Below are 72,089 nucleotides of genomic sequence, written 5' to 3' on the forward strand. Positions count from 1 at the left end.
TTCTTTAAATGTATTTTACATCTATTGAAAATACCGTATTAAGACTGTTGGGTGCCCTACCTAGTATGTCTTTTATGTTTATTCACGTATTTGCACAGGTGATTTTAGTTAAATCACACACTAGCACTTTAAAAGGTGTACCTTGCATTATAATCGCTGTCATGTGATCAAGGCTCCGCTGAGCCGAAACGTCTGTGACTCTTTCTGCGCAATAAATTTGTAAAGTACCTCGAGGTCCGTGTCCGGTGTCTACTTGCTGGCAGAGGAAGCTGCATGTGCTTGTGAGGAACGGAACTTAGGATATATATATATATATGAACAACACCTCCTCCAAAGAAAGAGCAGTGACCCAAAGGGGAAATAGAAGAAGCACTTTATTGCAGGAAAGTCCCAGGCGAATGCATTTCGGCGTGTCAGCCTTCGTCAGCGCCCCTCTCCGTGTGCTTCCTCTGCTGCGGCGTAGGCAGTCCTGCCTCGCTGTAGATGTACACACCTTGCTCCGCCCCCTGATGTAGTTGAGCTCTCCTGTGCAGTCCCTCGTGAAAGGACTGCAAGTCCCAGAATGCCGCAGTGTGGTGCATTCACAGACGGAGATGCTTGCGGGGTGACACTGGTGAAGCAGGAATCGAGGACAGGCACAGCATCGGAAGCGAAGTGGGAGGTGGAGCAGTCCAACAGTCCGGTGCCTCCTCAATCCCCCTTATGACCGCCGCAACCCTTCCGCCAGAAATCCATCGCGGGGGTCAGCACAGACATCCATGTTGCCCAAGAAGGAGGTTTGAATGCCTCCCAACCGCCGTATCCTCCTGGCGTTGTGGTGGGTACTGGGCGTAATCGCTACCGCAATTGTCCATCCAAAGCTCAACAGAGCAAGCCAGACCGTCCAGACCACTTGTGCGTCGGGGGTACACTGAAATGCGCTCTGGCTAAGCGCATGAAATATGAACAACATCTCCTCCAAAGAAAGAGCAGTGACCCAAAGGGGAAATTGAAGAAGCACTTTATTGCAGGAATGTCCCAGGCGAATGCATTTCGGCGTGTCAGCCTTCGTCAGCGCCCCTCTCCGTGTGCTTCCTCTGCTGCGGCGTAGGCAGTCCTGCCTCGCTGTAGATGTACACACCTTGCTCCGCCCCCTGATGTAGTTGAGCTCTCCTGTGCAGTCCCTCGTGAAAGGACTGCAAGTCCCAGAATGCCGCAGTGTGGTGCATTCACAGACGGAGATGCTTGCGGGGTGACACTGGTGAAGCAGGAATCGAGGACAGGCACAGCATCGGAAGCGAAGTGGGAGGTGGAGCAGTCCAACAGTCCGGTGCCTCCTCAATCCCCCTTATGACCGCCGCAACCCTTCCGCCAGAAATCCATCGCGGGGGTCAGCACAGACATCCATGTTGCCCAAGAAGGAGGTTTGAATGCCTCCCAACCGCCGTATCCTCCTGGCGTTGTGGTGGGTACTGGGCGTAATCGCTACCGCAATTGTCCATCCAAAGCTCAACAGAGCAAGCCAGACCGTCCAGACCACTTGTGCGTCGGGGGTACACTGAAATGCGCTCTGGCTAAGCACATGAAATATGAACAACACCTCCTCCAAAGAAAGAGCAGTGACCCAAAGGGGAAATTGAAGAAGCACTTTATTGCAGGAAAGTCCCAGGCGAATGCATTTCGGCGTGTCAGCCTTCGTCAGCGCCCCTCTCCGTGTGCTTCCTCTGCTGCGGCGTAGGCAGTCCTGCCTCGCTGTAGATGTACACACCTTGCTCCGCCCCCTGATGTAGTTGAGCTCTCCTGTGCAGTCCCTCGTGAAAGGACTGCAAGTCCCAGAATGCCGCAGTGTGGTGCATTCACAGACGGAGATGCTTGCGGGGTGACACTGGTGAAGCAGGAATCGAGGACAGGCACAGCGTCGGAAGCGAAGTGGGAGGTGGAGCAGTCCAACAGTCCGGTGCCTCCTCAATCCCCCTTATGACCGCCGCAACCCTTCCGCCAGCAATCCATCGCGGGGGCCAGCACAGACATCCATGTTGCCCAAGAAGGAGGTTTGAATGCCTCCCAACCGCCGTATCCTCCTGGCGTTGTGGTGGGTACTGGGCGTAATCGCTAACGCAATTGTCCATCCAAAGCTCAACAGAGCAAGCCAGACCGTCCAGACCACTTGTGCGTTGGGGGTACACTGAAATGCGCTCTGGCTAAGCGCATGAAATATGAACAACACCTCCTCCAAAGAAAGAGCATTGACCCAAAGGGGAAATTGAAGAAGCACTTTATTGCAGGAAAGTCCCAGGCGAATGCATTTCGGCGTGTCAGCCTTCGTCAGCGCCCCTCTCCGTGTGCTTCCTCTGCTGCGGCGTAGGCAGTCCTGCCTCGCTGTAGATGTACACACCTTGCTCCGCCCCCTGATGTAGTTGAGCTCTCCTGTGCAGTCCCTCGTGAAAGGACTGCAAGTCCCAGAATGCCGCAGTGTGGTGCATTCACAGACGGAGATGCTTGCGGGGTGACACTGGTGAAGCAGGAATCGAGGACAGGCACAGCGTCGGAAGCGAAGTGGGAGTGGAGCAGTCCAACAGTCCGGTGCCTCCTCAATCCCCCTTATGACCGCCGCAACCCTTCCACCAGAAATCCATCGCGGGGGGCAGCACAGACATCCATGTTGCCCAAGAAGGAGGTTTGAATGCCTCCCAACCGCCGTATCCTCCTGGCGTTGTGGTGGGTACTGGGCGTAATCGCTACCGCAATTGTCCATCCAAAGCTCAACAGAGCAAGCCAGACCGTCCAGACCACTTGTGCGTCGGGGGTACACTGAAATGCGCTCTGGCTAAGCGCATGAAATATGAACAACACCTCCTCCAAAGAAAGAGCAGTGACCCAAAGGGGAAATTGAAGAAGCACTTTATTGCAGGAAAGTCCCAGGCGAATGCATTTCGGCGTGTCAGCCTTCGTCAGCGCCCCTCTCCGTGTGCTTCCTCTGCTGAGGCGTAGGCAGACCTGCCTCGCTGTAGATGTACACACCTTGCTCCGCCCCCTGATGTAGTTGAGCTCTCCTGTGCAGTCCCTCGTGAAAGGACTTCAAGTCCCAGAATGCCGCAGTGTGGTGCATTCACAGACGGAGATGCTTGCGGGGTGACACTGGTGAAGCAGGAATCGAGGACAGGCACAGCGTCGGAAGCGAAGTGGGAGGTGGAGCAGTCCAACAGTCCGGTGCCTCCTCAATCCCACTTATGACCGCCGCAACCCTTCCGCCAGAAATCCATCGCGGGGGCCAGCACAGACATCCATGTTGCCCAAGAAGGAGGTTTGAATGCCTCCCAACCGCCGTATCCTCCTGGCGTTGTGGTGGGTACTGGGCGTAATCGCTACCGCAATTGTTCATCCAAAGCTCAACAGAGCAAGCCAGACCGTCCAGACCACTTGTGCGTCGGGGGTACACTGAAATGCGCTCTGGCTAAGCGCATGAAATATGAACAACACCTCCTCCAAAGAAAGAGCAGTGACCCAAAGGGGAAATTGAAGAAGCACTTTATTGCAGGAAAGTCCCAGGCGAATGCATTTCGGCGTGTCAGCCTTCGTCAGCGCCCCTCTCCGTGTGCTTCCTCTGCTGCGGCGTAGGCAGTCCTGCCTCGCTGTAGATGTACACACCTTGCTCCGCCCCCTGATGTAGTTGAGCTCTCCTGTGCAGTCCCTCGTGAAAGGACTGCAAGTCCCAGAATGCCGCAGTGTGGTGCATTCACAGACGGAGATGCTTGGGGGGTGACACTGGTGAAGCAGGAATCGAGGACAGGCACAGCGTCGGAAGCGAAGTGGGAGGTGGAGCAGTCCAACAGTCCGGTGCCTCCTCAATCCCCCTTATGACCGCCGCAACCCTTCCGCCAGAAATCCATCGCGGGGGCCAGCACAGACATCCATGTTGCCCAAGAAGGAGGTTTGAATGCCTCCCAACCGCCGTATCCTCCTGGCGTTGTGGTGGGTACTGGGCGTAATCGCTACCGCAATTGTCCATCCAAAGCTCAACAGAGCAAGCCAGACCGTCCAGACCACTTGTGCGTCGGGGGTACACTGAAATGCGCTCTGGCTAAGCGCATGAAATATGAACAACACCTCCTCCAAAGAAAGAGCAGTGACCCAAAGGGGAAATTGAAGAAGCACTTTATTGCAGGAAAGTCCCAGGCGAATGCATTTCGGCGTGTCAGCCTTCGTCAGCGCCCCTCTCCGTGTGCTTCCTCTGCTGCGGCGTAGGCAGTCCTGCCTCGCTGTAGATGTACACACCTTGCTCCGCCCCCTGATGTAGTTGAGCTCTCCTGTGCAGTCCCTCGTGAAAGGACTGCAAGTCCCAGAATGCCGCAGTGTGGTGCATTCACAGACGGAGATGCTTGCGGGGTGACACTGGTGAAGCAGGAATCGAGGACAGGCACAGCGTCGGAAGCGAAGTGGGAGGTGGAGCAGTCCAACAGTCCGGTGCCTCCTCAATCCCCCTTATGACCGCCGCAACCCTTCCGCCAGAAATCCATCGCGGGGGCCAGCACAGACATTCATGTTGCCCAAGAAGGAGGTTTGAATGCCTCCCAACCGCCGTATCCTCCTGGCGTTGTGGTGGGTACTGGGCGTAATCGCTACCGCAATTGTCCATCCAAAGCTCAACAGAGCAAGCCAGACCGTCCAGACCACTTGTGCGTCGGGGGTACATTGAAATGCGCTCTGGCTAAGCGCATGAAATATGAACCACACCTCCTCCAAAGAAAGAGCAGTGACCCAAGGGGGAAATTGAAGAAACACTTTATTGCAGGAAAGTCCCAGGCAAATGCATTTCGGCGTGTCAGCCTTCGTCAGCGCCCCTCTCCGTGTGCTTCCTCTGCTGCGGCGTAGGCAGTCCTGCCTCGCTGTAGATGTACACACCTTGCTCCGCCCCCTGATGTAGTTGAGCTCTCCTGTGCAGTCCCTCGTGAAAGGACTGCAAGTCCCAGAATGCTGCAGTGTGGTGCATTCATAGACGGAGATGCTTGCGGGGTGACACTGGTGAAGCAGGAATCGAGGACAGGCACAGCGTCGGAAGCGAAGTGGGAGGTGGAGCAGTCCAACAGTCCGGTGCCTCCTCAATCCCCCTTATGACCGCCGCAACCCTTCCGCCAGAAATCCATCGCGGGGGCCAGCACAGACATCCATGTTGCCCAAGAAGGAGGTTTGAATGCCTCCCAACCGCCGTATCCTCCTGGCGTTGTGGTGGGTACTGGGCGTAATCGCTACCGCAATTGTCCGTCCAAAGCTCAACAGAGCAAGCCAGACCGTCCAGACCACTTGTGCGTCGGGGGTACACTGAAATGCGCTCTGGCTAAGCGCATGAAATATGAACAACACCTCCTCCAAAGAAAGAGCAGTGACCCAAAGGGGAAATTGAAGAAGCACTTTATTGCAGGAAAGTCATATATATTACCTACTGGCGGTCGCCAGTAGGTATATATAGTTAGGATTTTTTCTCTATGGGATTTTTGAAAATTCTATGTCTAATAACTTTGGCGTTTGTGGACGGAATTGGCTGACATTTTCTGGAAAATGGAACATTTTGTTTCTGAGCAGCCACTGGAAATTTGGGGGGAGTTGGTCCAGGGGGGGCCGAGAAAAAAGGGGGGTCCCAAAACGTGTTTTTAACATTGAGTTTTCCATAGGGCGGTTAGCCTCACTTTTAGCCCGAACGGCTGAATGGATTTGCACGAAACTTGGCAAAATTGTAGGGACTGGTAGCCCGATGTGCCTTTTGTAGGTCTTAATATATGTGCTGCAGTGGATTTTGAGAAAATAACGTTCAAAAAAAGATATATATCTGTAAGCGCGGACCAGGCAGCGCCCCGGTACGCGTACTTGACGCGTAACGGAACTTCGCGTAGCGAAGTTGATTGGCTCTGTGGTGTCTGTCAACATTCTAAACAGTCCGGAGCGGCCGCCATCTTGTCTCTCGGTAGGATCGAGAGACAAGAGGAGGTCAAAAGCGAAGGGGCAAATGACCTTAAGGGGGCATAGTAGATACTCCCTGACCCCCTAGGTTTGATGTGGAGGCTTTAAAGGGGCCCCGCTAAGCAAAAAAAAAAAAAAATTTTTTTTGTTTTTTTTCGTGGTTAGCGCCCGGTACGCGAACCGGGAAGCGTACTGGGGAGCGTATCACAATAAAAAATGAATGATAGACTTTTCAAATGCTGTATGTTAATTGATTGTTGGTTTTGTTGATTATTTTTTTTTTTTTTATTTTTTTTTATTGTGTTTCATAATTTATTAAACTTTCTAACATTTCATTGTCAGAAATTTCATAATCATGGAATATAGATTGTAGTCTCTGAGGTTGTAAAATGTCCTCATTTGCAAGGAGGTTATCTACTGCTTGCACACATTGCAGTAGTTCTTGGTCCCATGTTTCATCCATAAATTCAATCTCATTTGGATCAATGATTTCTGTGTTGGACTCTGGAAGGACAATTTCAAATGAAATGTTTTGTTCACTTTCCATTTTTCCTGAAATTTGCATAAAAAAAATATATATTAGTAGAGGTAGGGCACTGTTGGGATTAATTTTAGATAGGCAGTTTTTATCAGAGAATTTATCTTTGGGCAGTGTATAGTATCAGAGTGGAAGTAGGAATATAAAAAAGTGTATCTAAATTTATAAGTACTACAGAGGGATAGTATATAACTAACAGAAAAAGTTTGCCATATTAACTTAAAGTGCACAATATACTTCAGTTTTAAAAATAACAACTTACCTTTAAAAAGAAGTTGAAGTTATTAATGAAAATCCAAATGAAATGTACACCAGGAAGTAGTAGTCAAAATGGCTGTGTTTCCTTCTCTTCCTTTATATATATTCGGGTACATAACCAATCAAATATCATGTAAAAAAAGTAGAAAATGAAAGTAACATTTTAATTGGTTGTCAATTCCAACACTTCAGATGTGTTTTGTGAAGTAATTTACCTCACGGTATTTAGAGAGGACTACAGGCTAAATGGCTAAATGGAATTCCAATCAAATTTGTGAAAATGGTAGGGATTGGTATGTAGTATGAGTTATTCTATATTTGGTGAAATTGTCTCCAGTGGCTTTTCTGTGAACTACTTTCCCACCTTTTTTGATGGTGCGCTTCCCAGGAAGCGACCCGGTACGCGAACCGGTGAGCGCCCTGGTACGCGAACCTTAAGCGTAACGGGAGTTCACCATTTTGTGTTTCGGTCGAATTATGATACAAGATGGAGGGCAAATAATGTTCAGAATGGGTAGAAGGGGGCACGGTAGACTTATCTTGACCCCCTAGGTTTTGTGAGGGTGGCTGAGGAGGCCCATATGTGCGGAAAAAGAAACATTTTTTTTTAAAATTTCGCGAGGTTAGCTCCCGGTACGCGTACCGGGTAGCGCACCAGGGAGCGTATTTTGTTGAAAATTAGTGAAAATAGTTAGAGTAAAAAAATAATTGTGAGTGATTAGATGTAGGGTAGCTCTGAGAAGAGCTTTTGGGTTTATGGTACATTTAGGTACTTATAAGTAGGTACCAATGCACATTTTTAAATTCAGAGTGAAAACTCTGTTGCCCTCATCTGAGAAGTGAACTCCATCTCCTCTGTAGATATCTTGCATGTAGTAACGCAAGTTATTGTTGTACAGGGAGCCCATTCCATGGTCTCTCATGTAAGCTGAAACAGATTTGTTTACATGCTTCCTCGACTTCTCAATTTGTGGACAAAATTGGTTTGACCACCTCCATTTCTGTCTTTGGCATATATTTGAATATACCAAGGCAGTCTGAGGAAAAAGTGCCATTAATTGCTCAAAGGTGTCCTTTAAAAGCATTTCCAGACCTACACCAGTCAAAGTGCCCAAGTCATTACCTCCACAGTGCACAATTAACAGGTCAGGTTTTGGCAAATGCATAAAGGTTTTCACCAATGGTATCAATTGGTGACATTTTAATCCTCTCTGGCCAAACCACTTAATTTCCACATCTTGTAAATTGAGGTTAGGTAAATTCCTGCTTTCAACGTACCTTTGAGCCCAGTGAATATAACTATGACCAACAATCCAGACAGAAAACATGGCGAGAGAAGGTTCTCCTGCAGTCAGATGAAGTGTGGCAATGAAATGGCAGTTGAAAAAATGTGAGTTTGAAATGAAAAAAACTGTGGAGTTTCTGTGTTCATGAAGTAGTAACAGTGATTGGTGGATTTTGATTGATGAAAACAGAAAGTTAGGGTGTAGAGATGTGTTCTTTGAAAGATGTATTTTGAGTGGTCAATAAAAAATCATTAAATGAAAGAAAGCACTGGATATGCAGGTGCACTGAGAGTTCAGAGTTCAATTGCAACATTGTTGTGTGAATTTGCAAACACCAGAGTTTCTCCAAGAGGTGGTTGCTATGGAAAATAGGCAGAAAGGGCAGAGGGGGAAGGGTTTTCATTTGAAAAAAAGTGAGGGAAGAGTTTTGATTGGGTGACATGAGAAATATGTGTGAAGAATTACACCATTTCTGTGCTTTTGATAGCTGCAGACTCTGGAGTGCATACCTTTTGCTCTGCTGAAGACAAATTGGTGTGTTTCTGAGACTGTTTTCAAACTCAAAGTATTTGCTAAGGTGAGAAAATATTTCTTTACTTTAGATAGAGAATAGTGTGCTTTAAGGAGAAAATTATGATTTATGTGGCGCAATTTGCTAGTAAATATGCTCTCACATGTGCATGGAAATTTTTGATTTTGAATGTTTCTGTTATATAGCCATGTTAAAAGTGACTCAACCATGCTGGAAAGTCAATCAAAAAATGATTTCATGTGTTTTAATGACATTTTAAGTCATTTTCTGATGTGCAGTGTTTAGAAATTATGATTTGAAAATCGTTTTTGTGGAAAAGGAATTGTTTTTAAAATCATGACAAGGAAATAATGGTGTATGGTTATTTATAAGGCAATTGACTGTCCTTGATGTTATTTTTCTCATTTTAGTGTAAGACCTTTCTCTGTGGCGCAAATTGCTTGTAAATATGCTCTTACATGTGCATGAAAATTTTAATTATCAATGTTTGTGTTACATAGCCATGATAAAAGTGAACCAACCATGCAGGAAAGCCAATAAAAAAACGCTTTCATGTGTTTCAATGACATTTTAAGTCATTTTCTCATGTGCAGTTTTTTGAAATTATGATCTGAAAATCGTTTTTGGGAAAAAGGAATTGTTTTTAAATTCATGAGAAGGACATAATGGTGTATGGTTCTTTATAAGGCAATTGACTGTCCCTGATGTTATTTTTCCCATTTTAATGTCAGACCTTTCTTTGTGGCGCAAATTGCTTGTAAATATGCTCCCACCTGTACATTGAAAATTTTGATTTTGAATGTTTATGTTACATAGCCATGTTAAAAGTGACCCTACCATGCAGGAAAGCCAATCAAAATACGCTTTTATGTGTCTTAAGGACAATTTAAGTAATTTTCCCATGTGTAGTGTTTTGAAGTTATGATTTGAAAATCGTTTTTGAGGTAAAGGAATGTTGTTAAAATTTATGTTCGCCATATGCCCCCAAATTTCTTTCTCAGGGTTGCAGCAGGGTGTTCTTGAGACACCCCTGCACTTTTGGAATAAATTCCTAATTTGTGATGAGCAAATTGTTAATCGCAAATTGCACCTTCATTTATATGAGCCTCCTAGCCCATGGAAATGAATGGGTAATTTGCAATTAGCAATTTTCTCATCGCAAATTTGGAATGGTAAAGAATCGCTATTTATTCCTTAAAATTCGCTTTTTTGGAAATGCAAAATAGTTATATGATACATATGGCGGTTGATGTCTAACAAGATAAGAAGCTTATGGATACATTTATGATGACTGGTGCAATGAAGTAGAAATCACTTACTTCATTGGTAGGCCTTTACAATAAATTATCTCCTCTGTATTCTTCATCAAGCATAACTTTAATCTGCAATCCTGAGTAGGCCTCACCTTAAACAAACCTCTGGATAGGCCACATCTTATTGTCATCCTGATTTAATCATTTATAATTCTAGGGACAGATTTATGATAGGTGTATACCTCTTTTGTGCCACTTAGAAAACATTGTCCATGGGAAAATGATTTAAAATGTCATTAAGACACATGAATGTGTTTTTTTTAAACGTTTGCAATTTTTTTGGGTCACTTTCAACATGGCTATGTGTCTGAAACAGTCAAAATCTAAATTTGCAATGCACTGGTGGGAGCCAATTTACAAGGAATGTGCTTCATGGGGAAAGGTCTTATAATGTAATATGGGAAAAATGACATTAGAGATACTGAAATGCCTTATAGAGAAGCATACACCATTATGTCCTTGTCATAAATTTGCAAACCATTACTTTTCCCCAAAAACGATTTTCAAATTATATTTAGAAAACAGTGCACATGTGGAAATTACTTAAAATGTCAATAATTCAAAAAATAGTGATTCCTTAAATGCAATGTATAAAAAAAAAATATGTAAAAAATGATATTAAGGATTTGGAAACTACCACCAACTTGTAGTTTGTGGTAATTTGCGAATTCTTTTCAAAAAGAATTTTTTTTTTTAAAAAAAAAAGGTCCCATATGACGCCCATACATGCCATTAGGGCATGTAGGTGTGCCATGTGCTCCCAAATTTCTTTTTCAGGGGTGCAGCAGGGTGTTCTTGAGATACCCCTGCACGCTTGAAAAAAATCCTATTTTGTGATGAGCTAATTGCTAATCACAACTTGCAACATTAATTCCTATGAGCCTCCTAGCCTATGGAAATGAATGGGTAATTTGCAATTAGCAATTTGCTCATTGCAAATTAGGAATAGTAAAGAATCGCTATTTATTCCTTAAAATTTGCTATTTATAATATGTAAAATATTTTGATGATACATATGGCAGTTCATCTGTAACAAGATAAGAAGCTTAGGGATAGATTTATGATGAGTGGCGCATCCCCAGGGATGTGACAGTCATCCTGCGCCACTGTTCCGCCACCCATGGTGTGCTGCATTTACAATGCGGCGCAGCATGGGGCAAAAAAGGCACAGATGCGTGACGCATCTGTGCTGTAAAGGTGGCGCATTGCTGGAGTTGTATCGTAAGTGCGATGCAGCTCCAGCAAGGATCAGGGGTGCCCCATCTATACAATGCTGCGTCAAGACCTATGCCAGCTTCAAGCAGGTGCAGGGTTTTGAAGCAGCTTTCTCCTATCTGATTGTAAATGCGGCACACCATGGGTGGTAAAGCAGTGGTGCACATTAACTGGTGCATGCCTGGGGATGTGCCATTTAATATAAATCTGCACTTTAACATTTGAGTATGTGCAGGGGACACAGAGTCGTTGAGGCTTATCCAAGGTTAAGAACAGATGAGTCCTGTTCAGTGAAAAATTAGACATAGGCTTCACCTGCTCAGCATCGCTGGACATGGCTAAATAATAGCTGCAAAATGTTACTCTTGTTAAATAATTTTACTATTATAATCTGTGAGATTTGTCTCTTACTCTGCAACATCTCATTGTTGTTGTCTTTCTTTAAAGATAAAGACAACCTCAACATGAGCGACAATCTGCAATCAGTTGATTTTGACCTCATCATTGAACTTGTAATTGAAACATCAGTGGATGTTGATCCATTGGATGATTTAAATCCTGAGGATGAAGAAGAGCGTGATGAGGATGCAGATTTGTCCGAATTATATGATATAGGATGGGAAGCTGACCTGCTTGAGCCTTTGGAATTATAAACATTTATTTTTAAAATTTATAATCAATAAAAAGTAAAAAGGTAAACCGTTTAATTTAAAAATAAAGACACCTTCAAAAACAGGTTATGTGTAGTGTCTTCAATAAAATATTAAAATATGCTCATAAAATTAGATCAGATTCACATATAAAATAGCATAGGTAACATAAATATAAATCTCATTTCTTTTCTGCTACTTCTGTATTGTAAATTTGCAAGGACTAAAAAATCTTCTATTTAAAATGTCAAGTAGTGTGTTATGTTTTTGATCACTATTACTGATTTACTGTTTGATAATATTTTTTTATTAACATTTTTATTATATTTTTCCTCAGATTCAACTATGCCTACAAAAATAAGAGAGATGAAGGCTGCAAAACGTCAAAGACAGCAGGAGAAAAAAAAAATGCAGCAGTCCTCTAACAAAAAGATTTCTCAAGCGATGAAGAAAGCACCGGGTAAGAGCTCTAAATATTTCATAAAAAATATTTCTAATAAAAAAAATATTAGTACAGAAAATGTTTCAATCCATAACAACACAAGTAAATCAAATGGAAAGAAAAGGACAAATGAAAATGTTACTGCTAGAGCAAGAGATAAATCTGTGCATGATAGTAGAAGGAAACAACAGTTTACGGAGATTCGTAAACGAATGTTCCGTAACAGGATAATTGGCAATTTGTTAAAAAATATTAAGAAAGGTCAACAGAAATTAGTTTTTTATAGGAGAAAAAAAAAAGTTGAGAAAGTTATTGATCAGGCTTTTGAAATTAAACGTAAGTTATTTATTTTGATAATCAATAGAATTAGGAAGCTAAACAAGGCAATTTTTGATTTCAAAAGAAATAGTAGATGGAAGAGAATAGTTAATCGTAGTAATTTTTGTGAAGTTTTTTCTGGAGAATGGATACATAGTTCAAGCTGTGAGGCATTTTTTAATGAAGAGAGTTATTTCCAGGATAATGATTTGGTGCATGCAGTTGACATCAGTGGTCGTGCTTATGAAGTGAAAGATGGTTGTCCAGTTGAAAAAGAAAAACTTGTGACAACAGAGGCAGAAGAGTTGTTAGGTAATGAGGTTTTAGGAAGACGTGCTAAGGGTCCTGTGTACACCTGGAAGTGTAGTAGTATTTGCAGTGTGCGACAGGATTCCATCAATTTGCTTTGTGATTTTGTACGGTCATTTAACAAGAAAAGTTAGAAGCAGAAAATGAGGTTGTTGCAAGAATTAGATCCTTGCAGAGTGAGAGAAGTGACAGGTTTGCATGGTCATTCACTGGCTTGTCTTTCCAGGAGAGTATGCCAGAGTGTTTTTCATCATTTCAGGATGCTAGCAGTGCATCATAACAAAGTGAGGAAGTTAGTTAGACTGTTGTATTATGCTAAGAGTCCAGCAATTATGCTGAAACAATTATGCGCTGCTCTTCTGCATGGTTCTGAAATAGATGTGAGGAATATATGTGAAGAAATTGAGTTTTGTTACTTTGGAAGTAAAGAGGAGAATGTTGAAATTGAGCAAGAAATAGAGGGTTATTTGGAAGATACTGTACATGTTTCCAGTACAGATAATTTCCAGAGGGAAATTGCGACGTTTGACATGAAATCAAGTGAGAGGCCTAATTTCACTTGTGTGTGTTGTCGACGCACTTATTATAAGAATCAGACTAAGTTAGTGGATTTATATGCAAAAAGTGAAAGGGAAAATAATAGTGAATGGAAGGATTTTGCAACATACTTGATGGTAGAAAATTGTTTTGATTTGGGATTGGATCAACGTGTGTGTACTTATTGTTGTAACAAATTAAAACAAAACCAGATGCCTGCTAGAGCAGTTCATAATAATCTGGAATTGGTTGAGATTCCTTCTGAATTGAAGGATTTAAATACTTATGAATCTATTTTGATTCAAAGTATCCATCCCTTTCAGGCTATTGTAAGAATGGAGCCAAAGACAGGGAAATTGCCTCCATCAGATTTACAGAGAGGATTAAAGGGAAGAGTTGTTTATTTGCCTCTAGATTTGAAGAAAAACATTAACACAATTGGAGTAGAAAAAGTGGAAGAGGAACCTCTGGTTATCTTAGTTAATGGGGTTCCGACAAAGAATAAGAAAATATGGCAAGATTTAGTAGATGTTAGGAAAGTTAAAAAGGCAACATTGTATTTGAAAAAAAATAATAAATACTATAAGAATGTATATGTTGAAGAAGAGGAAGTAAGTGAGGAAGAGGATAGCGATTTGTGTGCTGGTCAAATTGAGAAAGTAGAACCCTCTACTAGTGAGGAAATATATGAACATTATAGTGTTCATCCTTTGCATTCAAAGGAAGTCATGGGGAATGCTATTGAGTTGTTTCAAATGAAACAAGCCAAAGGGAGTCCCATTAGTGTTTGGGAGGAAAGTTTGGAAGCTCGGTGTTTCCCACAGCTTTTTCCAACAGGTCAGGGAGGAAGATATGATGAGCGACCTCATCAAATTCCTGCTTCTGAATACCGGACTTTGCGATTGTATGCAGGAGATGCTAGGTTTCGACAATGCATTCCTTATTTGTTTCATCTCCTGTTTGAAAGCGATCTGTCTGGACTGTCATATGCAGTGAACCACATCTTGAAAAGTGGTATACACATGCAAAACATCTCGGCAAGTGATTTTATGGATAAAGTGAATGTCCAAGATAGTATTTTGGATTCTCACCTGATTAATCTCATGGCGTGTCAGCGTGGTACTAATGAGTACTGGTACCGTCGTCATGGTGATTTAAAATGTATGCTGAGGAACTTAGGTACTCCCACATGGTTCCTCACTCTGAGCTGTGCCGAGTATGGCTGGGAAGACTTACTTGAATTTCTACGAGAGGCAAATGCTAACGTAGAAAACATCGAATTCAAGACACCCGGAGAACTGTGCTCTTTGGATCCAGTCAATGTATGTAGGTACTTCAATCATAGATTTGAAGCTATGATGTCTTTCATCATGAATAAGAAGAATCCACCTCTTGGAGAGGTGTTGGATTTCTTCTGGAGAAAGGAGTACCAAGCAAGAGGTGCTCCTCATATACATATGTTGCTGTGGATCAAGGATGCACCTAAATTTGGAACGGATCCAGATGACTCAGTGATGAGTTTCATCCAACAGTATTCTACGTGTGCTGTTCCAAACGCAAAGGAGAAGAAAAGCCTAAGAGAAAAAGTTCTGCGTTTCCAAAGCCATCGATGTGGAAAGTACTGCCGTCGTAAATTCCGAAACAAGGACAAGTTCTACACTAAATGTCGTTTCGGCTTTCCACGACCGGTGATTTCTAAAGGAAGAGTAAACAGTTTGATGTCTTCGCTGCGACACAATGTCATGAAGAAATCACCTAAAAACACTTACAATTTGAAGAGGAACGAAGAGTCCAAGTACATCAACGACTACAACCCGGTGATTTTGTCCATGTGGAATGCTAACATGGATATACAGTTTGTGGCTGATAACTGTATGGCTGTGGCTCGGTATGTGACGTCTTACATCACCAAAAAAGAGAAGACAGAATTGAAGGATATGTGGGAGGACATTTCCCATGAAAAGAGCCTCAGCAAGAAGTTGTACAGTTTCAGTCTGAAGATGTTGTCGCATCGAGAAATCGGAGCGTACGAATGTTCTGACCGGTTGTCTTCAGCAAGTCTCTATGCCAAGTCCAGGAGTATCGTTTGGGCGAGTCTTGGTCTTGCTGCAACGCGTAATCGAGTTCTCAAACCTGTGCGGGAAATTGAGTATTTGGCGGAAAAGGAGCCAAACAGTACCGACATTTTGAAGACAAACATGTTGGATACATATTATCCAAATCGAAGCAGTCACCTAGAGAATGTTTGTCTGTATGAGGTTCTGCAAAATTACATGTTCAAGAGGAACATCAAAGAAGATACTGAGAAAGGAGTGTATGCTGTAATAGGAAGTGAGGGATGTCTGGTGAAGCAAAGAAAATGCCACTTGATAAACCATCGAAAATTGAGTGGCGAATCTCCAGTTTTTCTATTTAGCACTTTTGCAACTTTTCAAGCCTTGGCGTGCAGAAGAGGAACTGCTTGGAGATTTCCTCTGTTATGAAGACTCTTTCAATGCCGCCAAGGAGACCATAGAATGTCCTGCTTTTCCCAAATATGTAGAAATGTTGAATGCGGAAATTGAGCAGGAAGCAACGATTGCAGCCGAGATTGCCAGAGACAGTTCTCAGGACAGTCAGAGTTCTGCTTCATTGAGTCAGGATCCACTAGGAGGACCTCTTATTGAAAATGAAGCTGCCACTGCTATGAATGAGGTGGAAAGAGCCATGGCACATGCTCAAGAGGATGCGGTTAACTTAGAAGAGTTGGAAAGGCAACTCAACGTTGAGCAGAGGAAAATATATGACGAAGTTACCATGCAAATTGATCATGGATTAAGTCATGATAAGAAAGAGTGCTCATGTACGTCGTTGAAGCCTGTCCGACTGTACGTGAGTGGAGAAGCGGGAACTGGAAAAAGTTTCCTCATTAAAGCAATTTCATGCTATTTGCAGGAAAGGACAGAGTCATCGCTGTCTTGTGTTGTCACTGCTCCAACTGGACTGGCAGCACATAATATTAAAGGGATTACTTTACATCGTTTACTGATGCTGCCAGTGGAGCATGACAACAAATTAGAATATCACAAGCTATCTGGAGATGCTTGTTTTGAAGTTTCAAGAATCTTGAGGAAAATGAAACTTCTTATCATTGACGAAGTAAGCATGGTTTCCAATGTCATGCTTGCCTTTGTGCATTTGAGGATGCAAGAAGTTCTCAAAACAGAGTATGATGTGTTATTTGGTGGCAAACACATCATTGTTTTCGGAGATCTTCTGCAGCTGACACCAGTGAAAGGGCAACCTGTGTTCAAAATGCTCACGCATGAAGATACCAGGAAGTGCCTAGGCAGCATTGGCAACGTCAATATATGGTTAAACTTCAATTATGCTGAACTGCATGAAAATATGCGTCAGGCAAAGGATGAAGTTTACAAGACTATTCTACAAGATGTTAGAATTGGAAAAGTGACCGAGCATGGAAAAGAAGCTTTACATGCACGATTACTGTCAAATTTATATCCAGAACAAGATGTTGTGCCTGAGAATATTTTTCAGAAAATTACTGATAAGAAATCTGGAATATGTTTGATGCCAACTCTTGCAGAATGTGCCAAATTTAACAACAAAATGTTGCATTTAGAAAAGCAAGAGATTGTGAAAGTGGAAGCTATTGATAGAGTAGAGCATATGGGATCAACAATTATTTTGTCTGAGAATCTGAAATCAAAATTGGATTCATTAGAGAAGACTATATCTAAAACTGCAGGTTTTGAAAAGACTCTGAATGTGTGCTTGAACTGCCGTATAATTTTAAGAAGGAATTTACATGTTGAAAGAGGTCTGGTAAATGGATCAATGGGTAATGTTGTTGATTTTGTGAAATACAGAAATAGAGATGGAATTGAATTTTTAAAAATTAAATTTGATGGCATTGAGGAAGTACAGCTAATTGCTCGTTGTTCTGCTAGATTTTTGCTTGTAAAAGACTTATATGTTCGCCGTAAGCAGTTCCCTGTTTGCTTGGCATATGCGGTGACAATTCATAAATCGCAAGGTTTAAGTGTAGACACTGCATTGGTGAATATTGGCAGTTCTGTGTTCAAGGAGGGTATGGCATATGTGGCATTGTCACGAGTTAGAACTTTATCGGGATTGTACTTGATTGAGTGTGATGTCAGAAACATTTGTGCAGATCTAGATTGTGTTAAGGAATACAATAGGTTAAGAAGAGAGTATGCGCCACATTTGCCTCAGTTTCCTTTGTTTGAGAAACGTCTGGTAGGCCGGAAACGAAGAAATGAGAACAATACTGGGGAGGTTGTAGCAAAAAGACAAAAAGTGAATGAACCTAAAATTACAAGCAGAAACAAAGAGGATTCTGTTGAAGATGTTGTTGGTTTTCAGTTTGAAAACAGTTCTGGTGTCAACTGCTATGCTAATGTAGTAATGAATGTTTTGTTTTCTCTAAAAAATGTAAAAGAAGAGATTGTGGTCAATTCTGATCAAAGATTTTGCAGTTTGTTGAATTCTGTGTTAGAGAAATGTAGCACAGATAGAACAAAAATAGAAAGTGTGTCTGAAATTCGAAACCTGTTAGACAGATGTTCAGGGCAAACACAATTCTCTCAAAATATTCAGCAAGATTGTCAGGAGTTTTTAATGTATATGCTTGATGTATTACATGCTGAAGGTGTAGATGTAGATCAGCTGTTTGGGCTTTCTTATCAATGGCAGCATGACTGCGAGAACTGTATGGTATCAAGTACTACTAGTGTAGACTCAGAAAGATTTATATATTTAACTTTGCCAGACAGTAAATCAGTCTCCTTTAATAAGCTAGTAAAAGCTGCTAATCACAGCATGGAGTGTAGCCAATGTAAATCTGAAATGATGTCCACATTATTTATACGAACATATGGCCAGTACGTCATTTTAATGTTCCAACGATGTAGGCCTGATGGAACAAAATTGACAACTTTAATAAAAAATTTTGTAGCTTCGCAGTTGTCAATATCAGGAAGGACTTTTGTAACTACAGCAATTATATATCATGACGGCCCTTCAATATCATCAGGACATTACACAGCTTATTTAAAGTCTAGAAATGGCTGGTCATTCTGCAATGATTCTGTTTTAATTTTCAAAAAAAAATTGCTGTATGACCTTAAAAACTCTTACCTGGTGTTTTTAAAACCAAAATTTTAGGAAAATAATCTCGGGATATGATCTGTGGAATTTCAAGAAGTTCTAATGGCTCCTACACAATTTGGCCTTGAGGATAAGTGTAGTTCAGAGACATAACTTCTAATCAAAGGATTGGACATCATGGAGATGTATGTGCACTTTAAATGAGTTCAGAAAAATTGTTTCTTTTCATAAGCTAATTGAAGCAGCCAATCAAAACATGGAGTAGAGGGAATGTAAGTCTGCAATGCTGTCTACTGTTTTACATTGCTTTGTTATTAAAAGTGATGTAGAGAATTAAATAATTGTAGTACTCATAGAGGTAGTGTAAGTCTGCTTCATATTAAGCAGTATCAGTGTCATAGGAAATGTAGAACATGACTGACCAAGAAGGGGAAGATATTACTATTCCAGGATTGTGAAAATGATCTTCAACATTTTAATTCTGAAAGTTGCGGAAATGCCAAATGATGGGATTGGCTTACAAGAAATCCAAGAGTTATAAATATCTCTGACTAGATTTGGCCTTGTGGAAAATAGTGGTAGAGAGCAAGAAGTCATTTATTGCATGTAACGTGTTTTTAAAAACGATGGAGGTTTTCTTTCAGAAAGTGGCGGGCTGAAAGTAATAACAGCACAAAAGAGTGTAAGCTGTTCATAGGACATCCTTGGACGTCATGGAAAGTAAGTTAACTTTAAGGAGTTCTGAATTTTATTTTCTGATGTTGTATGGGTTTTTTAAACACAATCATTTTGATTGTGTTTTTTTTTCCCCGCTGTTACATGATGAATACCTTCAAGTCACTGTTTTTAGTGAATTTTGATACATTCTGAGAACAGCAAAAATAAACCATTTAACATGTATAATTAATTCTGTACTGTTTGCATTTATGATGTATATGTAGAACTGTGTAGGAGGCATGGAGAAGGTGAGTTTTCTGTAAGTGTTAAATTTATTGTATGCAGTGCTGCACTTCTACGTATTCTTTCATATGCTGGACTACATCTGCACAATGAGATACCTAAGCAAAGGAAACACAAGTGATGTGATTGTGAAATGAGCAAAATAAATTGCACATATTTCAATTACATCACTTGAGTTTCCTATCATTACGAATCACATTGTGCAGATCAAGTTTAGGTCTGTCCAGGGAAACATAGGAGGTTTCTACTTTGTTGAAGAGTGCAGTGGACATGACTCACTTCATTAGTAGACTTTCACAGATATTATCTCCTCTGTACACTTCAACAAGTGTAAATCTCATCTTGAACTCTGAGTAGGCCTCACCTCAAACAAATCTCTGGATAGGAGACATGTTATTGGCATACTGAAGCGACACTTTTCTGAAACAAGAGCAATGCAAAAGATGCACCATGTTTTAAGATAGGCCTCACTTCATCTGCATCAAGATACTGTTAGTTTAAAATGTATATCTTTAGCATTGTGTAGAGGACCTGGAGAAGCAGAAGCTTCTGTCAGTGTCAAAGTTGTTGAAAAACTATTTGTCCTTCAATATTTTCCCTTGTCTTTTGTAATTTTTAAATACATATTTTAATTTTTTTTCAAATGTTGGTTCTCTCTTTCACAGATTGAAAGTATAGAAATAAAATGTGATTAATTTAACGGCAATTACAAGGTAAATAGTTGTACTCTTTTCGTTACATTTCTATCACATTCACCTACTATTAGATCCACTGCTTCACTTCTTTAATCCTCAGTTTCCTGCCTTTGCTACTTTCCTCATTCCTTTCTCTATTACCTATTTACTCAACTCCTTCCACTCTTTTTCTCAGTCCCTCTGTTCTCATAGTTCCTCAGTCTTGTTCACTCACTCCATCTCTATTACTCTTAGTGTCTGTGAATTACTTTCCCAACTTTTTTTTTTTGGGGACCGCTTCCTGGGAAGTTGCCCGGTTCGCAAACCAGCAGCGTTATGGCAGTCCACCATTTTGTGTTTCGTTCGAATCAAGATACAAGATGGAGGGCAAATAATGTTCAGAATAGGTAGAAGGGGGCACGGTAGATGTATCTTGACCCCCTTGGTTTTCTGAGGGTGGCTGAGGAGGACCATAGTTCTTCACTCTTGTTCACTCTCTCTGTTTCTATTAATGTCACTGTTTATGACTGATCAAAAAAATGTTTTTTAAAAAAGAACAGTAACTATAAGGGAAGGAAATAGACAGTTATGTTAAAAGAAAGACAGCTATAGGGAGTAAACTAACGATACTGTTACCTACAATCCACTGCTGTTGATGTTACTGACCATGTCATGAATGATGTAATATGTGAAATCATCAACAGTGGATTGTAGGTAACAGTATCCTTATTTTACTCCCTAGAGCTGTCTTTCTTTTAACATAACTGTGTATTTCCTTCCCTTATAGTTACTGTTCTTTTTTAAAAAATATTTTTTTGGTTAGCTTCCGGTACGCGTACCGGGTAGCGCTCCGGGAGCGAACTAAGAGAAATACAGGTTGGCAGAGTTCCAAATATTCTACCAATTTTTTTATAATGGGGAGTTAGTTCTGAAAAGAACTTTTTTTTTTATGTTTTTGTTGTTTTATATTTTTTTTAGTATTTTTTGAACATTTTTTTACTTTTTTTGTATTTTCTGAACGTTTTTAAAATTTTTTTGGTTTTTTTGGGGGGGGGGGAAACAAAAACGATCCATTATAAAGGGCTCAACAGGAGCAAAAAAAAAAAAAGAATTTATTTTTTGGTGCGTTTTGTGCAAACATTAATATGATTTTGAATTGCTCGCAAAATCAAAGTGATGCTACTTTCTCTGTAGCAGATGAAAGCGCCACATTCCACGCACACTTGTTTTACGTGCCCAAACAACATTTGGATGTTTGCAATCACCTCCCTCGCCTCTGGTCCCGACACCTCTGGAACCACCGATCTTCTTGCCATTTGGAGGGGATGTTGTTGTTGGTCACGTAGCTGGGCAGCACTATAGTTATTTGGGTGCCACCTACTCATATGCCGATGCATAGTATGATTCCCATAACTATATTTTTTATCGGTGCCCCTTGACAATCTGTCACCGCATATGCGGCAAAACACGTAACGAGCATTCACTTTCTTTTGCCCCTCAGGAATTCTGTAGAATTGCCAGATATAATTCTCCTGTCGATTGTACCTCCTGGGCTCCTCTGGCAAAAACTCATGCTCTTCCTCCTCTTCCTCCTCTTCCTGTTCTTCCTCTTCTTGCAGAATTACTTCTGCAGGTGGTCCTCTCTTTCTTGGATTTGGTGGAGGTGGTGGGCTAGCACCAGCTGAAGCTACTAATGAAGCCATCACAAAGTCTCAATAAAGGGTCTTTCTCTCACCAAGATGAAAGTCAGAGTGATGAAAGAAGGAGGGGTTTTCATCATTTGGGAAAAACAAAAGTTCTAAACCAATGAAAAGTGTCCATTTTAGATCACATGACCTTGTATTACATCATTAGGAAACCAAAAGTGAAATGAACCAATGAAAAGTGTTATTATCGAGTCACATGACCTGCTATGTTTACATTACGCGGTCGGCGCCGCGCCGCGGATCGCTTCCGGTTCGCGTACCGCTGCGCTTCCGGGTACGCGAACGTAGCACGTAATATGACGTATTACGCGAGAACGCGAAACGTCATGCTGACGCGAAGCGTCGCGATGTTGTTTTGTAACGCGAGAGGTGCGCTAAAGGAACGTTTACCAGTTCGCGTACCGGGTCGCGCCTCCGGATTGAAGTAACGGGAAGCTAACCGGTACGCGTACTGGGAGCGAAACAAAAAAAAATAAAAAAAAAATTGTATAAAAAACATGTAAAAAATATTTTTCTTTTTAAAGAATAATACATTGTAAAGGTTTTGATATTAGCTATTAAAAAACCAATGAAATTCACTGAAAAAACCATAGGTTATAGACCATATATAGTTAGGAATTAGCATTTACAAAACCTTAAAAATTCACTGAAAAAACCATAGGTTATAGACCATATATAGTTAGGGATTAGCATTTAAAAAACCTTATTTTACTCACACAAAACCATTGAAATTCCATATATAGTTAGTTGTACTAACTATATATCACGCACCCGCAATCCACTGCTGATGATGTCAAATATTACATCATTCATGACATGGTCAGTGACATCACTGATGACATCACTGATGACATCTCAAATGACATCACTGATGACATCACTGATGACAACATCCAGTGACTGTATGCTTCTGTAAAGTTAAAATATGTCTTACATATTGAAGAATGAGTGGATGTATAAGTGTCTGGATGAAGGATTTAGTAGGTGCATGACTGACTGTATAAGTGAGTGATTAAATGTGTCTCACTGAGTGCATGGGTTAGTGACTAAACTGTTTTAAATTGTGCATCATTGTGTCTGTTGTTTTGTAATCTGATGCATGTGTTGATCATTAGCTATATGACTAACTATATGGGTTATTGATTAGTTGCCCAAGTATTTGTATGGGAGACTGAGTGTGTGTGTGGGTGTCTGGGAGGTGTATGACTCTGTGCATAGATGTGTGAGCAGTTGATTCACTAGATGTATGGGTTCAAAAGTGCATGTGGAAACATCTGTATGGGCGGTTGACTGTGTGCATGAGTGTATTGGTGAGTGAATGGATATCTCAGTGCTACATGTCAAAGTAAGTACATATGTAAAACACAGTACATGTGATAGTTGACATATATAAATAACTGTGCATAAGAGCCAGTGAATGTGTGAGTGGCTGTATGGATTATTGTGAACTTGTATCAGGGATTGTATAACAGAGTAAATATGTGTTATTATATGTTCCAATAAGTAAGGTGTGTATAACTATATAGTTGAGGAAATCGAGGTGTGATTGATTCTTTGCAAGACTGACTAGGTGTGTGAGTAACTCCATGGATGAGTGACAGTCTGTGAGTGTCTGTTTACACTGAGTGTATCTAAGGTTATATTAGAGTCTGAAGAGGTTCATTGTATCATCACATGAATGATGTCATCAGTGATGTGATCAGTAATGTCAAATGAGATGTCATCAGTGATGTCATCAGTGATGTCATTTGAGATGTCATCAGTGATGTCATCAGTGATGTCACTGACCATGTCATGAATGATGTAATATGTGACATCATCAGCAGTGGATTGCGGGTGCGTGATATATAGTTAGTACAACTAACTATATATGGAATTTCAATGGTTTTGTGTGAGTAAAATAAGGTTTTTTAAATGCTAATCCCTAACTATATATGGTCTATAACCTATGGTTTTTTCAGTGAATTTTTAAGGTTTTGTAAATGCTAATTCCTAACTATATATGGTCTATAACCTATGGTTTTTTCAGTGAATATATATATATATATGAATTCCCTGCGACCCCGTGTTCAAAGAAACTATGGAGGAAATATGCAAACTACAGGCGCAGGCAGAGGCACAAAGCAAGGAGGAAGCGTATCCTCCAAAAGAAGGGGCAGGGGACAGTGGAAAGCCAAAAATCAGTAGTCACGATAGAGGATGAAACTACCATAATCAATCTGACCCCCAACATACTATCTAAGGAAGAGGAAAACATATTAAAACTAGGTCTTTCCTATACCCCACAAACAAACATGAACTATACTGAAACTAGATCCGATATTTACAAAGCTGTACGCAAGTTGAAGCTCCGGAAATTCCACCTAATGAAAAAGAAAAATCCGACAGAGGCAACAGTGCCAGTGATCGATGACAACATCACCGCATCTGGCAGTACTGTGCCCAGCGGAATCGTGGATTTATGGGCGAATGACGGTATGGATTCCCAGGGGGTGGCAGTGGATAATGGCATTGAAAGTAAAAGTCAGCATTCTTCAAAACAAATTTCACCACTGACTCCCTTTAAGCCAACATCTACCTTTAGTCCCATCGTGCTCAGGGACTCCATCGACATCTTTAATGACAATGTCATATCCCAGGTCAAAGATCTTCACAAACGCAATTGCCAAAGAAAATCCAGGTTTTATACGAGAAATATGCAATATGAATCACTCCTTTTGAAATTGAGCAATGATAGGAATACCATTGTACGAGGCAGTGACAAGGGCGGAAATATCGTCTTAATGACCAGAACTATGTATGACAAGGAAGCCTATTCCCAACTCAATAATCGGGACCACTATGAACGTTGTAATGCAGGAAATATAAAAACAATGCAAATGGACTACCACAAAAAACTATCTAAATGGAAAAAGAAAGCCATGTTGACTGACAATGAGTACAAGTATCTCAGGAACGATCATCCGGTAATACCCCTGATATATTTTATTCCCAAGATCCATAAGGACATGGAGAATCCCCCTGGCAGGCCTATCATCTCTGCCAGGGGAGGATTATTTACAGGGGGCAGTCAGATCTTTGGAGTCCTATGTTCAGGATACTGGGGACTTCCTGTTCAAACTACAAGCTATTGAATGGAAGGATGATTATTGGATGCTTGCCCTGGATGTATCAGCATTGTACACCAGCATTCTACATGAGGATGGCATGGCGGCGGTAAAGTACTATCTGTCCCAAAGGGAGGAACATTACAAAGATCATACTGCCATGATCTTAGAAATGCTACAAATATGCTTACATAACAATATTTTTATGTACAACAATCTGATTTATCGTCAGCTGCAAGGAGTTGCTATGGGGGCCAGTTTCTCCCCAAGCTACGCCTGTTTACATATGGGTGCTTGGGAGGTACTGGTCCTCAAAACGCAATTCAAGAAAGAGATGGATTCCAACATCATTGTTTGGCTGCGATACATAGACGATTTGTTCATATTATGGCAAGGCGACATAGAATCAGCAGAGAAATTTGTTAATGCTATTAACATCAATAATCTTAATCTTAAATTCACTGTCACCATCAGTCAGACAAATGTCACATTTTTAGACACCGAAGTATATATTGACAAAGGCAAGATTGAAACCAGGTTATATAGAAAAAAGACCGCTGGCAACACTATACTCCATGCGGCTAGCGGGCACCCTCATCATCTCATAGCTAGTATCCCCTATGGGGAGATGTTAAGACTACGCAGGGTGTGCAGCACTGAAGTTGAACTGGTGGAGGCACAAAAATCCAGCAAAATCAGATTCCTGCAACGAGGGTATTCTGAGGCAATGATTGATAATGCTATAGTCAAGTCACGTTTGAGGGTGAGACAGGATCTTTTGGCCAAATATGACCAGTCAATCTCAAGCGTCGATATTCCCAATGAAGCCTCTGATACTAATGATTTCAGGATCATAACTGGCTTCAACAAGCAACATCGCGATTTGTATCGGATCTTCAATCGCAATTGGGCGATCTTGACTAGCGACCCCATCATAGGTCCCACTTTACCACGCAAAGTTACCTTAACCTTTAACAGAGCCCCTTCAATGAGGGACCGATTAGTTGATACTAACCCTGAGGTTATGGCCAAAACCACCTGGTGTCAGAAGAATGGGGGTTTCTTTAAATGTAATGTCTGTAAATCTTGCTCGCATGGTGTCAACACAAAAACATATAAAGATGGTTTTAGTGACAAGAAACACAAAATAGACAAGATCCTCACATGCAAGTCAGAGTACGCCATATATGTACTCCAGTGCCCTTGCGCCCTCAGGTACGTTGGTAGCACAAAGTTAGAAGTGCACAAACGTATTCTACAGCACCTGAGGGCAATATCAAATCAAGACAATACCTACCCGGTGGCGCGCCATTTTAAGGAGGCACATCAAAGCAACAATAAAGATCTAACATTTTTTGTGATTGATGCTGTCCCTGCAAGTAGGAGAGGGGGCAATAGGGAGGCTGCGCTCCGCAAATTGGAAACCAAATACATACTCCTCCTAGACTCTAAGGCCCCGGTAGGGTTAAATGTCACTGAGGATTTGTATTCAGTGTTGGGATGAATAGTCAAATGTAAGCTTGATCTACCATGATAGTTCTAGTCATGCAAACTCCTGTACATATATGAAGTTGGTTTTTACTGTCATTTTTTTAAATGGTTTTTATCATTTGGAAATTATGGTTTTAAACATTATATGTACTATTTATTATCTTAGGAGATTTTTATTCATTACTGTGATAAAATGCATTTTTAGAACTAGTAGGTGGTGACCTATATTCTCCTATAACCTGTGATGTTTTCCTATATGCACTGAATACTTTGTTTTATCTGTGGCTCATATCAATGTATATGAATATTTACAAAAATTTATGACTTCGTTCAATGGACGAGACTGGGCTCAGTCCGACCATGCTGACTCTCAATAGATTGACTCCTGCTGCTTATCTGATATATTTCATATATTTGATTATATATTGCACTATTCATCACTTAGCACTTTATTGCACATTTTTTACTACCCTTTATGTATCTTCATCTGCAGGGATCTGCAGTTGATATTAGACAGGCCATTTGAGATTATTCAGGGATTCATCCCAATATTTCACTCATTGACGGACAAGTGTTGCAGTACAGCATAGCACAAGTTTAGTATATAACATGAATGCATTTAACATTGGTTTATACGTTTTGATGTATGTTTTCATCTATTGAAATTCAAACTCATGAAATCAGACACTCATTAGCATCTGGAATTTTATTTGCATTAAATGACTATTAGGATGCATTTTAAGCCCTATTTACTATGAATATGCAGGGCTCATTTTCTTAATCAAACGTGGTTTTCTCTAAAGCAACTATTAGGTTATTTATTATACATTACGATTTTTAACCTGCATTGTAAACCATTTGTTTTGATTTTCGTTACCAATGTTCTATTGCTGCTTACTGCACAGTCTGTTTTCCATGGCTATCAGGACCCCTGTCACGTGCAGGCTGCTGTATATCGTACATAAGGGAGTAAATGCACTTTCACTTTGTCATGTGAACAAGGCTCCGGGTGAGCCGAAACGTTATGGCGACTAGCACGCGAATACTGAAATAAAGAAGCACTGAAATCCATGGTCCGTGTCTGTGCTGCTTGGGAGGGCGCTTTATGTGAGCGAGCCTTGAGGCGGAAACTGAACTTGTGAATATATATATATATATATATATATATATGAAAGGCCCAGGAGACAGCATCCAACTCTGCCTTTATTCAAATACATACATCGAGCATTCCACTGTAGAACATGCAGATACCCAATGTATTTGTTTAAATTTAATTATATGTTTAAATTTGTATACCAGCGCACAGCTACCCCCAAGGGTTTCCTGGTGCCAACAAGGAACAGCAGAGGAAAGAGCGACCTATTGGCTGAAAAGCCATGTTTTAAGGGATCTGCGGAAAGACAGAAAGTCAGGTTGTGTGCGGAGGGGTAATGGGAGAGCATTCCACAAAGTGGTGCCAAGATAGGAAAAGGAGCGCCCTCCCATACGAGAAAGTCTAACTTTCGGAACTCGGAGTTTCTCTTGGGTGGAGCATCTGAGAGTAAGAGAGGGAACATAGGGGCAGGCTAGATGTTGCACATAGGGGGGGGACTTAGCATGCTTGATACGGAACATGTAAGTAAGGGCCTTGAACTTAACCCGTTTCTTCACTGGAAGCCAGTGGAGATCGACCAGCAACCCGGATGTTGGTGCAGTTTTGCGGTGGAGTTTTGTACTCGCTGCAGTTTACGTGTTATCTCTTTGTTGACACCTAAATAGAGAATATTCCCGTAGTCCAGTCTAGAAGTAACCAAGGCTTGGACCACAGTGCGCTGGGCATTGGATGGAAGCATCCACACGATCTTCCTCAACCATTTCAGAATGGTAAAGCAGGTGGCAGCAACCTTGTTAACCTGTTGTCGTATAGAAAGAGAATCGTCCACAATTAAACCAAGGTTGCGCACCTGACAATGAAAGTCCAACCATCTTATTAGATCATTATGACCTATGCTGTACATACTAACACATTAGCCCAGATAAACCAGACACCACATATCTCCCCTTTAACATAAAGTATGCATACAAGGAGAATAACAACCAAACCACAATAAGACAAAACTATTGAAAGAAAGAGAAAAAATAAAATAAACTACTAAAGTGAGAAATAAATAAAGTAACGTATACAAAAAAAATGTTTGTATGAGTAAATTAGTACTCTTCTAATTTCTAGGGACCCCATGCATCAACAAAAAAAACGGTCGCAAACAAGCAGATTATGTGACCAGTATTTTTGCATTTGGGATGCATCATCCCAAATGCAAAAATCGCAATTGAAATAATCGCAGAATTTGAAATTACTTAAATTGCGATTGCATTTAAGGAATCGCAAATTGCGATTCCTTAAATGCAATGCATGTTGCAAATTGAAATGGCAATTCCGCTCTTAGGAGTCGCAAATTACAGTCAAATGAAACTGGACGGTAATTCGCGAAAACTAAATGCACTAAAGTGCATTTTTCAACATTACATGTTACACACACATGCCCTTGGGCATGTGTGTGTGCAACATGTGGTCACATGGCAATTTCAGGGATGCATCAGGGTGTACTTTTGGTACCCTTGCACTACCTATTTGGGACTCGCAAATTGCGCAGGCAATTTCCATTGATTCCTTTGGGCCTCTAGGCCCATAGGAATGAATGGGTAGCAATTCCTTAATTGCGACTCCCAATTTGCGACTCGCAATTGAGGAATGTTTAGGAATCGCAACATTTTTTACTATTCCTACATACATAGACAATTGCAATTCTTTAATTGCGATTCTTTATAAATCGCAATTAGGGAATCGCATTTGCCTATTTTGATGCATGTGCACCTAAATCTAGAAGGAATTCTTCTAATTTTGGTACCTCTACATGGGTTAACTTTTTGATCCATTATCATATCCTTGTAACTATTTTTTGCTTGCAAATTATTTTGAACTTTTTTCTCACTCAAGTACACAAGAGAGTCACCCTTATTCAGAGAAAAGGGACACGGTTATATCAAGTCTAACACAAAAACAAATTCCCTTTTCACTCCTAAAATATTGTATGTATAAAAATGTTGATGAAGAGTAGAGTAGAAAGATAATGGAGCAAATAGAAAACAATCCTGTTATCTGTTGACAAATTCAATCCTGTTATTCGTCGGAAAAGCAAGTGAACATAATCATTCAAAAATCAATCATAACAGTAAAAAACCTATTAAACTTGAGAAAAAGTGAATAGATATATAGGCATATGTTTTCTTTTTTATCAACAATTAAAAATATATCTATACACTCAAGAGTATGTGCACTGTCGAGATCACAATCTATCAATGAGAGTTTGATTACAAAAAATAAATTAGAATATTATTAAAATCATGTACTTAAATGAATTATATGCAATCTCATGTAATTTGTTATCGTTAAAAAACCTTAGCAATTAATTATCACAATTTTTGTAAAAGAACATAACGTATATTTTATATTTAAAACATTATTCAGAACTATCCATTCATTCAAAACTGTCTGTGTTCAAAACTGTCAATGTGGTGTTTCAGTGAAAGTTACGTTTTTCATCACCGTCTTCAGGACAAACAATATATATTCAAAAGATTATCACTTTTCTCATTCAAATAGATTCCTCCTTGAAAGAATGCCTATATGGCATTAGGTTCGTGTACAGCCCGCAAAGACAACATCTAACACATGCTCCGAAGTTCTGAATTTTGAAGTCTACTAGTAAATTCATGTATATGTTCCATGAAATAAGGTCTTTGTAAAATTGACCCCAATAGTTACAATATGGAGTTCCTGTCCGGACGTGCCTTGTATAATTTTCTTTTTGATTATCCCAGTCTAGACAAAAGTTTAGACATAGTATTTGAAATAAATTGAAACTCATTGTCTGTAAGTAGTTCTTCAGACATTCCTTCCTTTTCAAAAATTTCATGAAAAAGACAAATTACTGCTTTTGTATTTGGTCAGACACTCCGTTAACCTCCAGCCATCTTGATAGTTGATCAAATAAAGCAATTAAATATCTCATGTGCTAGTTAACACATGAAAAGGACCCTAAACATCCACCAATCTCACTCTGGACATTTTACAGGAGTAGGAGGAGGTGTAGATATGACCACAAGTCTATCACTGTTGGCATATTGTAAACATTCTTGTACAAGCAAGTCAACTTCACGATCTTAATCTGGCCACCAAAAATCATACCTTACTCTCCGTTTAGTGGTTGTCACACCCAAATCGCCTACATGTGCAGTTTCTAGTTATTTTTTTGCCTGAAACAGTCAGGAGGAATCAACTTATCTCTCTTCATTAATAAATTATTCTCCATAGACAATTCATCAGCTCTCTAGCAAAATGGTTGTAGAGAATGATCTAAAGATTTTTCTTTTGGCCAACCAGTTGCCACCATTTTCATAACTTAGCTCAAAATTCTGTCTTTTTTTAGAGCAATCCTCCATGTATCCATGTCGTTACAAACAATTCAATCTTCTACACTAGCTATAATGCATTCCTCAACTTCATCCATTATGTTCTAATCATCTAACTCCTCACAAACTGGCATCTTTGATAAAAGATCTGCTTTCACATGTTTTCTTCCATCAAAATGATTTACTGTGAATTGAAATTATAACAGTTTAGTTGCTAGCTTTGCTAAACTTGCAGTAGAATTCTTTGATTTGTTGTCTATAAGAATGTCTACTAGTGGAGGATGATCAGTTCTTAAACACATTTCTTTTCCACAAGTAAGATGTGAATTTTTCTATGCCACATACACAGGTTAACATTTAGTTTTCTATTACTGAAAATCTTGTTTCTACATCTCTCATTCTTCTAGACACAAACCGAATTGTAAATTATTTTCCCACCTCTAGCTGGGATAACACCGCACCCATACCATAGGCACTGGCATCCACGGTAACACATGTCTCACAACCTTCAACATACGTTTGTAATGTAGGTGCTGCTATTATACAGTGTTTATCAAGTTCAAAATGATGTTGACATGTATCACTCCATACAAATTCTGTCCCATTTTTTTAGCCACAATCTGAAACATTCTGTGAGATTGGAATTGTATTTGACATTTAGAATACAATTCACATATTCCAATGAAAGAACGTAATTCCTCTATGTCCATAGGATGAGGTGCTTTGATGATCCCTTCTACAATACTAGGCTTGGGTTTAACTCCTTCACTAGATAACACATGGCTTAAAAATTCAACTTTATTTACAGAATATATGCATTTGTCCTTTCTTGGAGTAACTCCATTGTTTTGCAGGCTATTAAAGCATTTTCAATATCTTTTTCATGCGAGTCAAAATTAATTAGTAAATCAACCTGAAATATCACTACTTGTTTCGTGTCAGCAAACATTCTAGATATGACTTTATGAAATACTGACGCTGCTGAGGCCAGTTCAAATGGCATAAGACAAAACTGAAATGTTCCATTAGGTGTTAAAAATGCAGTAAAACCTGTGGGTAAGCAGCCTTGAGATCTAACTTCGTAAGTCATTTGGACTGGCCAACAGCAGTTATGAGATCTTCAATTCATGGTAATGGATAATTTTCCACCCATATAGCTTTGTTTACAGATCTGAGATTCACACATAGGCACAAATCCGTTGTTTATTTTTGGTCATCGAGGGGAAACATGGAGGCCAGCTAGCGTGCAGGTGGCGGGTGAGCCCGGAGCCCAGAGAGCATCAACAAAATATGCAGTATGATATGAACTATGATTGGGATTAAGAACACTCACCAGTTTATTGGACAGCGCAGAGTATACCGGTCAGGGTAGATACAGTGGAGTTGCGAACGGAGAGTTTCCTGCTGCCTGTGTTGGAATTCAGCAGATCATCCGTGAGTGAGAGCGGAACTGGAGCTCCGCAGGGGATGACGCGCCGCAACCAGGATTCCTTTCCGGGGCAGGGAAGGAGGTAACAGGCAGAGCAGCAGTAGCCCATGAAAGGTTGGCTGAAAGGTGCAGTTGGAATTAAATTCAGGCACTGGAGAAAGAGCGGGTCCTCCAATTCTAACACCATTAAAAGTCCAATTTCAGGTAGGGGAGGTAACATTTGATTTTTTCAGCATTCATTTCGCAGGCAGGCGCTGTTAATTTGGAACCCACTAGCATCAAACTGGGCAAAGACAGGGAGAAGGTGAAGAGGGGCGGCACGGGTGCTGTATAGGTGAAGGCGATTTCCAGGTATACTCTTAGAAGCACCAGGGCTGGTAACTCTGTGGCAGCTGCAGTGTCAGCAAGTGTTTCCCACGTAGAAACTAAATTAGGGGAAACAGTGGAAGAGAGTAAGGAGGATAAGGCAAAACAAGTGAGTAGCGCCAGGCCAGCGAAGGAGCCCATGGTTAAAGAGGCATTAACGTAAAATAAAATAATTTTTTTTAACTATTCCGAACGGAAAGTTAATGTCACCCCTTCACTCAGGACTTACTTTAAAATCTTGCCAAAAACCCTTATTCTGCATGACAGTGTCCTAATAGACTGATCCCAAAACAGAGGATGGACGGAGCATTTGAGCAAATCAAACACTCACCCCCAGTCAACTGATCTAGGTTTAATCCATCACCATTCTTTAGCTCACTCCACCACCCCAGTTCAGACATGTCCATATGAAATCAGTCTGACCCTGTGCCTCACCTCATGGGAACAGTCCAGCGCGAACTGCCAAGCCATGTCTTCCCTGGACCGGAAACAAGCATCCTGGGACCAGTTTTGGATTCATACTCCTCATCAGTCAGGCTACCTTGAATCCAGTGGTAGAGTGAGCAAGGGACCCACATCTGGGCATACCCCGCCAACTTAGGGCGAACAAAGCGATACCAAAGGGGATGATGGACGGAGCGTTTGAGCAAATCAAACTCTCATCCCCATCAACTGATCTGCGTTTAATCCATCACCATTCTTTAGCTCATTTCACCACCCCAGTTCAGACATGGCCATATGCAAATCAGTCTGACCTTGTGCCTCATGGGAACAGACCAGCCCGAACTGACAAGCCATGTCTTCCCTGGACCGGAAACAAGCATCCTGGGACCGGTTTCGGATTCATAATCCTCATCAGCCAGGCTATCTTGAATCCAGTGGTAGAGTGAGCAAGGGACCCTCGTCTGCGCATACCCCACCAACTTAGGGCGAACAAAGCAATACCAAAGGGGATGATGGACGGAGTGTTTGAGCAAATCAAACAGTCACCCCCAGTCAACTGATCTGGGTTTAATCCATCACCATTCTTTAGCTCACTCCACCACCCCAGTTCAGACATGGCCATATGCAATCCCCTTTGGTATCGCAGTGTCCTAATAGACAGCAGCAAGATGGACTCAAAGGGTCTTCAGGGTCTTCAGGGTCCAAGTGAGGAGCAAGGGATAACTCGTAACACTGAAAAATTCCCAAATATGGGAGACTGGTCTAAAGTTAAATCCCCTAATCGTTATCAGGACCTTATCCCAGATATGGGGCTCACTGTGGAGTCTCCAGCCCCTGCACTCCCTAAGGAAAGGGAAGCAAATGAGCATGAGGTCAGCAAGGAAGCACGAGTTGTTTAAAAAAACCTGGATAAAGAGGACATCTCTATTAGCTCTCTGCTAGCAACCCTCACGCTGGAAATAAAAAATCAATTTGAGATGTTAGAAACAAATCAGAAAGAAATCAGGGCGGTGTGTGACAGTTGGGAAAAAGAATTGATGACTTGAGATGGGGAACTATGATCCTAGAAGGTGAAGTAAGGGACCTTAAAGAAGTGAATGCTGCTGAAATAGAGGTTCTAAAAACGAAAGAGAGAGAACCACAGGAGAGGGTAGAAAGGTTAGGACACTTTCAGAGGAGAAATAATGAAGTTCTTAAAAATTCCGGAAGGCAAGGAGGGGGAGGACATTAAATCATTTATAGTCCAGTTGATCAAAAAGGAGCTACTTCTTGAGGAGTCAGAAGAAAAGATCAGCAAAGACATTTCTCTCCTCCCTTTCCTGGGCAAGCTTTTGGAGTAACATATAAACACCCATCTCTCCAACCATGTCGAATGGACGGGCAGCCTTGATTCATCTCAATCAGGCTTTCGCCCAAAATACAGCACAGAATCAGTCCTACTAAAGGTAACCGATAACATCAGGATGACCCTAGATAGAGTGGTGCTGTTGGATCTGTCCGCCGCGTTCAGCACGGTTTCCCTTGGAATCTTGCTCAGGGGATTGGAGGAGGTCGGACTTAGAGATTTGGCCCTTCAGTGGTTGACGAGTTTTCTTTCCTCTGGCTGCCAGGCGGTTAACCTTGGTTCATTTTCTTCAGCCATAACAGAACTGTCCAGGGGAGTCCCACAGGGCTCCTGTTTGAGCCCTACTTTGTTTAACATCTATGTGGCTCCCTTGGCCGATCTGTTGAGGAACAGTGGGTTTATCCCTGTTTCTTATGCAGATGATACCCAACTGCTTTTTCCATTTGCAAAGTTTACCCCATCAGTGCAGGCCGCCTTCTCCTGGGGAATGAGAAACATCTCTCAGTGGATGAGGAATAACTTCCTTCAGTGCAATGTGGGGAAGATGGAAATAATGCATTTCGGGGAAGCTCAATTACTGTGGACCCCCGACTGGCGGCCCTTAGATCTAGGTACTCCCCCTGCTCCAAAAACCTGTGTGAAAAACTTAGGTGTTCACCTTGAGCAGACCCTCACCATGAAAGAGCATGCTACTCAGACAGCTGGCTCATGCTTTCATGTGTTGGGTCTACTGCGCGATGTCCTTCCTCTGCTCCCTGATTCATCTAGGAAGACGCTAACCCAGGCACTCATATTAAGCTGCCTGGTTTTTGCAATAGCCTTCTGTTGTCTGCCAATGAGGCCGCCCTTGACAGAATACAGGTTGTCTAGAAAACTGCAGCTCATCTGATTCTGAACGCTCCACCAAGGACGGCCTCTTGGTCCCTGCTCTGCCAGCTCCACTGGCTCCTGATACAGAAGCATGTACAGTTCAAGGTTTACTGCACTAGCCCTAGTTATCTGGCAGATAAATGTATTCCTTACATACCTCAGCGGTCTCTCCGCTCACAATCTAAATATCTGCCCACAGTGCCTAGAATCAAACGAGCCAGACAAGGTAGGAAGATTTCTATCTTATTTGGGCCCCTGCCACTGGAACAAGCTCCCTGTACACCTAAGACAATGCACGCAACATCTCCTCTTCAGGAAACAGCTTAAGACCTTTCTGTTTACCTCCGATCCTTAGTTGTCAGGTCTTTCCTCTTGTGGCCCATCTAGAGCGCGGAGATACCCTTTCCGGGGTCGATTCTGGCGCTTTATAAGTAAATAAATAAATAAATTCAGAGGATACACAGAGACCCTTATAGACTTGACACAAATAGGGGCAAGCCCACGAGAATTTGAGTAAACTTTCTCACATATACCCTAAAGGAGAAGATCTTGTCTAGGGCCTTGACCAAGAAGGTGATGGAGATTGATGGGGCAAGGTTTGAAGTTAGATCGCACGTGTCAAGTGTAACCTCCAGCAGGCAGTGGAAGCTAGGGAAGAGAATTGAACCTATAAGGAAGCTTGGTGCATCAGTACAGTTAAAATTCCCAGCTTTGTTGAAGTTAATGCTTAATAATAAAATGCATTCCTTCCGTTTTGTTGAAGAGGTTGATAAGTTTGTTGAAAATTTGCAGCCTATTTGTTAGCAAAGGAGGATAGAGGAGATTAACTCTGCGGACTTCGGTACATTAATTTTAGACTCTGGTGTATTCAATTAGCTTCTTCTTTTATTTTTCCTTTTCCTTTCTTTTTATGTAGTGTTTTGTAAGAGTGTTGTTTGATGAAAACTCGGGGGAGGGGCACCCATAGGGCTTTTGCCTTGGAAAGTCAGGGAAGGGTTTACCATCAAGATGATACAGGCCCCCTGGAGGCTCTATTTGCTACGTTTTTAAATTGACCTGATTATTATGGCAGGAGATTTTAATGCCGTTATGGGGCTCTGTGACATCTGGCGGCAGAGGGAAGGTTCTCATAAGAGTTTCACATTCCATAACAAGAAATACAGGCAACACTCTAGGATTGACTGCATATTAATTGACAATAGGCTAAAGGACTCAGTATCATAAATTAAGGTGCAGATGTATCAAGGTTTTTTTTTGTCGCAAACAATGCGAATTGCAAATTAGCATTGTTTGCGACAAAAAAAAGGGAAATGGGATGTATGAAAGAAATCGCTTCGCAAATTAAGAAATCGCAATTATTGTGATTTCGTAATTTGCGAGAAGTGGTTTAGTGAGAATTTATTAGCGATTCCTTATTTTGCATGTTTCTAGTTTTGCGAAAATCGCAAATAAGGAATCACACCATAAGAAATCGCAACAGGATGTATGAAAATATTGCAATTTGCGAATTCCTGAAAATCGCAAATTAAGAAATCGCAATTAACACCAACTACATTCAGGTGGTACCCTAAAAAAAGTATAAAAAGGAACCCAGAATGCACTGAATTGAATAAAAAAATGGCTGGACTATACCTGATAGCCAGGAGGCTGCGCATTCAAGCTCTTGCATAGAGGAGACAGAGACAGGAGAGAATATTCAGATTACGCATCACGCTGTTCCAGCAGACTGAAGAGGACATATATGAGAAATACAGACTTCATCCACACACCATTTTGGACCTCATTAATGAATTGAAACCTTTTTTGGAGCATCCAACAGCCAGGACACAATCAATTCCAACCCATGTGCAGGTATTATGCTCACTGCACCTTTTGCCTTCAGGGTCTTTTCAAAGCGTCATTGCAGGTGGGGTGTCACAAAGTGCCCTATCACGCTTTTTTCATGTGTTCCTGGATGCAATGTTGAACAGGCTTCAACATCACATTTACTTCTCAAACACCCAACAAGCCATACAGGAAACCAAGTTGGAATTCTATCAAATTGCACGCTTTCCACATGTGATTGGATGCATTGATGGAACTCATATTGCCATCCCTCCACCAGCAGACACAGAATATGTATTTTGTAATAGGAAAAGCTACCACTCTCTAAACATCCAGATTATGTGCAATGCCAAATATATCATCAATGACATAGTGTCAAAGTACCCAGGCAGCACACATGACTCCTTTATCTTCAGACATAGCGGAATTCATAGACGTCTGCGTGCTGGACAGTTCGGAGAGGGATACCTGCTAGGTAAATCACACTCATGCAAATATCCATCCATCCATCCATCCATCCATCACTTGCGCCAGAGTTGGAGGTTTGCAAAATTTCTACAGCAGAGGTCACTCTGTCCAAGCTGTTTGCCACGTTATGGGTGCATTCGCTCATTTCACGCTGCATGTTAATGCTGTGCCTGGTGAAGTTGCTTGTGACAGTACATAGCCGGTTGATTGCTTTGGTATAGCCTTGCATCCTCATATGTGCATGCTGTGCAGCCCTGTTGCGAGCTTTCTCCGTACGTTCCAGGGTCAGACACAGTTTATCAATTAATGCAGCCATGCTTTCTTGATTTCTGTTCAATCTTAAAAGCTGTCTATTGATTGATCTGAGGTCCTTATGTTGCAGGCGCTGCACGTGAAGCATATCCGGCTCCAGACCAGCAAAAACTGTGCCTGCTTCCATTTGCCCACTGCTGCTCCTACTTGTCTCCAACCTGTATGACCGTGTCCTCCTTTGACTTTGGGGTTGGTCTTGTGAGTCACGAGGGCACACTGTGTCAGGCTCACTGTGTACTGTACCTCCTTCTCCATTTTCATCTTCTTCCAATGGTGGAAGAGGAGCTACATGTCTGCGCTTTCTGTGCACAATTTGAGTAAGGGCAGTGACATCAGTGCCTCCTCCTTTAGTGTCAGATGTGACATGGGGAGGTGATTCATCCCGCTCACTTTGCTCCCTGGATTCCCTTGATTGTTCTGTGGATGTAGAGTGAGACATATGAGTTTGTATATGTATGTGCATTTTCTGACTAATAAAGTTAAAAAAAATAATAATAACTTTCACTATACTATATTTCTAAATTCGTAATTAAATACAGACTTCTCAAGTGTTTCTATGATGGAAATGTGAAACAATTATGATTGCACTACAAATCCCATGATGCATTGTTAGTTACATGTTTCACAGTCTCTCTGGACCACTATATTCCTCACACGGAGAACATGCACAGAACACACACACATGCATTACACACAATTTAAACACTTCTTTGCATGCATCTTACCTTGTGCAGTTGGTGTAGGGTCAGAGCTATCAATGTTAGCCACTCCACTCACACTCTCTGGAAGCAGGGTTGTTTCAATTAGTTCCTCAAGGGGTGTTGGTTGGTCTGCTGTTGATGTACCTCCACCAGTTTTATTTGCCTCCTTGATCCTTTCGGCAACCCTCTCTTTGGATCTTAGACGCATGTCATACCATCTTTTTTTGATTTGCTCAGTGGTTCTATTGATAACTCCAACAGCATTACATTTTTCCTGGATCTCCAACCAAATTTTTCTCTTCCTTGATTCAGGAACTTTTAATGACTTTGTTTTAAAAAAAAAAACTCATGGCTACACACCATTTCTTCAATGAGGATTTCTTGTTCCTTTTCTGTAAATTTATGATTCCTTTTCCTCTTGTCTCCAGACATTTCCTCCTGTGTGTTCTGTGACTCCATTGCACTCCAAACAGGTCTGCTCTGCCTCCCAACAGTGTTACAACTGCCACTGGGTGTGGCTCAGGCAACCAGGTGCAGGCAATCACTCCAACTTCCTGGGTGTGATGTCATCAGCTTGTTCCAGCATTGCAGATTCCCGTTTTTAGCGATTTCTTAATTTGCGAATTTCGCAAATTAAGAAATCGCTAAATATTCTCAGAATTATTAGCGATTTTTAAGAAATCGCTAATAACTCGCAAAAATGTACATACATACCATTTTGTGATTCCGTAATTGCGATTCTCTAAATATCGCAATTAAGGACGCGCAAAACAGAAAGATGATACATCTGCCCCTAAATGCATAGGTGTACACCTTTCAGACCACTAAGCTATAATAGTCCAGATAAAATTGGGCGAGGGGCGGGTCCAATCAAAATGGCCTTTAGATCATACCATCTTTCTAGATGAAGAGACTCTTGGAGCCAGATGTAGATAATCAGCATTTACCGATTCTAAAATACCGAATTATACCGATTCGGTATTTTAGAATCGGTAAATGCTATGTAGGTATCCAATCGGTAAATTTTACCGAATCTGTAAAATCCGGTAAATACCAAATCGGTATTCCCCATTCATTCCTATGGGCCTTAAGGCCCATAGGAATGAATGGGAATTACCGAATCGGTAAATACCGATTCGGAAAAAGGGGGGAACCATTGAAGGGTGGCAGGGTGTCACTTTGACACCCTTTTGCACCCTTGAATTGTGTATGGGTGCACATGTGGCACACATACATGCCCTAAGGGCACGTATGTCTGCTACATGGCACTGTTATTATTTGCATACATTTGCATTTTATAGGGTTTTCGAAATTATGAATCCTAAAATGGGAAAATCACTCGTTTTAGTGCTCCCTACATATCAGAATTCGGTAATTTACCGAATCGGTATTTAAGAATTCGGTAATTTACTGATTCCTTAAATTACCGAATCCTTAATTTAGGCCCCTACATATGAAAAGCCTAATTCTGGTCGGTAACGGCCGAAATTCGGTAATTTCGACCGTTACCGACCGGAATTAGGCTTCCTACATCTGGCCCTTGGTATTTTAAAAAAAGAGACAAAATGTTTTTTTGAAAGCAATTAGGGCTCTTATTCGGTGGTTATAATGTGGGATTCTTACTAAGTCTATTTGAGAGGTAGATTGGGCGCTTTTGTGGCAGCTAGAAGAAGATCATATCAGAATAAGATTCTAGTGTTAGAAGAGCAAATTAGGACTCTTGAAAATTACCTGATTAGCTCAAGCAACCAGAGAGAACAAGATACCAGGTTGAGTAAAGTAATAGAAAAAAAGGCAACTCTATCAGCTATTATACTATTTAGGGTCAGGAAAAGGTGGGAGACAAGTCGCCTGGCATACTTCGAATATGGAGAAGGTTGTAGCAAGTTACTAGCCAGGAAAGTTAAGAGTGAACAAGTGATAAAAATGATTAAAGACATCAGGTGTGAACAAACAGGATTATTACTCGGAGACAATCACGCCATTGAATCAGTTTTCCATAGATACTTTGGTGAAGTTTACCAGAAGGATTTGGATGTCACGGAAGAGGAGGTGATTAACTGGCTGAGTCAAGATGCTGCTGAGCATAGAATAGCAGAGGAGAGTGAGCACCTGGATGAGAGGATAAATATCTTGGAACTACAAAAGGCAATAGGGGAAGGTAAGAAAGGGAGGGCACCCGGACCAGTCGTCTGCCCCATGAAGTTTACAAGGCCTTGGCCGATATATTAAGCCCCATCCTGATTGAACTGTTTAATGCAATTTTCCTGACTGGAGTTGGACTTCCGGACTCTTGGAGAGATGCTACCATCACTCTAATCCCGAAACCTGGCAAATTCCCTAAGATTTGTGACTCTTACAGGCCTATATCACTTTTAAATTGCGATTATAAGGTTTTTGTAAAAATCATAGCATAAAGGCTGAATGGGGTCATGCCTTTGTTGGTCCATGAGGATCAAAAGGGATTATTCGAAGAAGAACACTGAAAGAACTGACATTTACCGATATGGGATCAATAGACCTAGCCACTGCCTATGGGCTTCCTTTAGCACTTATGGCACTAGATGCCGGTAAAGCTTTTGACCGCGTTAATTGTTTTTTTTAAAAAGATGTGGCTAAATCCCTTAACCTAGGTCCTAAAGTTTATAGAGTCCTGGATGGAATCCATGCTGCTCCCATAGCCAGGGTTCTAGTTAACAGGGTCTTGACAAAACCTGTTCAGATTATGAGGGGTACGAGACAAGGTTGTCCCCTGCCACTCTTCTTTTCGATCTATACATAGAGCCACTGGCCAGAAGATTCAGGAACAACGTAGAGATTCTACCATTCCAATATAATGTCTGGAGCAAGTAAATTGGTTTATATATGGATGATAGTTTGATCTTCACTGCGGATATACAGAGATCATTGAAGTGTGTTCTGATAGACACTGCTGACTTTGGGAACATTTCAGGGTACGATATTAACAAACAAAAAACAGAGGTTATGGCCTGGAACTTGGAGGTAGGCAAGATAAGATGTAAAAAGGATATGAGGTATCTAGGGGGAAAGATTACACATGATATTGCAAGCCTCACAAAAGAACATTTTGAGTTAGTTAAGAAAGAGGTGGGTGCTATGCTAAAGAACTAATCCTCCCAAAGTTCACCTTTCTTTTTGAGTTCATCCCACTTCCTTTTTATGAAGAGTGGTTTGTAACAATTCATAGTCAGATAAGTTCCTTCATCTGGTCCTCTAAAGGTCCATGGATTGCTTGGAAAAAGCTGAGAAGAAGGTTGGAGAAAGGAGAGCTAGCATTACCTGATTTGCTTTTTTATTCTTGGTCCTTTTTGTTAAAGAATGGAAGAATGCTTTTGGACACACCCACTAAATCAGAGATTGGCAAAAAAGAAAATGGAGGGGAAGGTGGTTTCATGTTCAAATACGCAGATCCAAAATACTTTTAAAGAGTGGTATTGAGGTGGTATGCTGACTCAGTCCCTATCTGCTAATGTTCTATGGTCCCAAGCATAGTTCTGTTCCTGCGCCCAACTAGCCCTAGCCCTAGCCACCATCCCATGGATCCTGAGCAGAATCCCTGCAACACCACCTCATCAGAACAACAAAGAAAGTAGCCATACAGTAACGCATCAACGCCAAAGTACACAACAGCAAAGAACTCTTCGCCATGGTGAAAGAATTTGCCAAACCCAGCAGAGACAGCAGACATTACCCCCCTCTCAAGAACTCTGCGACTACCTCATCACCTACTTCCACTGCAAGATCAAGGAGATCTATGACAGCTTTGCAACCCAAGAACCATCCTTCACACCCACAGCCACTGCACCCAATGTCTCCAGACCCCAACGGACCCTGCCCAATTGCCCAAACTCACCTCTGACGACACCCTCAGGATTATAAACAGCATCCACTCTGGAGCCCACTCAGATCCCTGCCCTCAACACATCTTCAACAGAGTCAACACCTCTATCGGACACAAACTCTGCCACACCATCAAATGCTCCATCGAGTCCGCCACCTTCCTGAAGACTGGAAGCATGCAGAGATCAACTCCTGCTGAAGAAACCCTCTGCATATCGAACAAATCTCAAAAACTCCAGACTTATCTCTCTGATCCCTTTCCTAGTCAAAGTCATCAAGAAAGCTATCAACACCCAACTCTCTGAGGTCATTAAAATTAACCACATCCTGGACCTCTCCCAAACAGGCTTCAGAAGCAACAACAACACCGAGACCACTCCCCTTGCTGCTACCATCAACATCGCAATCTCATCGACTGAGGCAAAATAGCCACCCTCATCCTTAGGCACCTCTCAGCCACCTTTGACACCGTCTCTTACCACACCCTCAGTGCAAGACTACATGACGCCAGCATCCGCGACAAAGCCTTAGAATGAAATCGCTCCTTCCTCGCTGGCAGAACACAGAGAGTCAGACTTCCATTGTTCAACTCAGAACCCACAGAGATCATCTGCGTAGTGCCTCAGTGTTCCTTCCTGAGCCCCACCCTCTTCAATATCTACATGGCCCCGCTTGCAGCCATCATCAGAAACCACGGACACAACATCGTCTCCTATGCCAATGACTCTCAGCTGATTCGGTCCCTCACAGAAAAACCCACAGCCACCAAGAGCAACTTCCACAACCAGATGAAGGCAGTCGCCACCTGGATGAAGGACAGCTGCTTCAAACTCAACTCCGACAAGACCAAAGTCCTCATCTTGGGCTCCACTCCCTTCAACTGGGATGACTCCTGGTGGTCCACAGCGCTCAGAACCCCGACACCCACAGGCCTTGGAATTATGCTTGACTCCTTGCTCTCAATGAACTGCCAAATCAACCCGTCTCGTCTTCCAGCTTCCACACTCTATGCTTCAGAAGATCTTCAAGTGGAACCCCACAGAGTCCTGGAAAATGGTCCCCATGCGCTTGTCAGCAGCAAACTCAACTATGGCAACGCCCTCTATGCTGGCATCACCCAGAAAACTGTAAAGAAACTGCAAAACATCTAGAACCACCTCCACCAGCCTGATCCTGAACATCCCACGCTGCAGCCACATCACTGGGCACCCGAAACTGGCTACCTATCAACAAGAGAATTACCTTCAAGCTCCTCATGCACTTCTGCAAAGCCCTCCACGATGCCGGACCTGCATACTTCAACCACCGCCTCTCCTTCTACATTCCCACCAGACATCTTTGCTCCACCCAACTAGCCCTAGCCACCATCCCACGGACCAGCAAGACCAGGGTCGGAGGAAGAGTATTGTCCTACCTCACTGGGAAAACCTGAACCTCCTTGCCTCTGCACGTCAGGCAATCACCATCGCTGCAGCAATTTAGGGAGGAGCTTAAGACCTGGCTCTTTGACTGAACTGCAGATCTCCACCCCTCAACACCTTTAGACCCTAGCTGGTGAGTAGTCACTCTTTAAATGAAACATGATTGATTCATTGGACCTTACTCTCTTTTTGCTTTTGCAGTGCATGCTGCATTTCAATAATAACACCCAGACCCTTCCAGAGACCATCAAGACTTGTATTGGCTATTTAAAGTTTATCCTGTGGTGAGCCACGTGTCCGGGCCTTTCAAAGAATGGATGAGTCTTTCATTCATACAAAATCAAGAGAGTTCAGAATTCTAATAAATGTTACCTTCTTTGTCAAAGCTGTGCTGGCTATACACAGAGCCTAAAAGTATACAAATAGAAGAACTCTGGCATTTGACCAGCAGGTTGCCCTGAGCCAGTAGCTACCAGTGGGAAAATTGCTTTGGCTCCTTTGAGTCCCCTATTGAAGAACTTGCACCACTGATCTCTAGAAAATGTCTATATTGGAATTCCACCATTCAGGGAGCTGTTTCCTTTTGCCTCAAATGCCTGTGGTACAGTTAGGAGCAACCGAATAGGGTTTCCCGTAGAACTGGTTAACAGGAAGGTTTTAAATGGACCTTTCAGTGTTTTACGTTGTGATGTGAGGAAATTCTGCCTTTATTGCAAGGTATCAGGCAAGTGTACCTTTTGACCACTGTACATGAAGAGACAACATCCTCAGTCTCCCTGCATGGTCAAATAGCTGAAATCCTGAAGACTACTTGCATTCTGGACTACAGCAGATACATGGGTGGGGTTGACAATCATAACCGGATGCTTCAGCTCTACAATGCTGCACATACGACCTGCTCCTGGTATATAAAGGGGGCTGTTTTACCTAATGCAAATGGCAACTTACAATGCATATGTTGCGTACAGCCATTCAGCTCCTGGCTGCAAGATGAGCTTTCTTGACTTTGAGACGGCACTCTTATGCAAATGAGTTTCAGTTGAAGTTGCAGTTGTTCCAACTGAGTTGGAGAGAATTTCAAGATCAGTTGGGTGAGACTTTCCTGAACTTCTTCATCCAACAGAGAAGAAACCCAGCCCTTACTGGAAACGCCAAATTTGTGCAATCAGACCGTAGACCAGGAACTACTAAAATCCTGCTCTATGTCACTCCAAATGCTTCATTTTATGTCACACAATGTCGAACTTTTGGGAGACCCCGTGAAAAAGGACGTTTTGTAGTGGTACATTTCAGGCACTGAGGGCCTGAACCACAAACGGCATTTTGTATTATGTAAAGTAGGACCACAGTTATACTACATACTTAGTACAAAATGCAATTAGCAAACCTATGAGTGTAAAGCTCTATCTCCACCCAGCCTATATTTTCTACAGGGAGATCCTGACACATGTTGGTTTACTATTTATTAGAACATGTGGGTGGGCATAGGGGGAAGGCTAGAAAAGGGGTATATTTATTACTAAATGAGACGGGATTAGGGAGTTGTAAGGAGAGAATAAGGAAGAATTGAGAGGAGTTTAGGGAGGTACGGGCACTCACCCACAAAAGAGGAAGCCCATTGCCATTCACAAACTGGTTTTGAAAAATTGCTCCAAGCCATAAAGGGATCCAAAAGTTAAGTATATTACTGCATGTGGCCAACCACCTGTATTGTGACACCTCCAATAACAAATATGGATATAGAGATTTAAACTAAAGCTTCATAGGAAATGTAAAGAAATATATTTTAATGTTAAAATATATAAGGATAAAACATATTTATTATTTAGTTATATTTTAACAAACTTTTTCTAATTTTAAAATTAATGTGGCATCAAATTATAATAAAATGAATGTACATGTATGTATTTCGATTTATATAGCGCACGTTTCACCCAGGGGTCTCAAGGCGCTTGCTTAGGGAACCCGTCCTGGTATTCCCCTGTGAGAGATACCCCGGCAGGGTATTCACAAGGTGAAAGCCAGGCATCCCACCGCGAGGGGCCGTAGTGGAGATTAAGCAAGCTATTGCCCAGAGTCGCAGAGTGTGACCCCGTGAGTCAGGTAGGCACCGGAGCGAGAATTGTCGAGTCCGTGGAATTTTTGAGCCCGAGACCCGCCGAGGCGGGGAATCGAACCCTGGTCCACGGCTGATCTCAGCTTCCGGGTCTGCCACCTCTAACCACTGAGCCACACTTCTCCACATCAATTTTAATTATTTCTCTACTTTAAATGTAATTATTACCACCTGATGAAAATAGTTTTTCTTTTTAATTGGGGGTTTTTGATTTAATATAAACTTTAAAAAATAATTTTAATTTATTTAAGTTAATGACAATTTTCATCCAAAATAATTTTATAGTAATATAGCAATTTCTATTTTCTTTCTACTGTTCTTCATTTAAAAATACTTTTATATAATTAATTTACAATAATTGTTAACATACACATCTATTTTAATATGTTTTGAAAGTTAAATAAACATTTTTGCTCTTCACTATAATTTTCCCATGAGGAGTGTCCACAGCTACAATGGAGAACTCCATACGCTGAAGTGTAGGAAAAACTAGAAAGTTTATTAAACATGGAAAACAGTCCGTTTAACATCGTTGTTAATTACTTCCATTTATTTATTTTAAATCAACAAGAAAAGAAAAAACTTGATACTGTACTATCAACCTAATTTTGACCTACATTATTAAATTCAATTAAATTACAATTATCTTCCGAAATTTAAATTAAAAACAAATTCCCACCTAAAGTAAAATTGTTTGTTTATTCATTATGTATTAATAATTATTGCACATGAGGTGTGTTATATATTATATTAAAATGTAAGGTTACATTAATATATAAACTCAAAAAAAGTGGTTAATATATATTATAATTAAATTATACATAGATTTTATTTTTATATTTTTTTACATTCAATTATATTTTTTTATATTTTTAACTATTTTAAATAATTTAATTTAATTCAACATGTGGTTTTCTTTTAAGCCCCTGGCTCCATTATTTACTATGGGAGAGTGTGCAGTATCAGTGGTTGACCATATGTAGTGGCATATTTACTGCTGTTTCTTAGTGGCAGTAGAAATTTGCACTTGTAAATTTGCCTCCACATCCTTCTTCAGGGTGTGGAAAAGTACAAGTCTGCACCTTTGAATAACTTTACATTTGGATTTTGTGAATTACCAGAAAGTGTTAAGTTACTCAAAGGTGAAAAAGTAAACGTACACATGTAAACTACTCATAAGTGTAAGGTACCTTTGTGAATAGCTCATTAATTCGTTACTCCCTATGATAGGTTGTCCCTGGTATTGATTTGATCGGTTTCTATAGCGGGCACTAGGCCCAGCAGCAAAAATGGGGTCATAGTTTTATCAGGACAAGTGTGGGAATGCAAGGTGGTAGGAAATGTATGCTCCCTGTAATTTGCTTAGGTTTCCATCAGAGAAATTTGAGGAAATGTGTGTTTTTAGCAGAAATTAGAGGTTTAGAAAGGCTTTTGGGTAGGAAAATGTCATGAGATCAATGGATGTCACATCACTTTGGACTCACCTGTTGGTTTAGTTTTCTGAAATGCTTTGGGATGGTAGGGCCCCAGAGTGGTGGCTGAACCCAGGCTTAAAATCCACAGATACTGCATTGAATAAATGCTATGGGTTTGAGTGAAAAAATGTATTTGTCCATGTTGCATTTACTTGGGCCCTTCCTTTGCCCACGCTGGGCGCACCCATTTTTATTGAGAGTGGGAATGCTGGGTTAATGGGAAATGTGTGGATCTCAATGTTGTGCCTTGTTATTGCATTTATTTCCCTATGAGGTAGTCAGCATTCCAGGTGTCATCTTTCAGAATGCTGACTACTGATTATTCTGTATTCTATTGCTGGCGGTTGCTGAGGCAGGATATACTGAGCTTTACCGAAGCTTCCTATCTTCTTCAAATAAAGAAGTTGAATTTACCTGTGTCCTCTCCATCTTCAATCTTCAAACTTTTGGTGACGATCATGTGTCCACCCACAGATCCTTCACTTCAAGAGCGGTGGAACATCGTAAATATCTTTGCGCTTGGTTGGTTATATCCAAAGGTACTGTGTTGTATTTCTTTTTCTTTATTTATTGCCGTTCTCGTGCTTCCCACAAGTCGTGAGATACTCTCACACGCGCAGTGGAACACGCAGTGGAACCCGCAGTGGAACACAAGGCATTCTCCTTGCCCGATAGTAGTAAGACGCATTTCCTGGAGTTTCCTCGTCAAGCCACGTCAAGCACGTCATCGCGCACAACGTATAGCGGCCATTTTGGATATTTTTGCCAACCATTCAATACAACTGCATTGAACCATTGAAACTGCATTTGCCAACCACGTTTCTTTTTCCGTTGCTAATTTTATTTAATACTACGCAAATGACAGTGTTTCCTACCTTCCACATTGTTACACAGTGCTTTTAACCGACCTATTTTGTTTAAACATTCAAACATTATTATTTTGATTTGCTAAAGAATTCCTGCCTCAGCCTAATTCCGTGAATATTTATTATTGTTCTTAAATGGCAACAACAGCCAATCATACTATTTCTCCCCCACCTGCTTTCCTCATTGAAGGCGAGATTCCCTCTATTGATTGGGAAGAATGGTTAAGTTTTTTTGAAAATTATTTATAGGCCATAGATGGCCTTAGATTTCCTGCGACAAGGAAAAAGGCCATTCTGTTAAATTTGTTGGGCAAAGCAGGCCAACATGTTTTCAAATTTCTTCCTGAGCTCCTGGGTGTGGATGGTCAACCTGTAGACAATCCATACAATGAAGCAAAATTGAGATTGGAGAAATACCTTGGAAACAAGTGAATATAGTGATGCAGAGACATACATTTTACACAGTACCATTAAAAGGAAAAGAGACTGTTGATCAAATGGTTGCTCGTTTAAGAGAACTCTCTTTGAAGTGTGACTTTGGCGCTATGGCTGACCAGCTCATCAGAGACCAACTTAGTGTCCAATGCAAGCATAAAAGGATGCAACAGAAACTGTGGGCAGCAAAGAATCCAACTTTGATGGAAGCCATCACCATTGCGAAAGTAGTTGAAGAGTCTGACAAGTGCATGGCAGAAATGCGTCTTCTTGAACTTAAGAAAGAGGAGACTGTCAGTGTTGTTAACAAAGTTGATAGTTCTTTTGTTGATGTTAAACATTATGATGTTAAACCTAAGTTCATTCCTTCTCAGCCAAAATTTCTTGGTTGTGCTTCTGGAGGGAAGAGTAAATTTGTAGGTTGCTTCTGATGTGGAAGTATGTCTCATGCAGCTGATTTTCAGGGGTGCTTTGCTCGAGATAAATCTTGTCGCAAATGTGGGAAAAGAGGTCACATTAGCAAAGCGTGCAAAGGTCCTTCTTTTAATAGAGTAAACTTCGTTGAAGATGATATTATTCCTCCTGAAATGTCTTTGTGTATTGATGATGATGCTCATGTTGTTTTACAGAGACCCAAAGCAGTTTTTGTTCTTAATGGGGTTTCAGTAACGCTCTTAGTCGATCCTGGCTCCATGTTCACAATTATTCCTTACAATTTCTTCAAAGAATGTTGGCCACATGCTTCACTATCACGTAGTGATATAACACCTAAGGGTTACACTGGTGAGATTATCAATTTGAAGGGTTTCATGAATACAACTTTTGAGTTCAAGGGAAGATCGGCAATTGGAAGGGTTTATATTTCTGATGATGGTCCAGCTATTTTGGGTTGGCTTCAACAACATGCTCTGCATATTATTCTTGATCCAAAATCAGAGGATACAGTATTGGTCATTGATGATTTTAATGATATTGACACTGTGTTATCTAAATTTCACAATGTTTTTCTCTCATATTTAGGTAGATTAGAAGGTTACATGCATGAAATTAAACTTAAAAAAGACGCTACTCCTGTTAGGCATTCTCTTAGGAGGATTCCTATTGCTGTACATGAAGAGGTCAAACAGATGCTTAATGAAATGCAAAGTCAAGATGTAATTGAGCCAGTGGAAGCCTCTGAATGGCTTTCGCCAGTAGTTGTCACACAGAAGAAGGATGGCAAACTTTGTTTTTGTGTTGACCTCCGGTCCTTAAATCAAAATATTGTTGTGGATAAGTTTCCTTTACCCAACATCTCAGAGATGGTGCTCTTGATGGATAAAGTGAAGTTTTTCAGTAAACTAGACTTGAGATCTGCTTACCATCAGGTGGTATTACACCCTGATTCTAGAAAATTAACTGCATTTGTGACCATGGAGGGCGTGTTTCAGTTTAAAAGGTTGCCTTTTGGCCTGGCCTCAGCGGCCAGTGTGTTCCAACGTATGATGCATTCCTTACTAAAAGATCTCAAACATGTTCATTACTTCCAAGATGATATTTTGATTACTGGAGTAGATGAACTTGAACATAATTGTAATCTAACTAAGGTCCTTCAAACTTTGTTAAGTGCCGGTCTCACTTTGAGGAAAGATAAGTGTCAATTCTTAATGACTGAGATTGATTATTTGGGGTACACTATCTCTCAGTCGGGCGTTAAACCCAAAGAAGATTTGCTAAATTCAATTAAATGTGCGCCTGTTCCTTCCAACAAGAATCAATTGAAATCCTTTTTAGGATTAGTAGAATACTACTCTAAATTTGTATCAAATTTTGCACATAAAACTAAACCATTACATTTGCTACTTAGAACAGGGGTACACTTCATGTGGGAAACTCAACAGTCAGAAGCTTTTGAGATGATTAAAAATGAAATTGTTGGTGCTGGCATTCTTACCACGTTTGAACCGGGTAAGGACACTTATGTCACCGTGGATGCCAGTGCCTATGGCATTGGAGCTGTTTTATCACAAAAGAAAGGTGGCATGGAAAAAACAGTAGCTTTTGCTTCACGTTCTCTTAGTTGTTCTGAACGAAATTATGCAGTAATTGAGTGAGAGGCATTAGCTGCTGTTTGGGGCGTTTCACATTTTCGTACTTATTTGTGGGGAACGCATTTCTCTTTAAGGACCGATCACAAGCCATTGATTAGAATTTTGTCACCAGGTGGAGCTAATAATGATTCTCCCTGTTTAATGAAATTTGATGCTAAATTGTAAGAATATACTTATACTTTGCAACATATTTCTGGGTGGAGAAATGTTCAAGCCGATTGCTTGTCCCATTTGCCTGTTCCGTCTGGTAAGGTTGATTGTGATTTTGATGATGAAAGTGTGTGCGTGGTTGCTGGTTTTGAAGATGTTTGTTCTGGTGATTACCATTCCATTTCCAAGGATGAGTGGCATCAAGCAGTTGTTGAGGATCCGGATTTTATTGAGCTGATTGATGCCATACGGTTGGGTTGGAGACGTGAGGGTGATGTGAAACCTTCATTACGTAGTTTTGTTAAATTGCAAGAGGAGCTTAGTTTGGGTTCATCCAATGATTTAGTTTTACATGGGGAGAGGTTTGTTCCGCCAAGGTCCCTTAGAAAAAACCTTTTTCTTCTTGCTCATGAGGGTCATTTAGGGCAAAGTATGACCATTAAACGCCTTAAAAACTGCTTTTGGTGGCCTGGTGTGGATGATGATGTTCGGAGGTGGGTCGAGCAGTGTTTGTCGTGTAAGGAGAGTGAAAAAAGATTGAAGATTGTTACTCCCACTCAGGGCTCGATTGCCAGTGTAAATGATTTGCCTTGGGACAAAGTTTGCTCGGACTTTATTGGCCCTATGGATTCTCTACCTAATGATTGTCGTTTTGCCATGATTTTAGTGGATGTGTGTTCTCGTTGGATGTGTATGGAGTTCATGAGGAATATTACCACGGATTCTGTAATCAAACAGCTTAGATCTATCTTTTTGAAGGAGAGTTTTCCAAAAATTCTACTTACTGATAACGGGACCCAATTGACTTCGGTGGCTATGTGTACCTTTCTTGAGAATCATGGGATTAAACATATGTGTACATCCTTGTATAATCCGCAAGGTAATGGCATCGTGGAGAGGATGAATCGTTTAGTTAAAGGTGCCATACAGACGTCAGTTCAAGGTGATGTCCGTAGAGCTGTAGAAGAATTGGTGTGGTCTTATAACACTACGGTCTATAGTGTTACCAATGCTATTCCTTTTGTGCGTATGCGTGGTAGAATCCCGAAGACCAAGTTGGTTCCGCATTGGTTAATGTAAGATAGTGTGTTAGTTTCGGTTAAAACAGGTAAGGTTGAGATTGGTGATTTGATCAAAATGAAACTAGGCCGTAGGGAGCATGGTATGAACAAATTCTCTGATCCATTTAGGGTTAAGGAAGTTCATAGGTGGCATGTTGTTTTGGAGAATGGGCAGTCTTGGAATTTCCGTAGAATTGCATTGTATTCTAAAAGTTCAGGAAAAGATGTGGGTGAGGGGTTGAAGAAGGATTCTTCTCAAGGTTCGCCACGATGTGTTCCTCAAGAGTTTTGACGAAAAGCTTTGGTTCGAAAATGTGGTGTTCCTAAAAGATATAATGATTTTCTTATGTATTAGTTTTGTTCCTCAAGAGTTTAAACGTAGGACTTCTGTCAGGAAAAGTGGTACCCTTAAAAAACAATGATTTTCTTATGTATTAACTTAACACATTTCCTTGGTATAAATAACATGATCTTTATATTAGATTTTAAGTATAAGATGTTATGCAATGTTTAAAGCTTGTGTTTTATTTTTTATTTATTTTTTTTTATTTTTGTTTTTTATAAGAAAATGAGATATGTTGTGCCTTGTTATTGCATTTATTTCCCTATGAGGTAGTCAGCATTCCAGGTGTCATCTTTCAGAATGCTGGCTACTGATTATTCTGTATTCTATTGCTGGCGGTTACTGAGGTAGGATGTACTGAGCTTTACCGAAGCTTCCTATCTTCTTCAAATAAAGAAGTTGAATTTACTTGTGTCCTCTCCATCTTCAATCTTCAACACTCAACATATCCCCCCACAAAAATGTGAGGAAAAGGCATTGTTTTGGCCTAATCCTGAATGTTTCAATGGCTCCTGAGTAAGAAAACATTGTGAGATCCATGCAAATCCCTTAGTCAGTAAGTTAATAAAGAGCTTATAAAGCGAGCAAATGCTGTGGTGTGTTGGTGCTAGAGAAAGCAAGAAGGTGCAGAAGTCAGGAGGTGCTTGGTCGCTATTGGGGAGGGAAAAGCCAGGTTTTAACCTGGCTCCTAAACTGGGATCTAGATGATAAAAGCCTAATGTTGGGTGGGAGTTCATTCCAAGGCTTAGATGCCAAAAACGAGAGACATCTGCCTCCCCATCTGGTCTTCTTGACTCCAGGGACGTGGACCAGAGCTTTATTGGCAGACTTTAACATCCGGCGTGAAGAATGCCATTGGAATAATTTATGGTAGTCGTTAGGCCCCCCACAATATAGGGCTATATTATCCAAGCATAGTGCTTTAAACTCAGTTTGCTGTTTAACTGGAAGCCAGTGCAGGTTTCTGATGGCGCAAGATATGTGACTATATTTTGGAATGTTTAGCAGGGTATGTGCTACCGCATTCTGTAGGGATTGAAGTTTAGACAGCTGGCATTTGTCAATGCCTCGGTACAAGGCGTGACAATAGTCTAGGCAGGAACGAATAAGAGCCACCACCACTGTTTTCCTCAACTCCATAGGTAGAAAAGGTAGGATTTTATGTAGCATTTTTGGAAGGAAGTAACAGGCTGATGTCAACTTATTGATCTGCCCTGAGAAGTTGAGCTGAGCATCACATGAAAAAGCCAAGGTTTCTCACTTTGGTAGTAGGGACAGGACAAGCTCCTGCCACTGCTGGCCACCACAAATAGGTCCAAATAGGAGGACCATTTCCAAATTCCATAACTTCAGTCCTGTCCCTATTTAATTGTAAGTATTTCTTATGCATCCATTTCATAATGTGGCCAAGATACCTGTGGAACCTGTTTGCCAACGAGTCATCCATTGATGAGATGGAGATAATAATTTGAGTATAGTCAGCATACGATACTAGCGAGAAGCCATGGTCCCTGATTAGTTTGGTCAATGGGGTCACACATATGCTAACATTATCAATGCTACAGCAATTCATCCTCTGTGCTGCAGATCCTTGATTCCCATTGTTCATGACGAGCTCAGCTCGTTATGAGCACACAAGCAGTGTACTGCATGACGAGCTGAGCTCGTCATGAGCATGGAAGGGGTTAAACAACCTTGGATAGAGTCCCAGAATACCCTCTGTTCTCTAGCTGAGAGGAAGGAGGTGAGAAGGGTGAGCACGGTGTCTGCACTTCCTACTGCCTCCAGCCGTTACGTAAGTACAGTGTGATGAACCATATTGAACACAACTGATAGGTCAAGTAGCATCAGCCCTGCCACCCCTATCAATTTGCCATTGTATTTCCTTAGTAGCCATGAATAATGCAGACTCCGTGGAAAGGCCCAAACGAAAGCCATGTTGTGTTGAGTCTAAAGGGTTGTGGGTATTTAGGTAGTCTGTGAGATCTGAGTTAATGTCATCTTCCAAATCCTTGGCAGCCAGAGGCAGACAGGAGATCAGGCAGTAGTTTGTTACTTGCAGAGGATCAAGGGAGAAACTGGTCAAGTTACAGCTGATAGATGTCAGGTCTTCGTAAGTGTGGCCTGAGGGGAGGGGGACCAGAGCTCTGGCTCTCTAATTCCTGATATATCATTTGAACCTTTGACTGAAAGAAAGTGGCCATTTTATCACAGAGCACTTGATCCGGGCCAAGTACATTGCCCTGTTGGAGTTTGAATAGTGCATTGACAGTCTTAAAGAGTTATCTAGCCGAATGTTTGGCCCCCTCTATTTTGCAAGTGTTGAAGTTCTTTTTAGAGCTTATGATAGCTGCTTTATAATCAGTTAGTGCTTGGTTGTAATTCTTTTTTGTCCCTTGTACTGTAGTCTATCGTGAATATATGATGATACAACGAATTCCGTTGCAACGCATGCCTTTACCACGCATGCGTTACAACGGAATTCGTTTACCACGCATAAACATTTCCTCGACTATTAGCGTGGTGACGTCATACGTCGTTAAGAGAAAACGGCATTTTTTTCCCGATTTCTCTTAAACGACTATGATGCCGACGTGACTTATGGTGAGTTGTTTTATTTGGGGGGGAGACCCCCCCAAGCCCCCCCTTTATTTTTTTTACCTTTACCACATATGCCTTTACTACAAACATCGTAGTAAAGGCATGCGTGGTAAAGGCATTAGTGGTAACCACGCATGCGTTGTACTGCATGCGTGGTTAAAGATTACGTGGAAACGGCTTCATTGTAAAGGCCGTTTCCCGTCTATCGTCTATATGTGTTCTAAGAGTCTGCATGTGGGTTTTAATGTTTTCAGCTCAAGGTTGTACCATGGGGTGGTGAGTTTATTCCTGCGTTGTTTGACAAACCTTTCTGGAGCCAATTGATTTATGGCTGATTCTCATAACTTTTGGCCGCCATGTTGGAGTCTGCAGCTAAGGTGGGCATACTGTTTTACAGCAGGTCTGTTAGCATCTCAGACCACATGTTTTGCTAGCATCGTACTTTAGTCAGAGGCGGGTGTGATAAAGGCGGGTCTTTATTGAGCCCGTCAGGTAGTTTGAAAAAAATTGCCATAAGGTCAGTCCAGGTAAGTGGCAGAATTCTATTAATACTAATAGAGGGGTTATTTGTGAAAATCCCATCCAGCGTATGCAGTGCCTTGTGAGTTGGTTCTGAGACTATCTGAGTGAGGCCAAAGGATTCATTAGTGTCTGCCAGCAAAGAGGTACACACATCATTCCCACGTTCTAGGGGAAAATTAAAGTCCCTAATATGGTGAACGTAGGGGAGTCTAGGCACAATTCCAACAAGGAATGTTAGGCTTGAGAATATAGGGATTTGGGTCTGAGCTGTCTGTAGTGGAGCAGACCAGAAAAAGGTAACATAGTACGGATTTTGATGTTGAACATCATAGCTTCTGCTCCTGCTCTCACGGGCGCAGACGGGCCCGCCCTTGGCCTGAGCTTTGCCCGGGCGTGGCCCAGGCACTCCCGCCTGTGTCCCGCACTGCAGGAGCCCTGTGATGAATTTAAGCTCCCCCTGGTGTGAAACAGATCCTGCGTTGGCTGCGGGGCCGCAGGACACTTTGGGGGATGGAGTCCACTTGGAGCAGGTAAGTGAAAAGGGCATTAACAGGCTCCAGCGCAGCAGGAGCCCTGTTATGAATTTAAGCACCTCCTGGGACAAAACTGATCTGGCGTTGGCCGCAGGGCACGTTGGGGGATGGAGTCCATTTGTAGCAGGCTGGTGAAAAGGGAAGAGCACGGGAGCCCTGTGATAAATATAAGTGCCTCCTGGTGTGAAACAGATCCGGCGTTGGCTGAGGGGCCGCAAGGCACCTTAGGGGATGGAGTCCACTTGGAGCAGGCAGGCGAAAAAAGCAGAAACAGGCTTCTGTTGATTGATTTTACTGGGTGAAATGTGATGTCTGAAAGCTGAGTATTCGTGTGTGATGAATTGCGGCCTCTAGGCTCAGCCACAAAATTGGGGTACTGTTTCTATTAGGTGAAGGGCGGTAATGCACAATAGTAGAACATTTGTAATTACAAATTGAATTCCTATGCATTTTTGTCTTCCAAATGTAAAGTGTGCAACTAAGAAGACACTTTGCAAAATGCCCTCTGAATCACCTGATTATATGTACAAATAACTACTTTTCATAAGCTCAAGATCTTTTACATTGGTTTCCTTCATACACATTTTTCATTCATTATATTTTACTATATGCATTGCTACATTGCTGGGTCCACAATCAAAAATCATTCAAAGCTTTAGGTCCGTTGTTGACTCTGGGTGTCACATGTTCCTGCTAGGGGCCCCAAAAGTCAATTCCCGACAGCCAATCCATGTAAAAAAGGCCGACATGTATCGGTTGTCGGATACCGCCATCATAATGGCAAAAAAGCTGTCAATAAACAATGGTCTTTCATCATAATACAGCGGTCGGACTTTAAACCTACGATGTCGGTCGGTAAGCCTCCGACCAGTGGTCGGAGACTTTCCGATCGACACTGTAATCAGGCCCAATATTGTGGTAAACACTATTGTTGACAATAATATTGTTTTCTACAGTCTCGAGTTCGATTGTTGCCACTAAAATTTTCTACAAAAAGACAAAAATATTGATTTCGTAAAGTAATGAGTTTAAAGCAGTAAATGTTAAATGTTTTAATGAATGTCTGACAAAATATCGAGATTCACAATATCGACGTACAAAAATATCGGAGCAAAAATATCGAAATCAAAAATATCGGGTTCCTATACTTAACTAGATATATACACAAATATCGATTTTTTAATATCGATATACAAAAACATCGTTTACTTTTATATCGACTACATTAACATCGGAAAACAAAAATATCGCTATCTACAAAAAATAATGACATTAACTATAATATCGACATCAAAAATATCGTGCACTTCAATATCGGATTATCAGCTATATCGACTTTTTATATGCATCTGTTTGCATAATTAATTAACGTTTTATATGTTTTCACATCTAAATAAACACACAATACTTAAATTAATACTATAGACACACTATTAATTTGTCAAAAATATCCTATTGGTATAATTATATCACCTACACATATAAAAATATTCTATAGTACTTTGTATAATTTTATAATTTGTTTTTGTTTTTCACTTCTATTACAAAGTAATCACAACTGAAATTCAAATATACTAACTAACCAATCACAAACCTAATTTTTTAAATGAACCAATAGCAAAATAATTACTACTGACACTCCCCTATATAAACAATTAAAATCTAAGCACAAACTACTTGCCAAAAGTCACTGAAGGAGATTCATCTCTATCCGAATTGCTGCACAACAACTAGAAGAACCAGACTATCAACCTACTATCACATCTTCTAAGTAAGTAAATAAAATAGAAAATGCATTATTTGCTAATACTACTTACTTACCTGCTAAATACCCAGTGCCCCTTTGCTATTCATACTACTTAACATGCTAAATATTTATATGAAACTATTTTTTTTAGATACAACGAGTACTGAATATTCTACTCAAAATAACTGTGAACAAACCCTAGGAATACAGATTCTAATAACTATGTAAGTAATTTCACATTGATTCATTATGTGCACATAAATCTAAACACACAGAAATAATGACTTTTGCCCCACATATTTCTTTTTTTCTGTAGATTCTACTACTGAAAACTGCACTACTAATGAACTAAGTACATCAGTACTATTTCTCCAATACATTTTACTACGTAAGTATTATGCAACTGAAATAAATGTGGAAAAACAATACAAACATTTAGAACTGTTCTAAATATGTTCTATTATATATTGTTTATTTACAGAGCAAACACAACGAATAGATATACAGACATAATACAGAACTCCACATTCTGAATAATACAGATAATAATCACAAAGTAAGTATATTAAAGAACATAATTACCAGATAATCTATTAAAAAACATACCAACATGGTGATTATTCTAATACATATGTTCCTTTTTTATTTAAGGTAACACTACAAACTACTCTCCAGAAGCTGAAGAAACAACTATACTGGCAAAGACCAACCTAAAAAAATATGTAAGTATCTTCACAATGTGAATCATGAAGATACACTTTTGTAGTAGAAATGAGCTCTAACATTGCAAATGTACCGAAACATTAATTAATAATATACTACTTTCATGTTTTTCATAACAGCTACAACAACATCACAAATAAATATCCCCAACTAAAGAAGCAAGCAGCTCCTAATTTTGCTGTAAATTCAAAAACACGTAAGTATAAACATTCCTACTTATCACTGACATAGATTATTTATCACATTTAATTTGACATTAACTATTATATATACATTTTATAGATATACAAAGTACAAAATGACCGAAGGAGCCGAATTTGTGACCAGCCAGAAAGGAAAACTATTACTATGCTACATGGGTTACACTTATACACAAGAAAAGCAATATGGCATGCAAGTTAATTGGAAATGTTGTAAATATTATTCTAACAAGTGCTATGGCAGAGCAACAACTAAAGAAGCTACAGTACTGTATACTAGGGAACACAATCATCCACCTAATGTTACTGAAATAGAAGTTAGAACAGCTTTGGAAAATATAAAAGAAGCTAGTACTGGTTCCCAAAAGCAAACAAATGTCATTTTAAAAGAAGCCATTCCTAAAATCCCAAAAACTGCCACAACTCAAATGCCAAATATCCTCTCCTTAAAAAGAACTATAGCACGAACTAAAAAAGCTACTACTTCTACAACACCATCTCCCAGAACATATCAGGATATAAATTTAACTGCTAACCAAATAATAACTTTAAATAAACAACCATTTATAGTTTACGACAACGAAAACAATGACAAAAGGCTTATAATTTTTGGTACCAGTATGAATTTAGTTAAACTGCAGCAAAGCCAATATTGGATGATGGATGGAACATTTAACATCTGTCCCAAACCATTTTTCCAATTATACACAATACATGGCCTCTACCACAACTGCAACATACCTTTGCTATATGCACTATTACCAAACAAAAATAATTCCACATATATGGAATTAATAAATATAATTAAACAAAAAACTAATGATTTTTCTCCTGAAAGTATCATTCTTGATTTTGAGCAAGCAATGCTCTCAACTATCATAAAAATCCACCCCCATACCTGCATTCAAGGCTGCTATTATCATTTAAACCAGTGTTTATGGAGACACCTTCAAAAAACTACCCTAAGTGTTGAATATGCTACAAACTCATCTTTTGCTTTCCAAATTAAAAAACTCATTGCACTTGCTTATGTACCTGAAACAGACGTAGCTGAACACTACAACATTCTTATAGACAGCCCCTTCTACAAACAAAATGAAGCTAAATTAAGTCCATTTCTCGACTACTTTGAAGACACCTGGGTAGGCAGACTCCACAGATCTGGCCACAGACGAAATCCCAAATTCCTCATACCCTGGTGGAACGTTTACAGAAGTACCCTTAACGGAGATTCAAAAACTAACAATGCAGTGGAAGGTTGGCACAATGCATTTGTACAATCAACTGGCAGAACCAAACCTACTCTAGAACATTTCATTAAATGCCTACAGAAAGAACAGAGCTACCAGGAATTTAGAATGGACCAATCTGTAACTGAACTTGTCCCTAAAACATCAAAGCAAAATAAACAAATGCACAAGTACCTGGAAGAACAAGTTAAACTTTACCCTAGTACAAAAGGCATAGAATACCTAAATATCATTGCCAAAACACTACTCTAATTAATTCCCAAAATGTTATAAAACACTAAAAGTATCACCTAAGTATGGAAAAATATGTAACGTGAGCTTCTAAAGTATTTAATGTATGCAATATATAGAGATATTATTATAATATATGCACACATTAAAACTAAATAACAAGTAAAAAACTATTCCATAATAAAAATAACATTACCCACCCACACAAAATAAGAAAGCAAGGATTTACCAATCATGTTGTCAATCCAATAACCTCCTTGTCCACCAAAGTAATCCAGGTAGTGCCAAATTAACCCCCAAAAAATGTAAAAATACAACTGTTCCAAAATTAAGACATCCACGTTATCCAGAGCCATCGAATAAGCATAAAAAACCCGAAAAATTTGAAAAATAGAAAGAATCGCTCCAGCAAAACCGAAAAATGTAAAGAAGTGTTTGTAAAGCAGTGTTGAATTAAACAAACAAACACTTCCTTTAAAAAAAAACGGAACTTCCGATGTAGCGTACACCTATGACAAAAACATAGAAAACAGACATTCCCACCCACATTAATTAGCTAGTAATTAGGTACAAACATATTAAAATAGATGATTTCACTTGTAGATATACCGTAAAAGACTAAAATTCACTCTATATATAATGAGTTAACTAACTAACACTACGTGTATATACCATAAGTAATTATCTGTTTTCGAAATCTAAAACATACCTCCCTCACATTCAACAACACAAAATATAAGGTCACTAATCTCAAAACATCATTAAAATACACATAAAACATATAAAATAAACCTTACCTGAAGCGACGTGAAGTGTCTCCCAACCGCGATCAGCCCTTCTTCCAAATAACCCAAAACGACCTAACCCGGTTACAAAATAAAGCACCCAAATGCAATAAAATAGTCCCAAGTATAAAATATAATATATATACTTCACTAAATATGCAAAAATGAACATTAAGTTTCTATTATTGTAAAGAAATATTTACTTTAATCCTACAATGATTTGATTAACAAATATGTAAATGAATGTAATAAATACATATTATGAAAAGAATAATATTTATATTAACAATGTATAGAAATATAACTACATTGTCAAAATTTATAATAATAGAAAAATGTGTTAAAAATATGTGACTCACATAATAAATATTTTATGTATTGAAATAAAGTGTAACAAATACTTTTGTTATGTCTACATTTCTTTATGAAATTACAATATGTAAAAGAGATAATAAATAATATTCATTTTTGTACAAAAAGTATGAAAATAATAATGCTTCTGTATAGTTGCTTATCATTGTGTTTATAAAATATGTTTATAAAACCAAATGTAATAAAAAGAATTTTGTAATGAAATAACATTTTATTTGTGAAACATAAATAAAAATAATGTTTCTACAATCATGTTGTACTATTTGTATCATTATCTTACTATAATGTAACAATCTTATCAGAAATTTTGCACTGTATATTAAATGTGAGTATATGTTGGTCTCTAATAATTTAATTATTACTATACCAAATCCAGCGTACATTAAATTAAAACTGACCCTGAACCCAAAAAATACCCCTTTACCCAAAAACAAAAAACTGACCCTGAACCCTAAAAATACGCCTTTACCCAAAAACCCAAAACTGACCCTGAACCCTAAAAATACCCCTTTACCCAAAAACCCAAAACTGACCCTGAACCCTAAAAATACCCCTTAACCCAAAAACTGAAAACTGACCCTGAACCCAAAAAATACCCCTTTACCCAAAAACTGAAAACTGACCCTGACCCCTTAAAATACCCCTTTACCCAAAAACTAAAAACTGACCCTGAACCCAAAAAATACCCCTTTACCCAAAAACTGAAAACTGACCCTGACCCCTAAAAATACCCCTTTACCCAAAAACCCAAAACTGACCCTGAACCCTAAAAATACCCCTTAACCCAAAAACTGAAAACTGACCCTGAACCCCAAAAATACCCCTTTACCCAAAAACTGAAAACTGACCCTGAACCCAAAAAATACCCCTTTACCCAAAAACTAAAAACTGACCCTGAACCCAAAAAATACCCCTTTACCCAAAAACTGAAAACTGACCCTGAACCCAAGAAATACCCCTTTACCCAAAAACTGAAAACTGACCCTGAACCCTAAAAATACCCCTTTACCCAAAAACTGAAAACTGACCCTGAACCCAAAAAATACCCCTTTACCCAAAAACTGAAAACTGACCCTGAACCCAAAAAATACCCCTTTACCCAAAAACTAAAAACTGACCCTGAACCCAAAAAATACCCCTTTACCCAAAAACTGAAAACTGACCCTGAACCCTAAAAATACCCCTTTACCCAAAAACTGAAAACTGACCCTGAACCCAAGAAATACCCCTTTACCCAAAAACTGAAAACTGACCCTGAACCCTAAAAATACCCCTTTACCCAAAAACTGAAAACTGACCCTGAACTCAAGAAATACCCCTTTACCCAAAAACTGAAAACTGACCCTGAACCCAAGAAATACCCCTTTACCCAAAAACAGAAAACTGACCCTGAACCCTAAAAATACCACTTTAACCAAGAACTGAAAACTGACCCTGAACTCTAACAATACTCCTTTACCCAAAAATAATTATTATTATGTAATTACAAATTAATTATTAATTAATAATAACAATAAAGTTAATATATTTGCACATTAGCTGTAAAGAAATAAATTTAATTATTAATATTATATTTTCCAAAATAATTTACAATAAGTAAAAAATATATATTAAACTAAATGAAGCTAATTAATATAATTAAATAATTTATATTAATTAATTACCAAATAATTATTATTTAAAAATATGTAAAAAATTATATTCATTAATTAACTCATTAATATTAATTAATTAACAATTATTTATTCTTTAAAAATATATTCAAAATTATATTAATTAATTAACTAGTTAATATTAATTAATTACCAAATAGTTATTATTATTATTTAATTACCAATTATTTATTATTTAAAATTATGTCCAAAATTATATTAATTAATTAATTAACTAATTAATTATAATTAATTACCAATTATTAATTTTTTACAATTATGTACGATATTATATTAATTAACTAACTAATTAATATTCATTAATTACCAATTAATTATTATATAAAATAATGTACAAAATTATATTAATTAATTAACTAATTAATATTAATTAGTTACCAATTAATTATTAATACATTTTTTTTACAAATATATATTAATTTATTAATTATTTTTAAATTACTTCCCACCCTTATCCCCTATAAACCCAATAACCCGCTCCTAAAACTATATATGTTTTTTAAAAATATTTTTATATTAAATATATTGTAATTTTTTAATATAGACCTTTTTATCAAATTTTTATTTACAATTATTATATTTTTTCCTACACTATTTATTTTTTCCATTACTACACGATATTTTGTATTGTCGATATTTTGTCATACGATATTATTTTTTTCGATATTTCTACTTACTTACCTATTACGATATTTTTGTATCCGATATATTTGCTTCCCAATATTTTTTACCTTCGATATTTTAACTTCGATATTTTGTCTTTCCGATATTTTTTTTTCGATATTTTGTCTGTGTACCGTTTTGAATATATGCATTTAATGTAAATTAAATATTCCAATAATATAATTTAAAAGTAGCTTCAATATGGCAAATATGGCAAATTTTACATTGAAAAATGCAGTTGCACTGCTGAAAAACGTCTTTCCTGTGTCCCTGGACCCGGGGCAACCTGATCCAATAAAAAGGTTTATTTACCTGACTTTGAGTGTCGGCTTTCATTCTCTTAGAGTTTGGAGTAATCTTGATACAATAGCACTAGCAGTAGCGCTGTCTTCTGAGCACCTCCAGCGATGCGGTAACACACCAGTATTCTGCAACTCTTCATTTGAAATACTAGGCAGGCATGCTCCAATCTTGGAGTGGGATGATGGAGACGAGGAGTTGGCCGAGATGGAGAGGGAATGGCTCAGCGCTGGGAGCAGAGACTCTCATGGCGGGGGCTTTGGATCTTCCACTTCAAGTCGTGGCCTCACTCTAGAATTGCCACCCAGGCTTGGAGTTGTGCACTGTATTTAAGGCACTGGTGAAATGGTGAGGGCTGGGTACCTTACACAGATTTGAGGATCAGCAGCAGCCCGTGGAGGGGGTTGCGGTGGGGCAGAGAGGTGGGGCAGGAGAGAGGCACCCCCCACCCTGCCCATCCCCGCCCCGCCTCTATGCCCCACCGCAACTCCCTCCACGGGCCTTGGCTGTTGAGGATCCTATTAAACCAGACAAATGAACTGAAGTTTATTATGCTGCCGCCTCAGTCAGTATAGTGCCCACACCGTCATCCGCTCCCCCTTGCATTTTATACACTTGCCCATATAATGATTACACAGGACACATTTGTTATGGGTAAAGAACTGCTGCAGGTTTCTTTTCATACACAAGTATGCCGTTATCTGTGGGTTATCTTATGGGCGATCCAGGGCAGGCAGCCCCTTGCTGCCCCGCCCGCCTAATGAGCCAGCCGGCACGGTGGGTCGACACCCGGACAGTGCAGCACCTTTGTAGATCCCCTTCTGGATCACATGATCATGCATTCTACTCCCACCCCTTTCAGGGCGGAGTGTTGTATGGCACACTCCCGGTTGGTCCGGCCCCCCAACCGCCCGAAGGACTAACGGGGCGCCGTCGCGGTTTCTCCGGAACCTCCCTGCGGCTCCAGGTCTTTGGCTCAGGCACCCTTACTGTGCCAGGCAGAGGTACCCTTACTGTACCATTCTGCCGCAGAGGTACCCTTACTGTACCAGTCTGCCTCCAGATCACCCTGTAACTCTGGAGGAGGCTGCCATCGATGACAGAGCCCCCCACCTCAGAGTTCCACACTTACATCTCGCAGCTTCCAGTGCCTCCCGCACGTCAGAAGAAACATATCCATCCCGACTTTGCCACATTGACCAGACAACTTCATTTATGTTCAAATTATCCCTGGCATGAAGGAATAGTGCTCCCTAAGACATTGCACATTTCGTCAAGTGCCAATTTACAGATGGCCAGACTCTGTTATCCACCTGTGACCCTCGATACTTATACCAGTAATGGTGTCGAACTACAAGATAGTGGGTCATTTGTCTAGATATAGCCCTTTCATGGTGGATTCGCTGGGGACCCATCTGTGTCCCTGCCGAAGCTGTTTCACCCGCTTCAGCCCCATAATGCCCTAGCCCATCCCGGAAAGACACCTTACAGCCTGATACCCCCCGCTGAATTTGTGCGGGGTTTTGGGCCAGGCACACCCAGTCTATGTTTCTAACCTTTATCTCCCTTATAGGCTCCAGCTAGGGCGAGTGGCTATCCCTGTCCTGGCGAGGCATATCAATGGCCAATTCCCACCTTGGGGAGTATCCTGCCATGGGATACGTGGCATAGAAACGAGTGTCAAAGTGTCCTTGTCGTATAAAAGGGGGGCCACATGAACGCCAAACACTTGTCCCTTTATGGGCAGTCGGAACGCCAAAACAAACCTTCACTCATTGTCGCCAAAATATGTTGACCCCACGTTCTCCTCAGGTTATTGAAACGCAAACCACAATTTAACTGGCAGCTACCACCACTGCCTAACTCACTGGCTCTCGCGCAGGTGTTATTGTCTGCCCTGAATGGACTTGAGCATCCATCTCTTGGTGCATGCTTGCAACCTAATGCAATCACCTGAGTTGTGCAAGCCCCTGCCTGGCAGCAGGCTTAGCGAAGCCCCTGCGGAAATCACCAGCCTGTATAAGCCGACTAAGTTATCAGCCTTGGCATCCCATCCCTGTAACACCAGGCTTACCTCTTTAGGCATGTCACTAACTGTCTCCATCATGCGTTTAAGGCTAGTTGAGACCTGCTTAGACAATCTCCCTTCTAGTACACCTTGCAGATTAACTATGGATGTCTGTCTCTTGACCAGTCACCCCCATTGGTACTCGTTGGACCCAAGGAGGCTATTAACAAGCACACTATACAAATGTTTGTATCAGGTTGGGCAACTTGGGACACTATTACTTCCTCACTATGTACTTCCCGACATGGAAATACTGCCCAAGATCTCTCCCACCTTAGATCCTGAATAACCACTAAATGAATCTCACTCAGGCTGAACTATTACTAGCGCACCTAGCCAAAGGCCCTCCACTGCGTGTGAACCCCTGCAGTTTGTTTTTAGACCGTTGTTAATACCTGCCCACATCTGGACCCTTCAAGTAAAACCCAGCCAAATCAATCGCAGGCCCTCCTCCTAAGACACAACCCCATCTGGCCGTAAATGTGCCAATAAGTGTCCAATTTATTCCGGGCACCAGAAATGAAAGCCCGATAAATCCAAAGGCAATAGTCACCAATGAACTTGACTTACTCCGTGGCTGTTGTAGCGGTCCACTCTGAAATCCAGACAGTGCTATTTAGTGACAATTGAGGGACTGTGCCGTGCACCAGAAACAACCACCCTGTCAAATAGAGCACGGTCGCGGCTTCAGACACTCGGGCACATATCCACTGGCGCCATCTTGGGAGGAGTTGGAGGTCGGCGGGCTAGTGCTGTGGGCGAGTTTGGCCACGCACTACATATAGGACCCTGAACCATAAGCACTCACTGATAGAGCCAGAGATTCCTGAGGCGGAAGCCGGTAATCAGGGAACTTACCCTTTTAAGTCGTGTTGAATGCATTGTCTGTGTGTGCTATTTTAAAACCTCGCACTTATCGGTGCAACCTTTTTAAAATAAATCGTTCATCCTCACCTACCATACTCGCTCTCCCCAGGGGCTAAGCGCGCTTCCAAGGGACAATTTGGGCTCTCTTTGGTTGCGGGTTCAGACACTCGGGCGCATATCCACAGGCGCCATCTTGGGAGGAGTTGGAGGTCGGCGGGCTAGTGCTGCGGGCGAGTTTGGCTACGCAAAACATATAGGACCCTGAACCGTAAGCACTCACTGATAGAGCCAGAGATTCCTGAGGCGGATGCCGGGAATCAGGGAACTTACCCTTTTAATTCATGTTGAACGCATTGTCTGTGTGTGCTATTTTAAAACCTGGCACTTAACGGTGCAACCTTTTTAAAATAAATTGTTCATCCTCACCTACCATACTCGCTCTCCCCAGGGGCTAAGCGCGCTTTCAAGGGACGATTTGGGCTCTCTTTGGTCGTGGGTTCAGACACTCGGGCGCATATCCACGGGCGCCATCTAGGGAGGAGTTGGAGGTCTGCAGGCTAGTGCTGCGGGCGAGTTTGCCCATGCACTACATATAGGACCCTGAACCGTAAGCACTCACTGATAAAGTCAGAGATTTCTGAGGCGGAAGCCGGGAACCAGGGAACTTACCCTTTTAATTCGTGTTGAATGCATTGTCTGTGTGTGCTATTTTAAAACCTCGCACTTATCGGTGCAACCTTTTTAAAATAAATCGTTCGTCCTCACCTACCATACTCGCTCTCCCCAGGGGCTAACCGCGCTACCAAGGGACGATTTGGGCTCTCTTTGGTCGCAGGTTCAGACACTCGGGCGCATATCCACATGCGCCATCTTCGGAGGAGTTTGAGGTCGGCGGGCTTGTGCTGCGGGCAAGTTTGGCCACGCACTACAAAATGAACCACGCAATCGTGTTTGCGCAGCGGGCGCGCCAGAGGCGCGCCAGAGGCAAGCCCGTCCGGGCCCAGGGCCAGGAACCCCTGCCATTTCCTCCTATCACATTACCACCTACCCGCGCGAAGCACTCCTTCAATGGAGAACGGAGAGAAACCCCGCATGTAGGAACTTGCATATCCCAGACAGTCCATATACCCATTGCAGTTTTTGCAACTACCTTATGCCTGTAAAAAAGTCCACCAACCATACCATGACCTGCCTACGCATGGCCCTACTGAACTGTAGGTCATTGCTGAAACATTCCCTAGAGATCAACCTTCTGATTCAGGACCATAAACTTGATGTACTGTTCCTAACGGAGACGTAGCTGTCCTCAAACTCTGAGCCGGATATCGTTTGTGCTCTCCCCCAAGGATATCTTATCCAGTCCCAGAACAGGCCCAATGGCAAAGGGGGTGGAATTGCCATAATGTATAAAAAACATCTTTCCTGCAGGATGGCCGACAGTGGCATCTCAGACTGTGAGAACTCTTATTTCACTATCCATGTTTCTCCTACAAGAACTATGTCAGGTCTTCTGGTGTATCGCCCTCCGGGCAGTCAGGGGCACTTTAGCAGCTCGCTATTGGAGACAGTTATCTCCTTAGCCACCACCTCGACCAACTTCATTGTACTGGGAGATCTAAATCTTCACCTTGATGACCCCCTAGATAAAGTGGCGGGTGAATTAATACTTGACCTAAAATCCTACCACCTGTGGCTCAAAAGCACATATGCTACACATACTAAAGGGCATCTTCTTGATCCCATATTCTCCAATATTCCACTCTTGGAATCTAGTCATCCGCTACCTATCCCCTGGTCCGATCATTTCCTTATCCCATTTAAAAGGCAAATCCCCATGGACATACGTCAAGTCCCGGTGATACGAAGCCAAGAAAGACCTTGGTCCAAGCTCTCATCTGAGAACTGGACAAGTGTATTGGAGCAGTCTGCCCCTTCACACAACCCAGATCTGCTGGTAGCAGACAAAAACTTCACAAACTGGCTCGACAGCTCGCTTGACTGCGTCCTACTTAGGAAAAGAATGGAGAAGAAAAGCAGATCGCTTAAATCTCCTTGGTACACGTCAGAATTAGGGACCAGAGAAAATGATGCAAAAAATTAGAGCGGGCATGGAGGAAAGACTGGGCTAATAACAAGAAATCCGCCTATGGATTAGCCATTAGGTCCTACAAAACCTCATTTAAAGCCGCCCAGCCTGCTTTTTTCGAGGAGAAAATTCGAGCCTACTCAAATTCTTCCAGAGAAACCTTCCGGATAGTGAAAGATCTCTTGAAAGTCCCTGATCCTCCACCCGCCCCCGATACTTCAGGGTCCAGATGTAATCGACTTGCGGAATTGTTTGACAGCAAAATCCAAAACATTTTAAAAACCCTTTCCTGTAGCGACTACCCACCTGAACTCAGCAGTTCCAGCGCCCCTATGCCGGGTCCACATCTGGATTCCTTTGCCCCAGTTACCAGGGAAGAATTCCAAAAAATGCTTGCATCAATAAAAAGTGGGTCTCCTAGTGACCCCGCCCCAATGCACATCATGAAATTGGTGACACCAACTATCACCCCATTGGCCACTGATCTAATTAATTCTTCCTTCTCCCAAGGTAGTGTTCCACCCAGCTGGAAAAAAGCTATAGTGAAGGCCTTATTAAAGAAACCACAGCTGGATCCCTCCGAGTTGGCCAACTATCGGCCTATCTCATTACTGCCGGGGATTAGTAAGATCGCGGAGAAAATAGCCAACCAGCAACTGTCCTCCTTTTTGGAAACAGGTGAGCTGCTACGCAGCTCCCAGACAGGCTTCCGCCCTGGCCAGGGTACAGATACCGCCCTCATAGTAGTGGTTGAAGAGGCGAGGCAGATCTTGGATTCAGGAGGATCAGCAGCAGTGATCCTCCTGGACCTAAGTGCGGCCTTTGATACGGTCGATCACCGTATCCTCATCCAGCGCCTCAGCAGTGTGGGAGTCTCGGGCTCAGCTCTGTCGTGGCTAAAATCCTTTTTAAATAATCGAACTTTTCAAGTTTGGCAAGGTAACGCTCGCTCCAAATCGATCCTTCTCCAGTGTGGTGTACCACAGGGCTCATCGTTGAGCCCGACACTTTTCAATGTATATATGTCCCCATTAGAAGATATTGTCACTACTTTTGGGATTAAATTAATTACCTACGCTGATGACACACAATTGGTCGTCACGCTTACGCAATCAGACCACTGCTCCGAAAACCTCCGATCCTGTCTGTCAGAAATTCATGGCTGGATGAGTAAATCCCTGCTTAAATTAAACGGAACTAAAACTGAGATTATGCTCCAAGGACATAAGACGACATCCATAGCCGACTCCGTGTGGCCTACATGTATGGGAGCAATCCCCACCCCAAAAAGCGAAATGAAAAGTCTCGGAGTATGGCTAGACCAAGATCTCTCGCTCAGAGCCCAAGCTAAGAAAACGGCTGGCATCTGCTTTGGCCTACTTCGTACTGCACGAAAAGTCCTCCCTCTCCTACCTCCCCATTCCAGGAAGCTCCTTATTCAGGGCTTAATCCTCTCCAGGTTGGATCACAGCAATGCCCTATATCTCGGTGCCCCAGAAGCTACTATAAACAAATTACAACTGATCCAAAACTCAGCAGCGAGACTGCTAACCGGATCGTCAGCCAAGCTCTCAGCCAAACCTGCTCTCAGAACTCTCCACTGGCTGCCAATACTCGAGAGAATCAAATTCAAATCTCTGTGCATTATGCATAAATCTTTACAGGGCAAAGGTCCCCCCATCTTGAGGAGTCTGATGGGCCCCTATAAAGCCAACAGGGCACTCCGATCTGACCACCTGTAACTTGCTAATGTTCCCAGAATAAAGAACTACGAACAGGAGAACGTCGTTTTTCCGTCAATGCTGCGACACTGTGGAATTCTCTTCCACTTAAGATCCGAATTGAACCCAGTCTCCAGAAGTTTCGTAAGCTTCTTAAAACTTTTCTCTTCCCTGAGGTTCCATAAAATATCGCTTTCCCCACAGTAATCTCTACTCTTTAGCGCTGGGACACTCACGGGTAACCATGCACTTCATAAATCCTCTTCCATTCCATTAGCTGTCATTATACGTAATGTGAGGTTCACAGCCCAGAAAAGGCTGCCTGTCAGCCACTGTGCAAGGTCGCTGAGACCCTATTAAGACTTCTTTGACTTACTTACCGCATGGTTGCTGTGCATACATCCCGTCCCCCTAATTCTGCTAAAGCGATATGTACGCGTTTCTGACAAAACTGCCAATAGTTTTGCAGGAAGTTCCTGGCTCTTAGCTACGATACTTTCCGTTGTGCTGGCGTGGTGTAGAGCTTTGAGCATGACCCAAAATGTAGGTCAACTAGGGAAGGCTCTTACAGTAGAGCCGCGGCGTTTACTACAAGAGTGCTGGATGAAATGTTTGACATAATCTCGGCCACTGCAGCAGATTCCAACCGCTAAAAACTTGGCAGTGCGTTCAAGCTGTCGGAAACAATACTCAACCAAAGAGCTGCTCGGGAACAGGCAACACCGTAGGGGGTTGTGCCATCTAACCTTCCCAACGGCACACTCGCCCGGGGTCAATGCACAAGTGTACGCCTACCCAGTACTGCAATGGCAGAGTACTGTTCTTGCCAAATGGCTGCTCTGACCCAACTGCTAGCACCTATAGGTGCCATCTTAATACCACACAGCGTGGATGGCATAAAACCATCCTTGTTAAAAGTAGACCACAATTCCCAGAATGCAGCATACAATATGTCAAAAGTATTTCTACACTGTCACACCGGTCCAAGGGGTGGTGAGTGTCAATGGGCCTCATTCTTGTTTGCTGCTGCACTCCGCTCTGTGATCTCAGCCTTTCCATCCAGATTGCTCTAGACTCAACCTTCACCCTTCATTTCTCAAGATGCTATGCTATGCTCAACATTGCAAAATAAAACCAATAAGCAATAGGACAGACGCGCCGCGACCCCCCTGTTAATTAAACATGACCACCCTGCTCGAACGCTCCCAAACTGCCTCACTTGAGACCCCAAAATCATTTACTTACTAAAACAGAGTATTAGTGGACAACTGGGTCTCTGTCTATCTGGGGCCCGGTCCAAACAGCATGTTAGACCACA

This window comes from Lissotriton helveticus, chromosome 1_1 (genome assembly GCF_964261635.1).
Source record: "Lissotriton helveticus chromosome 1_1, aLisHel1.1, whole genome shotgun sequence".
Classification (NCBI taxonomy): Eukaryota; Metazoa; Chordata; class Amphibia; order Caudata; family Salamandridae; genus Lissotriton; species Lissotriton helveticus.